The sequence below is a fragment of the Heteronotia binoei genome, chromosome 1 (genome assembly GCF_032191835.1).
Source record: "Heteronotia binoei isolate CCM8104 ecotype False Entrance Well chromosome 1, APGP_CSIRO_Hbin_v1, whole genome shotgun sequence".
Lineage (NCBI taxonomy): Eukaryota > Metazoa > Chordata > Lepidosauria > Squamata > Gekkonidae > Heteronotia > Heteronotia binoei.
In genome coordinates, this window is record NC_083223.1 from 266,956,614 (window position 1) to 267,027,599 (window position 70,986).

At 49.4% G+C, this 70,986-nt stretch overlaps 2 protein-coding genes across 2 annotated transcripts; one reads left to right on the top strand and one right to left on the bottom strand.

Moving 5' to 3' along the window:
- Window positions 1–15,989: 15,989 nt before the first annotated feature.
- On the bottom strand, window positions 15,990–18,418 carry LOC132583761 (heat shock 70 kDa protein-like). Its single transcript, XM_060255414.1, has one exon. The coding sequence runs from the start codon at window positions 18,295–18,297 to the stop codon at window positions 16,396–16,398; it is 1,902 nt and encodes a 633-aa protein (XP_060111397.1). The 5' UTR covers window positions 18,298–18,418; the 3' UTR covers window positions 15,990–16,395.
- Window positions 18,419–35,201: 16,783 nt separating this feature from the next.
- On the top strand, window positions 35,202–50,828 carry PMVK (phosphomevalonate kinase). Its single transcript, XM_060260703.1, has 5 exons — window positions 35,202–35,324; window positions 42,969–43,032; window positions 44,439–44,591; window positions 45,060–45,189; window positions 49,080–50,828. The coding sequence occupies exons 1-5, from the start codon at window positions 35,239–35,241 to the stop codon at window positions 49,232–49,234; spliced, it is 588 nt and encodes a 195-aa protein (XP_060116686.1). The 5' UTR covers window positions 35,202–35,238; the 3' UTR covers window positions 49,235–50,828.
- Window positions 50,829–70,986: the final 20,158 nt, after the last annotated feature.

Sequence of the window (70,986 nt, forward strand, 5' to 3'; positions counted from 1 at the left end):
GAAAGAAGCAAGAGAGAGGGAGAAGAAAGCAGACAAGAGCCAGTTGCTTGGAGGCCTGATAGAAGCCCTATGGGGGCCTGCTTTGGCCCCTGGGCCACATGTTTGACACCCTGCCATAGGGAGACTAATCTGCATAGGATATAATGGAGAACTGATCTGTGGTTATCAGGGGCTCTTCGGACCAGGCAACCCTATCCCTACTCTGCTCTCCAGTTGTCTTTTATGGCAGGGCAGGTAAGAGCACCAGACTATTAAGGTTAGAATCTCCCACCTTACCATTGAAGCTCTCTGATTAACCATGGGCCAGTCACACTATCAGACTGATCATAGAATCATAGAGTTGGACGGGATCCCCAGGGTCATCTAGTCCAACCCCCTGCACAATGGAAGTCCAACAGGATTGTTGTGTGGGTAAAATGGAGGAGAGAGGAGAGGGATGGAAGATGCTCTAGATTTCCCATTGGGGAGAAAGATAGGGTTTAAATGAAATAAAGAAATAATCGTCGATGGAATCTGTCTTAAAATCATAGAATCATAGCGTTGGAAGGGGCCTCCAGGGTCACCTAGTCCAACCCCCTGAACAACGCAGGAAATTCACAAATCTCTCCCCCCCACACACACACCCAGTGACCCCTGTTCCACACCTAGAAAATGGCAAAAAAAAAAACCCTTCCAGGATCCCTGGCCAAGTGGAGAAAAAAAATGCTGCCTGCCTTTTTCTCCTTCTCTTCTGTAAAGATCACCTTGAAGGCTGGGAACAAAACCAGACATGCTGAAAATTCTGGGTTTGGAACAATATTCCCTCTAAGCCATGGAGTCTTGTGAGCAGAAATTCTACTTCGTGAGCTACTGGCATTTAAAGCTGGGAGCTACTGCATAAATTTGTTTGCTCCGGGGCCGTTTTCCCTGAGCTAAGACCAATAGGTGTGAGCCAGAGCCTAAAAAAACTATAAGCTAGCTCACACTAACTCAGCGAAGAAAGAAGAAGAAAAAGATGACGACGACGATGATATTTGATTTATATCCCACCCTATACTCTGAATCTCAGAGTCTCAGAGCGGCTCACAATCTCCTTCATCTTCCTCCCCCACAACAGACACCCTGTGAGGTAGATGAAGATATTGGATTTATATCCCGCCCTCCACTCCGAGGAGTCTGAGCGACTCACAATCTCCTTTACCTTCCTCCCCCACAACAGACACCCTGTGAGGTAGATGAAGATATTGGATTTATATCCCGCCCTCCACTCCGAAGAGTCTCAGAGCGGCTCACAATCTCCTTTACCTTCTTCCCCCACAACAGACACCCTGTGAGGTAGATGAAGATATTGGATTTATATCCCGCCCTCCACTCCGAAGAGTCTCAGAGCAGCTCACAATCTCCTTTACCTTCCTCCCCCACAAGAGACACCCTGTGAGGTAGATGAAGATATTGGATTTATATCCCACCCTCCACTCTGAAGAGTCTCAGAGTGGCTCACAAGCTCCTTTACCTTCTTCCCCCACAACAGACACCCTGTGAGGTAGATGAAGATATTGGATTTATATCCCGCCCTCCACTCTGAAGAGTCTCAGAGCGGCTCACAATCTCCTTCATCTTCCTCCCCCACAACAGACACCCTGTGAGGTAGGTGGGGCTCTCCCAGAAGCTGCCTTTTCAAGGACAACTTGAAATGAAGGAGAATAGCTCAAAGCCCCATAATAATTGCCAACATTATTCCTATGAGATCTCAGCCTTTAATCCCGAAGTTATTCTGTAGTCCTTTTTATGTTTTGATTTCAGAAAGAACATCAAAGAGGGAGCTAATAAAGCCTCCATTATGCCAGCATTCATATGGCTTACAGGCGCCCACTGGGTGAAACTGCGCCGTCACCTGCAGCTTGGCAATCGCACCTACAAAGCACTCATAATTTTCTCGGTTCTGTTCCTGTTTTGCAAACTGCAACCCAAGATGATGGGAAGTTAACAGGTTCTGCAGTGCTAGCAAGCATGCTATCTGGAGGAGGAGGGCGGCAGAATAAAATCCTAGATTTGGAAAGAGTCAAAGGCACCAAACACAGGACATCTGTACACTTACTGGGAGGGTTCAAAAACACCCAGCTCTATCTATTGATGGGCGACCGGACTGGAGACGCTCCTGAAAACCTGGACCGGGCGATGCAAGCCATGGCAGGGTGGATCAAGTCGAGTGGGCTGAAGTTGAATCCAGCAAAGACAGAGGTCCTTTGCGTGGGCCGCGGCGGGCCAGGGGAGGAGATCTCCCTACCGGCTTTTGATGGTGCGTCGCTGATACCAGTGTGCAGCGTCAAGAGCCTGAGAGTGCTTCTGGAGCCTTCCTTGACAATGGAGGCACAGATAGCAGCCACTGCTAAAGCTGCCTTTTTCCATCTTAGGAGGGCGAAGCAGCTGGCCCCTTTCCTGGAACGTGACGACCTAGCAACAGTGATCCATGCAACGGTCACCTCGAGGCTGGACTACTGTAATGCCCTCTATATGGGGCTGCCCCTGTACTGAACTCGGAAACTGCAGCTAGTGCAGAATGCAGCGGCCAGGCTGTTAGTAGGACTACCTCGGTGGGAGCACGTGCAGCCTAGGTTGCGGGAGCTGCACTGGCTGCCAATTGTGTTCCGAGTTCGTTACAAGGTGCTGGTTATTACCTTTAAAGCCCTATATGGCCGAGGACCTGTCTACCTTAGGGACCGCCTCTCCCCATATATTCCCCAGAGAGCACTGAGATCTAGCTCCCAAAATCTTTTAAAAATCCCTGGACCAAGGGAGGCCAAACTGAAAACAACTCGAGAGCAGGCCTTCTCAGTAACGGCTCTCCATTGGTGGAATCAACTACCAGCCGAGGTTCGAGCCCTGCGGGACTATAATCAGTTCCGCAGAGCATGTAAAACTATTATTTTCCAAATGGCCTACAAGACTGAATTCTGAAATGTTATGCAGCCATCTGATATACATCGTTTTGTATTATAGCACCTTACCTGCTGTGGTTTTAATTAATCTATTTTTAATGTGTTTTATTGTATTTTTATTCTATGATATTTGCTGTATGTTATGGCACTTTACATGTTTGTGAGCCGCCCTGAGCCTGCCTTGGTGGGGAGGGCGGGATATAAATAAAATTATTATTATTATTATTATTATTATTATTATTATTATTAACCTCAGTGGTACCACCAATAGAATTGGCTCATTGCTATCAAACATCCAAATGACATGGTGGGAACTGTGTCAAGTTGCAGCCAACTTTTGGTAGCCTTATAGCAACCCTGGACTTCCTTGGTGGTCTCCCATCCAAGCACTAACCAGGGGCCCATACGACTTAGCTTCCACATTCTGAGACTGGGCTAGCCTGGGCTCCTCAGCCTTCACCCCTCCCCCACAAATCTCCAGGAATTTCCCAACCCAGAGCTGGCAACCCTACCCACAAGACATATAGGCAGCTGAAACTGCTTTGCATATTGTAGCGGGAACTGCTTTTCATATTAGGCCACACACCCCTGATGTAGCCAATCCTCCTGGAGCTTACAGTAGGCCCTGTGCTAAGAGCCCTCTAAGCTCTTGGAGGATTGGTGACATCAGGGGTGTGTGGCCCTGGAATGGAATTCTAGCAGGAGTTCCTTTGCATATTAGGCCACGCCCCCCTGATGTAGCCAATCCTCCTGGAGCTTACAGTAGGCCCTGTACGAAGAGCCCTCTAAGCTCTTGGAGGATTAGCTACGGGGTGGAATTCTAGAAGAAGCTCCTTTGCATATTAGGCCCTGATGTAGCCAATCCTCCTGGAGCTTACAGTAGGCCCTGTACTAAGAGCCCTGTAAGCTCTTGGAGGATTAGCTACGGGGTGGAATTCTAGAAAAAGCTCCTTTGCATATTAGGCCACACCCCCTGATGTAGCCAGTCCTCCTGGAGCTTACAGTAGGCCCTGTACGAAGAGCCCTCTAAACTCTTGGAGGATTAGCTACGGGGTGGAATTCTAGAAGAAGCTCCTTTGCATATTAGGCCACACCCCCTGATGTAGCCAATCCTCCTGGAACTTACAGTAGGCCCTGTACTAAGAGCCCTGTAAGCTCCTGGAGGATTGGCTACAACAGGGGTGCGTGGCCTAATATGCAAAGGAGTTCCTGCTACAAAAAAAGCCCTGGGCTCTATGAAAGGGTGAAACACAGCCAGTTTTGCCGCTGTTGGGGGGAGGGGGGAAAGGACTATCCATCCAAAAACTTATGCTAAGAGATCATGGGATCTGCTTGGACCAAAGCCACATAGGGCAGGTTTGTCATATGGAGTGGAAAAAACTTGACGGCAGGCAACCTAACTAATCGCTTAAGTAAGCTTTGTTTCCGGTCCCTTGCTCCGAATTCGGAATTTGAGAAGAATTTCATGTCACGTGGCTTGGCAGCGTCGCCTGACTTTAAGGATAGACGCAGGAGTACACCACGGTTCATTTGGGAAAAGACTATTCAAAGAGATTCGAGTTATAAAAGGAATAAATATGTAGGTGGTGAAAAAGGTTCTCTCTTCCTCTCTCCCTTGTTGTCTGCCTGGTCTAAAATTCCGCCCTGGCCTCTTTCGCTATATTAAGAGGCCCGGCAGTTACACAGGCTTGCCCGATCTTGTGAGATATCTGGAAGCTAAGCAGGGTTGCCCTGGGTTAGCCGATAGCGTTGCCAGGCCCAATTCAAGAAATATCTGTGGGCTTTGGGGGTGGAGCCAGCAGACAATGGGGTGGAGTCAGGAGCAAGGTTGCGACAAGCATAATTGAACTCCAAAGGGAGTTCTGGCCAGCACATGTAAAGGGACCGCACGCCTTTTCAATGCCTTCCCTCCATTTGGAATAACGAAGGATAGGGGCACCTTCTTTTGGGGCTCATAGAACTGGACCCCCTAGTCCAATCTTTTTGAAACTTTGGGGGGAATTTTGAGGAGAGACACCAGATGCTATACTGCAAATTTGTGGTTCTACCTCAAAAATAGCCCCTCCCAGAGCCCCAGGTACCAGCAGATCAATTCTCCATTATTCCCTATGGGAATTGGTCTCCCTAGGGAATAATGGAGTGCCCAGCAGACATTCCCCCCCACTTTCTAATGACCCTGAAGCAGGGGGAGGCCCTCCAAACCAGGGGATCTCCTGCTCCCACCTAGGGATTGGCAACCCTAGGTTGGCAGCCTCCAGGTGGGACCTGGAGATCTCCCATTTTTACAACTGTTCTCCAGCTGACAGAGATCAGCTCCCCTGGAGAAAACAGCTGCTTGGAAGGGTGGACTCTATGACATTGTAGCATGCTGAGGCCCTAGCATAAGAACGTAAGAGAAGCCATGTTGGATCAGGCCAATGGCCCATCCAGTCCAACACTCTGTGTCACGCAGTGGCCAAAAAAAACCTCAAGTGCCATCAGGAGGTTCACAAGTGGGGCTAGAAGCCCTTCCACTTTGCTCCCCCCCGCCAAAGCACCAATAATACAGAGCATCACTGCCCCAGACATTTCCAATAATATGCTGTGGCTAATAGCCACTGATGGACCTCTGCTCCATATTTTTACCCAATCCCCTCTTGAAGCTGACTATGCTTGTAGCCACCACCACCTCCTGTGGCAGTGACTTCCACATGTTAATCACCCTCTGGGCGAAGAAGTACTTCCTTTAATCCGTTCTAACCCGACTGCTCGGCAATTTCGTTGAATGCCCACGAGTTCTTGTACTGTGAGAAAGGGAGAAAAGTACCTTTTCTCTGCTTTCTCCATCCCATGCATAATCTTGTCAACCTCTATCATGTCACCCCGCAGTCGACGTTTCTCCAAGCTAAAGAGCCCCAAGCGCTTTCACCTTTCTTCACAGGGAAAGTGTCCCAACCCTTTAATCATTCTAGTTGCCCTTTTCTGGACTTTTCCCAATGCTATAATATCCTTTCTGAAGTGCGGTGACCAGAATTGTACACATTATTCCAAATGAAACCTCACCATCAATTTATACTGGGGCATTATGATACTGCCCAGGTGGGGGCAAGGGATCCCCCGGTTTGGAGGCCCTCCCCCCGCTTCAGGGTCATCAGAAAATGGGGGGAGGGACGGTGGTTCATTGGTAGAGCATCTGCTTGGTAAGCAGAAGGTCTCAGGTTCAATCCTTGACATCTCCAACTAAAAAGGGTTGAGGCAAATAGGTGTGAAAAACCTCAGCTTGAGACCCTGGAGAGTCGCTGTGAGTCTGAGTAGACAATACTGACTTTGATGGATCAAGGGTCTGATTCAGTATAAGGCAGCTTCATATGTTCATAGGTCTGCTGAGCACTCCATTATTCCCTAGGGAGACTGATTCCCATAGGATACAATGGAGAATTGACCCATGGGTATCTGGGCCTCTATGGGGGCTGATGTTTTTTTGATAGAGGCACCAAATTTGCAACATATCATCCAGTGCCCCTCCTCAAAACACCCTCCAAGTTTCAAAAATATTGGACCAGGGGATCCAATTCTATTATTCCAAATGGAGGGAAGGCATTTAAAAGGTGTGTGGTCCCTTGAAATGTGATGGCCAGAACTCCCTTTGGAGTTCGATTATGCTCGTCACAACCTTGCTCCTGGCTCCACCCCCAATGTCTCCAGGCTCCACCCCCAAAGTCTCCAGATATTTCTTGAATTGGACCTGGCAACCCTATGAGGCCCCTCCCCTCTCCAAACCCCGCACTCTCCCACATCCACCCCCAAAATCTCCAGGTATTTTCCAACACAGACTTGGCAACCCTACAGGGATGGGAGACCACCAAAGAATTGTAGGGTGGCTACACAGAGGCAGGCATTGGCCAAGGCACCTCTGAACACCCCTTGCCTTGAAAACCCTATGTGGGGTCAACAGTAGTTGCCTGCAATTGTGACAGCACTTTCTACCACAGTTGTACAGCATAAACTTATGGTAATGGGGCTGTGCATAACAGCTAGCGATACACTAAACTAACTAAACTAAATAACGCTTTAAAACTACCTGCCAAATACAGGGCAACGAGGCAGCATAGAAGTAGTTCAGTTTTTTTTAAAAAAATAAATTGATTCCCTCATTAGCAAATAAAACAGATACTCATTGAAGTGGGAATACTATACCTATGACTTAATGCTTTGGTCATTCATTCCTCTTCTCTGCCAAAAGGCCTTTCTGAAATGTCAGAACGTTTCTGAGTTTGACCAGAACAACTGCGCAACTACAGGAATGGGTAGACGTTCTCTCATAATTATTTAAAGAATCCGTGTCATCTCTCTTTTCAGGGCTGTTTCAGGACTCTCTTAAAGGGACTGGGTGACAGATCTGGCTCAACAGTGAAAGATTTTTGGCAATTGGAATCTCATTTCCTACTCTTGATTTAAAAAAAAAAATATATTAGTTTTGTTGCTAAAGTCAGGCCCAAGGTCTTTGTTCTGTCTTGCAAGTTGGCAGAAACCTCCTTTTAAGATAACAGTGGGGAAAAGCCAACAGCATCTCCTCATCTATGTATGGAGAGCCAGTTTGGTGTAGTGGTTAAGTGTGTGGACTCTTATCTGGGAGAACCGGGTTTGATTCCCCACTCCTCCACTTGCACCTACTGGAATGGCCTTGGGTCAGCCATAGCTCTGGCAGAAGTTGTCCTTGAAAGGGCAGCTGCTGGGAGAGCCCTCTCCAGCCCCACCCACCTCACAGGGTGTTTGTTGTGGGGGAGGAAGGTAAAGGAGATTGTGAGCCGCTCTGAGACTCTTCGGAGTGGAGGGCAGGATATAAATCCAATATCTTCTTCTTCATCTTCATCTGTTCTCAAGCCGTTGCAGGTGTGCCGAGGCATTTATATATATATATATTTTTTTTAAATTTTTTATCCCGCCCTCCCCGCCAGGCGGGCTCAGGGCGGCTAACAGACATGGGGTCCCATGATTCACATTAAACAATAAACAATAAACAACAATGTTTATTGTTTGTTTATTGTTTATTATATTTCTTCTCTCATGCTGCTCATACCGACCGTAATCCCCAGCCTGCTGACTTGGAGGAAAGGTGCACTGAAACCAGCAAAGCTTACTTCCCAACACACGCTTTTGAGGCTTGAACTGACAGCGGTGTTCCAGATGTGGGGAAATGATACATATGGACCAAACCAAAAAATGGGCATGTCCACATGAGAGCTTTTCTATGCGCTGTTTTGTGCACAAAGCTAAAACCCTGCCTATATCCAAACTCTGAATTAGCACCACAAATGTAATGTTAATTGTGGAGTTTTATTGTTTTAATTGTAACTTAAATTGTTGTTTTTAATAATTGTTAAGACGCCCTGAGTCCGCTTGTGGAGAGGGCAGGATAGAAATTTGAATAAAATAAATAAATAAAATAAACAAATATACATTAATCCTTCCTAAGAAAGCCAACTTGGTGTAGTGGTTAAGAGTGGCGGACTCTAATTAGAGAATTGGGTTTGATTTTTTCCCCCCACTCTTCCACATGGGTCAGTCACTGTTCTCTCAGAACTCTCTCAGCCCCACCTACCTCACAGGGTGCCTGTTGTGGGGAAAGCCAACAGGAGTGTAGTGGTTTTGAGTGGCAGGGCTCTAATCTGGAGAACCAGGTTTGATTCCCCACTTCTCCGCGTGCACCTGCTGGGTGACCTTGGGTCAGTAATAGTTCTCTCAGACCTGCTCTCTCAAGAGTAGTTCAGCCAGAGCTCTCTCAGCCCCACCTACCTCACAGGGTGTCTGTCCTGGGGAGAGGAAGTGAAGGAGATTGTAAGTCGCTCTGAGACTCCAAGTGAAGGGTAGGGTATCCAACTCTTCTTCTTCCTCTTCCTCCTCCTCCGGAGAGGGGGAAATGGTAGCTGCTCCTAGTATCACCAGCAACAGAGTCCTGTTAGATCAGACAAATCATCTAAGATGGATGTCCCCAACACGGTGCCCATGAGCACATTGGCAGCCACCAGTGATTTTCCTGGTATTCACCAAGTGATTTTAGAGAGAAGAAGATATTGGATTTATATCCCGCCCTCCACTCCGAAGAGTCTCAGAGCGGCTCACAATCTCCTTTACCTTCCCCTCCCCCACAACAGACACCCTGTGAGGTAGATGAAGATATTGGATTTATATACCGCCCTCCACTCCGAAGAGTCTCGGAGCGCCTCACAATCTCCTTTACCTTCCCCCCCCACACACACACACACAACAGACACCCTGTGAGGTAGATGAAGATATTGGATTTATATCCCGCCCTCCACTCCAAAGAGTCTCAGAGCGGCTCACAATCTCCTTTACCTTCCCCCCCCACACACACACACAACAGACACCCTGTGAGGTAGATGAAGATATTGGATTTATATACCGCCCTCCACTCCGAAGAGTCTCGGAGCGCCTCACAATCTCCTTTACCTTCCCCCCCACACACACACACACAACAGACACCCTGTGAGGTAGATGAAGATATTGGATTTATATCCCGCCCTCCACTCCAAAGAGTCTCAGAGCGGCTCACAATCTCCTTTACCTTCCCCCCCACACACACACACACAACAGACACCCTGTGAGGTAGATGAAGATATTGGATTTATATACCGCCCTCCACTCCGAAGAGTCTCGGAGCGCCTCACAATCTCCTTTACCTTCCCCCCCCCACACACACACACACAACAGACACCCTGTGAGGTAGATGAAGATATTGGATTTATATCCCGCCCTCCACTCCAAAGAGTCTCAGAGCGGCTCACAATCTCCTTTACCTTCCCCCCCCCACACACACACACAACAGACACCCTGTGAGGTAGATGAAGATATTGGATTTATATCCCGCCCTCCACTCCGAAGAGTCTCAGAGCGCCTCACAATCTCCTTTACCTTCCCCCCCCCACACACACACAACAGACACCCTGTGAGGTAGATGAAGATATTGGATTTATATCCCGCCCTCCACTCCAAAGAGTCTCAGAGCGGCTCACAATCTCCTTTACCTTCCTCCCCCACAACAAACACCCTGTGAGGTGGGTGGGGCTGGAGAGGGCTCTCACAGCAGCTGCCCTTTCAAGGACAACCTCTGCCAGAGCTATGGCTGACCCAAGGCCATGCTAGCAGGTGCAAGTCGAGGAGTGGGGAATCAACCCGGTTCTCCCAGATAAAAGTCTGCTCACTTAACCACTACACCAAACTGGCTTTTCCAGGGGACAGGGCTGGGGCCACTGAAGATTTGATTGGCTATGCAGGTTTTTTTAAATGTTGCTTTGAAGTGCAAGGTTTGCTGAGTGACTGAAGGCAAGCTGGAGCAGCCATTTTATCACTGGTTCCGCCTCATGTGGCAGCTGTATTGTGGCAGCCATTTTGTGGCTGCACCTATGACACTGTGTCAGAATTCCCAAGGCCCCTACAAGCTCAAAAAGTTTGGGGACCCCTGATCAAAGGCACCACCCCATCTCCTGCAACGGCCATCCAGGCTCCCCAAGAAAGGGCACAGAAATGATAATGGCGTGTTTTTGCGGCCCAGCCCAGAAGGACAACTGGCAGACATACAGTCTTTTCACACAGATGTTCTGTTATCATGCTGAAGGAGAGTGGGAAAATGTGCTGGGTAATTTGTGAAGGGGAGGGAGTTGATTCTATAAAGCACCATAGCTCCAACCAGGAGAGATTGGAGGGTGGGGAGGGGGGGTTGTTATTGGCATGTTCTTTGCACAAGGCTAGATTGACTGGTATGGCATAGTGGCAGGGCTGGCCAAACTGCGGCTCGGGAGCCACATGTGGCTCTTTCACACATCTAGTGTGGCTCTTGAAACCCCCACCGCCCCATTGTCTGGCTTGGAGAAAGCATTTGTCTCTTTAAATCACTTCTCCAAGCCAAGCCTGCCAGCAGCAAGGAGAACACATTTTTTAAGTTAAAGTTGCTTTCTTTCCACCTCTCCCTCCCCCAATCCACCTACCTTCCTTCTCCCCTCCCTCCCTCCTTCCTTGCAGCTCTCAGACATCTGACATTCATGTCTTGCGGTGCTCAGATATCTGATGTTCATGTCTTGTGGCTCTCAAACATCTGATACTTATTCTAGCATGTGGCTCTTGTGTTAAGAAAGTTTGGCCACTCCTGGTATAGTAGTTAGAATGTAAAACTGGGGACCTGGGAGAACAAGATTCAAATCCCACTCTGCCATAGAAGTTTGCTGGGTGACTTTAGGCTAATCACACACTCTCAGCCTAACCTACTTCACAGGGCTGTTGTAAGGATAAAATGGAGGACAGGGGAACATTGAAGCCACTCTAAGTTCCCATTGGGGAGAAAGTCAGGTATAAACAGGTAAAGGAATGAATTTAAAGACGACAACATTGGATCTGTATTCCGCCCTCCACTCAGAGTAGCTCACAATCTCCTTTATCTTCCTCCCCCGCAACAGACACCCTGTGAGGTGGTGGGGCTGAGAGGGCTCACAAAGCAGCTGCCCTTTCAAGGACAACCTCTGTGAGAGCTATTGCTGACCCAAGGCCATTCCAGCAGGTGCAAATGGAGGAGTGGAGAATCAAACCCGGTTCTCCCAGATAAGAGTCCGCGCACTTAAGCACTACACCAAAGAGCCATTGCCCACTACAGCTGGTTGGCAGCATTTCTGGGCAGGTTCCTGGAAGTGCATCCCAAATGTCAACAAATAAAAATTACATTACATTACAATATGCACCTGAAAGCACGGTTTATTAACACAACTCTTCGGCAAAGCCGAGGCTGGCCCTGCGTAACAAGCGAGACAGATCCATGTTGCTGGTGGAATCGGGGCCCTCAGTTATGTAGACCTGCACTCCACCCCCTTTCCCAAGGAGAAGAGTAGGTGCTTTGCTTTCAATAAGGGACTTTGGGGGCATTTGTAGCCTGAAACCCCCACACACTTTTCTCCTTTTTCCAACTGCATACCAATCTCAGTCCAGACTGGGAAAGAATGCAGGAAACGCTGCCACCACAACCAACTAGCACAAAGCCAGTATCTTTTGATGAGTGACGCCACCTGAAGATGTGTAGTGAGAGACTCAGGCGAAAGCTCCACAATGTCCTCCATACATCCTGCTGGGCTTAAAATGGATCCTCCTGAATCTCTTCTGTAGTCCACAAAGATTCAACAAAAAGGGGATTACGGAGAATCATGTGGTAGAAATTAAGGTTGTCAACCTCCAGGTGGCGCCTGGAGATCTCCCACTTACAACTGATCTCCAGACAGAGGTCAACAGAGAGATCAGCTCCCCTGGAGAAAATGGGTGTGTTAGAGGGTGGACTCTGTGGCATTTTGCCCATCTGAGGTTCTTCCTTTCCCCAAACTCCACCCTCCCTGAGCTCCGCCCCCAAAATCTCCAGGTATCTCTCCAGGTAATCCTAGGGGAAGTGGGGAGTAATCTTTCATGTCCTGCTTTGTTTCCACCATCCTTCTGAATGTCACCATATTACAATTTTAGTGACAACCCTGAAATAAGGAGAGCCAGTTTGGTGTAGTGGTTAAGTGCGTGGACTCTTATCTGGGAGAACCGGGTTTGATTTTCCACTCCTCCACTTACAGCTGCTGGAATGGCTTTGGGTCAGCCATAGCTCTTGCAGTTTTCCTTGAACGGGCAGTTGCTGTGAGAGCTCTCTCAGCCTCACCCACCTCACAGGGTGTCTATTGTGGGGGCAGAAGGTATAGGAGATTGTAAGCCGCTCTGAGTCTTTGATTCAGAGAGAAGGGCAGGGTATAAATCTTCAGTCGTTGTCTTCTTCTAAAAGGGGGGAGAGACAGAATTCTGGCATAGCAGAATTTGTAGGAGGGAATTTTGACAAGTGCAGCTTCCTCCAGCTCTGTGCACACGCACACATTCCTGCACATCCAAGGATACAGGAAACTTGTTCTATCCAATAGCCCTACAAGATGAAAGGAATTGGAAACTTTTGCACACGTGCTTTGGAGCTTGCTCTCCGTTCTGTCAGAGGCGCTTAGCTAGCAATTATGAACCAGACTACAGCCTCTTTTAATCAAAACATAGAAGCGCAACGGAAAATCTTTGCAGGGTGCATCTTAGTTGATATATGTGCTATGGGGTGGGGGAGAATCACTGATCAAGTTAGACATTAAAGAGACAACACTCCTAGCATTCTCCACACACACGCACCCCAAGTCTGCATCTAGGCTCTTTTTCTCAACAGTTCAGTGTACATTATCACATTATTCTTAACCTAGGCTTCTGGGACTCTTTTTAATGACAATCTCTTAAAGTGGCAGCACTGTGACTACTTTAGACAGTGGCCAAGTCAGCGTCAGCAGGCTAAATCACCCAGGATAGCCTGATCTCGTCAGAGCTTAAAAGCAACGCAGGGTCAGCCCTGGTTAGTACTTGGATGGGAGACCCACCAAGGAAATCCAGGGTTGCTACACAAAAGCACTCTCGTCTTGACAGCCCCAAAGTGTGGCTGCCACAGGTTAGACCTGATGGCACACTTTCAGTGTTGTTTTGCCCTTTCGTTTTAGACATTAACCCCCATCCCCCTCACTATAGCAGCACAATCGCTCTCCTAGTTTCAAAAGCATGTTTGACTAAGACCCCTTCTTGGCACCGTCGCCACTGAAGAAAGCAAGTTGGCTTCCCATACCTTGCTTATAAAATCCAGAGTTTCCGTGTTTTGTTTTCTAAAGGGCTGTCTACAATTGGAGCATCCCACAGGAGCGGCCAAACTTGCTTAATTCAAGAGCCACAAAGAATAGACGTCAGATGTTTGAGAGCCACAAGACATGAACATGTCTGAGAGCAGAAAGAAGACAGGCAAGCAGGCAAATGGATGGGTGGGAGAGGTCGAAAGAAAGCAACTTTAAATGCCTTCTCCAAGGCAGCTGATGAGGTGGGGACTTCGAGAGCCGTACAGTATGTGCAAAAAAGCCAGTTTAGCCACCCCTGCACTAGAACCTCGTGACAATTTCAGATACCTGTTATTCCCCCCCCCCCCCACAATATGTTAAGATATGAACAGCGATTACACTCCCAAGTTTAAGGTGACACATCATAGCTGCTTCCTTTTTCACTTTTACCAGAATGTACCCACTGGAATTCAGTGGGACTGTTTGCCTCCAAACATGCCAAAGGGCTTCAGCCATAAACGTAGGCAAGAACTGGAACGCCTTGATGCACACAGCAGTTCATTTTCAGAAACTTATTATTCTGCAAGAATTCTGGGTGTGCGTATGTGAGCATTGCCCCGAAGTTATCTCCCTCGTAATTAAAATCACTCTAAAAGGCATTTTTCTTGCCTGATAATGTCAGGGTTTGCTTATGCTGATCAGACTCTATTTGCATGGCCAGATGAAGATATCAAAAACCAGTATGCTGACATTCACCCGGCCCTCCCAAAAGTGCTTTTATGCTGGCATCAGCGTATAGAACTGGTTTAATTACACAGCCGATCTAATTACAAAGGGAGGCCACTGGCTGAAATCCTGTTTGCCATTAAAGCCAGTTGACTGAGGAGATTCACAGTAAGGGGCCAAACAAGACACAATGAGAGACAGCTACCATTTAGGGCCAGCCTCATGCTTCAAATCAGCTGTTTACTAGCACGTCCTTTCCCCCTAAGGTTGTCAACAGACTTGGGGGAACAAATAGTCTATTCTTTTCTTTTTAGCAGGATGTTTCTCTTATACTCAACAGGGTGCTTCTTTACCGCCATGCCATGAAAAGACTCAAGTTACCCATTTCCACACATGAAGCCTCTGTCGGACAGGGCATTTTTTGTCCAGGTCCGCTGGATGCAACTGGCAAAACTAGCGGCTTCAAGCAGGACTCTGATAAAACTAAAAAGGAAAATCAAAATAAATTGTAATCGGAAGAGTTTCCAGCTCGACATTAGGAAGAACTTCCTGACAGAGCAGTTCCTCAGTGGAACTGGCTTCCTCAGGAGGTGGTGGGCTCTCCTTTGGAGGTTTTAAAACAGAGGCTAGATGCCCATCTGACAGTAATGCAGATCCTGTGAATTTAGTGGGAGGGATCTGTGAATTTCCTGCATCGTGCAGGGGGTTGGACTAGATGACCCCGGAGGTCTCCTTCCAACTCTATGATTCTATCCCCCGTCTTTTTTTTTTTGTAGGTAACCCTTTAAAAACCCATGCTGGCCCAGAGGGAGAACCAGATCTTTTGTGATCTACTTCTACAGCTTTCAGAGTTGCCACCAGACCTAGAGTCTAGCATCCCACCCCTTTAATATAGGCTTCATGAGGGAAAATGGGCAGTTGAAGCTGTTCATTGCACACAGGTAACCATACCATTAAGCCTTTATTAAAGAGACAGGACATTTTTCTCCAGGCCAGTTGGCAAGTCTGCTTCTCTCTGCCCTCCTTTCCTCAATGCTGTATCTGTCTGTCTCCACCCCACCCAAGCTAATTGTAGCTCAGGAGGGCGATGACCATTTTAAAATTGGAAAAAAACCTCTCCTAGTCCTAATTGCTTTCAAGACTAGTAATTTGCTTTTTAAAAAAACCTTGTGGGGAAAGTGTCCAATCCTGGTTGAATGCTGCTGGGGAAGACAGTTCCGCCACCTTTATTCAATTTGCAAAACAGGCCATTTTCAAGCAAACTTCCCCACAGAATACCAACTTTACCTATTGTTTTAACACCTGTTACACAGTGGCTCAGGAAAAAAAGAACTTCAGATGAAAAATTCAATCCCACATCCCCACTTTCCCTTTTCAGGAGACTTCCTGTTTGTAATATTCAACTAGATATATAAACATAGGTGTTTTGACTATGAAAACCAACATTTCAATCCCACAACCCCACTTTCCCTGTTCAGGAAGCCCTCCTGTTGGTAATAATAACCTTATTAAACTGGATTATAAACACAGGTGTGCTTTGCCTATGAAAAGGCCAACATGTCATGAGTTTTAATAGATGCTGGCAATTATTCTACAGCCGAAGTTCAAACACTTGACCCCAATTTTCCCATCTTTTAACATCACTAAACCCATAATCTCTACTCAACCACCCCCATTAACTATATATTTCTAAAAATAAAAGAGCTTTTTTTAGTTTCAAGTAACTTTTATTACCAAAATTTTAAAATAACCAGACTAAGAGTTTCCAACATTTTTAAAAGATTTTTTTTTGGTATGCATATAACATTTTCCCATGCGCTCTCTTGAAATGTTTCTCTCTCTTTTTTTTTCTTTCAATAAAAAATGCTCAAGTGCACATCTGAAACAGTGAACAGAAGAAACAGAAGAAACAGAAATCCACCGAAAAGCACAGGTACCTCAAACAAACACTCACCGGCAACAAACTTAAAGCTCACTGTGCATTCCCAGGCACAGCAGAGAGCAAATTAGGACCTGCTCCCACAGGAAAACCCCTCCAGTAATGGCACTGAATGAATAGAGGCAGCAGAGGAGCGGGTTGAAATTGCTCCCATAGTCCAGTCCAAAGGCATCTAGTCCACTTCTTCAATGGTGGGCCCACCTCCCGGGGCCCCAGCCGCTCCGGCTCCCTGGTACAATTTGGTCATGATGGGGTTGCAGAGCTTCTCCAGTTCTTTTTGCTTGTGCTCAAACTCCTCCTTTTCGGCCATCTGGTTGCGATCCAGCCAGCTGATCACCTCTTGGCACTTCTCCAGGACCCTCTGCTTGTCCTGGTCGCCGATCTTGCCTTTCAGTTTCTCGTCTTCCATCGTCTGCTTGACGTTGTATGCGTAGGACTCGAGGGCATTCTTGGACACCACCCGCTCCCGGTTGGCCTCGTCTTCGGCCTTGTACTGCTCCGCTTCCTGCACCATGCGGTCGATGTCGTCTTTGCTGAGGCGGCCCTTGTCGTTGGTGATGGTAATCTTGTTCTCTTTGCCGGTACTCTTGTCCACGGCCGTGACGTTGAGGATGCCATTGGCGTCGATGTCGAACGTGACCTCGATTTGGGGCACGCCACGGGGAGCCGGCGGGATCCCCGTCAGGTCGAACTTGCCCAGCAGGTTGTTGTCTTTGGTCATGGCCCGCTCGCCCTCGTACACCTGCACCAGCACGCTGCTCTGGTTGTCCGAATAGGTGGTGAAGGTCTGCGTCTGCTTAGTGGGGATGGTGGTGTTGCGCTTGATCAAAGCCGTCATCACCCCTCCGGCCGTCTCGATGCCCAGAGAGAGGGGCGCCACATCCAGCAGCAGCAGGTCTTGCACGTTCTCCGACTTGTCGCCCATCAGGATAGCAGCCTGCACAGCGGCACCGTAGGCCACGGCTTCGTCGGGATTGATGCTCTTGTTGAGCTCTTTGCCGTTGAAGAAGTCCTGCAGCAGCTTCTGGATCTTGGGGATGCGAGTGGAGCCTCCCACCAACACAATCTCGTTGATCTGCCCTTTGTCCAGCTTGGCATCCCGCAGGGCCTTCTCCACGGGCTCGAGGGTGCCCCGGAAGAGGTCGGCGTTGAGCTCCTCAAAGCGGGCCCGCGTGATGGACGTGTAGAAGTCGATGCCGTCGAACAGCGAGTCGATCTCGATGGAGGCCTGGGTGGAGGAGCTGAGGGTGCGCTTGGCCCTCTCGCAGGCCGTGCGGAGCCGCCGGACGGCCCGCTTGTTGCCGGCGATGTCCCTCTTGTGCTTGCGCTTGAACTCCTCCACGAAGTGGCTCACCATGCGGTTGTCGAAGTCCTCGCCGCCCAGGTGGGTGTCCCCGGCCGTGGACTTCACCTCGAAGATGCCGTCCTCGATGGTCAGGATGGAGACGTCGAAGGTGCCGCCGCCCAGGTCGAAGATGAGGACGTTCTTCTCCCCGGCCCCGCTGCCCTTCTTGTCCAGGCCGTAGGCGATGGCGGCCGCCGTGGGCTCGTTGATGATGCGCAGGACGTTGAGGCCCGTGATGGTGCCGGCGTCCTTGGTGGCCTGGCGCTGGGAGTCGTTGAAGTAGGCCGGGACGGTGATGACGGCGCTCTGCACCTTGCGGCCCAGGTAGGCCTCGGCGATCTCCTTCATCTTGGTGAGGACCATGGAGGAGATCTCCTCGGGGAAGAAGCTCTTGGTCTCGGCCTTGTACTCCACCTGGACCTTGGGCTTGCCCCCCTCGCTGATCACGCGGAAAGGCCAGTGCTTCATGTCAGACTGGACGGTGGGGTCGTCGAATTTGCGGCCGATGAGGCGCTTGGCGTCGAAGATGGTGTTGTTGGGGTTCATGGCCACCTGGTTCTTGGCCGCGTCGCCGATGAGGCGCTCCGTGTCGGTGAAAGCCACGTAGCTGGGGGTGGTGCGGTTGCCTTGGTCGTTGGCGATGATCTCCACTTTGCCGTGCTGGAAGACCCCCACGCAGGAGTACGTGGTGCCCAGGTCGATGCCGATGGCAGGCGCTTTGCTCGACATGGTTGCTGGCTGGCTATTGCTACGCGATCGGAGGGAAAGCCTCTCGGAAAGCCGCGCTCGTCAAACCGCCTCTCTCGCGCTAACCCGCTACGGCCTTCTCCGCTGGGCGAGTCGCTCACGATGTGCCGTTGCCTTCGCGGCGGGGCAGCTTTTATAGCCGCGGGCGCGCCTGCTTCTGGAACCTGCCAGAACGCGCCAGGCCAATCGCGTCGCCGCTGTCGGGCCCGCCGTCCAATCGCCTTCGCGAGCTTCGTTCACGGACCCGCCTCTTCGCCCAGTCCCGGCCAGAAACTTCCAGAGGAGACGAGCGTGGAGGAGAAGGATGGATGTCATCGCCATCCAATGGGTTTCGTAACGGCCGGGAGGGGGGCGGGCACAAGACGCCTTCTGGGCGGCCGTTATGCAAAACAACGCAGTTGCGCCTCAGGGTTAGGTTTTACTTTGAAGCGCGAGCGCCTTCGACGTGCTTCCAACGGCAGCTGGAAGATTCCACGGGGGGGGGGGGGGGCGGGCGGGAGAGCGGAGAAAATGTTGGCTGATTCCTTATTACCTCAGCTGAGGACGCTTGAGCGCGTGCAGAGTGCCTCACCACAAAATCACAATACCGAAAACAAAATTTGAGTCCAGTGGGGCACCTTTAAGACCCCTTTTTTTATACACTTCAGAAGACGTTTATACTGAGAATTAAATGTGGTCAGCGTTAAAGATGCCACTGGACTCAAACTTTGTTCTATTGCGTCAGACCAGGGGTGGCCAAACTTGCTTAATGTAAGAACCACATAGAATAAATGTCAGATAAGAACATAAGAACATAAGAGAAGCCATGTTAGATCAGGCCAATGGCCCATCCAGTCCAACATTCTGTGTCACACAGCGGCCAAATATATATATATACACACACACACACACACACACACACACTGTGGCTAATAGCCACTGATGGACCTCTGCTCCATATTTTTATCTAACCCCTTCTTGAAGGTGGCTATGCTTGTGGACGCCACCACCTCCTGTGGCAGTGAATTCCACATGTTAATCACCCTTTGGGTGAAGAAGTACTTCCTTTTATCCGTTTTAACCTGTCTGCTCAGCAATTTCATCGAATGCCCACGAGTTCTGAGAGATGTTCTCAGATGTCTGAGAGCCACAGGGCATGAATGTTGAATGTTTCAGAGCCGCAAGACAGGGAGGGAGAAAAGCAAATAGGAGGAGGAGAAGTGTGGAAATAAAGCAACTTTAAATGCATTCTCCAAGCTGCCAACTGACTTGGCTTGAAGAACTTACTTGAAGAGACAAATGTCTTCTCCAAGCTGGCCAATGGGACAGTGTGGCTTTCAAGAGCCACACAATACGTGTGAAAGAGCCACATGTGGCTCCCGAGCCACAGTTTGGTCACCCCTTCTTCAGAGTAATGACATTGTTATCAACCTGAATGTATGTTAATAAATAAATAATCTGCATTCTCCCCTCCTCCCGCGCATTTCTCCCTGAAGCAGCTTATATTCTGCCACAGTTTTATCTTCACAACCACCCTGTGAGGTGGGCAGAGTATGTGGCCCATCAGGGCACCCATCCACTTTCCATGGTAGAACAGGAATTCAAAACAGGGTCTGCCGTAGCCAAGTCTGGCATTTTAACTAGTAGGCTCTGGTTCCGTGTGCCGGATTTATAAACCCAACTTGATAGGAGGAGAGGGAGAGACAGGCAGTAGTAAGCAGGAACAGGACTTTTAAAAGGCAGTTTACTGAACAAATTGTTTCAAGACATTACACAGAGGGACTTGGACGCAGGACATCCAGAGATTTCTAGAGAGAGAGGAGCTAACGCTTCACGCATCTGCGACTCAAAAAAGTCATTATAAATGTGTCACTAAGGGGTCATATAATATAACGAAGACTCTTTTTAACTGCTGAAGATGTATATGGCTCTACCCCCTCTGGAATTTAACAATAAACAGAAGTCCTCTGGCTAGATGAACATTTAAAAAAAAAAATAACAAAAGTTTGAGTCTGGTGGTACCTTTAAGACCAGCAAAGTTTTATTCTTGATATAAGCTTGCATATGAAAGCTTGTACCCAGAATTAAACTTTATTGGTCTTAAAGGTGCCACTGGACTCCAACTTTGTTGCATTGCTTCAGACCAACACACGTACCCACCTCAATCTACTTTAAACAAAAGTTCTTGTATAAACTAGAGACCACTTGTGCAGGTACTGCATCAGATAATTCCCCTCTGGAATTATTTTCTGCCAGCTCTGAGTTGGGAAATGCATGGAGATTTTGAGGGATGAAGCCTGGGAAAGGCAAGATACCTCAGAAGGTTCTAACGCGCCATTAGAATCCACCCTCCAAAGCAGCCATTTTCTCCAGGAGAACTGACCTCTCTAGTCTGGAGATCAAGTGTAATTCCGGAAGGTCTCCAGGCCTCACCTGGATGTTGGCAACCCTAAATTGTCCCCATGTATACGGTTTGTCAGAAAGTCTCTCTAACTGTTGAACAAATCAATCTTGATGAAACTTTTGTAACTGGGCAGCAATGGAGACAAATAACTCTTCACCCCCAACAACAAGCCGTTCTCAAAACAGCAAGCACTTTAGTGGTTAGAATGCCAGAATAGAGAGATCTGAGTTTGAATCTCCGCTGAGGTATGCTGCTGACTGGGTGCTGTGGAGTCAATTGCTCTCAGTATAAGCTACCTCGTGGGGTTGCTGCATACTCGGTGAAAAAAGAACAGCATAAAATTGTGATAGTAATACAAATATCAAATTAAATATGATTTCAGTGAAGTCTTGGTCCAGACAGGAGGAAATGGAGCCTCTTTTCTGGTGACAGTTGGTAGCAGGGAATTTGAACAAAAAGTTCTTGTGTTTCAAAATCTTCACCTCATGGTCATATTTCAGGTGTCTAACCTGAACAAATTCCCCTGACAATGATTTCTGACACTGTCTGGGGCTCCGGATGCTTTCCTATGAAATACATTGATTGGCTTAAGAACATAAGAGAAGCCATGTTGGATCAGGACAATGGCCCATCCAGTCCAACACCCTGTGTCACACAGTGGCCAATATATGTGTGTGTGTACATACATACGTATATATATATATATACACACACACGCACATATACATACACACACACACACACACACATATATACATATATATACTGTGGCTAAAAGCCACCGATGGACCTCTGTTCCATATTTTTATCCAATCCCCTCTTAAAGCTGGCTATGCTTGTAGCTGCCACCATCTTCTGTGGCAGTGAATTCCACATGTTAATCACCCTTTGGGTGAAGAAGTACTTTCTTTTATCCGTTTCAGCCTGACTGCTCAGCAATTTCATTGAATGCCCATGAGTTCTTGTATTGTGCGAAAGGGAGAAAAGTACTTCTTTCTCTACTTTCTCCATCCCATGCATAATCTTGTAAACCTCTATCATGTCATGGCTTCTATCTGTGACATTCATTACAAACAAATGCAACAATTATAGCTGCTCCCTGCAGACATGCAATTAGGAACAAGGATTTCTCAAAACTTACTGTCCTGTTTTTGCCTCTTCTTGTGAAGCAGCTCAGGGCAGCCTTAATAAAGTTCCCTGCCTCACTTTCATTTTCACAACGACCCTATAAGGTGGGCTCTGAGGTAGTGACAAACCCAACCTGTGAGCTTCATGGATGAGCAGGGACTGGAACACAGTGCTTAGGACAAACAAACCAAGTCTTCAACAACTGCTCATTAACTGACAGAATGGATTTCAGCCCTGTGTTTCAATACAGAGAAATCCCGGAGGTAAGTCCCAAAAAATAATAAAATACAATTTAAATCTACTGCCAGTGCCACAACCCTCCAGCATGCATAAAAGTAGTAATGAAGATTGCCTCTGAACACGTGCAGAATGCATTTCTCACTTCACTAATGTTCCATTCCACTGAGCTTAATAAAGCTGACTCTGGTTAAGTAGACTTAGGATTGCAACCTATGAATGTTTTATCTCCCATCTTTCACTCCAATGGGGACCCAACATTGCTTACATCATTAGAATCATAGAATTGGAAGGGACCTCCAGGATCATCTAGTCCAACCGCCTGCACAATGCAGGAAACTCACAAATACCTCCCCCTAAATTCACAAGATTCTCATTGCTGTCATATGGCCATCTAGCCTCTGTTTGAAAACCTCCAAGGAAAGAGAGCCCACCACCTCCCGAGGAACCGCTCTAACAGGAAGTTCTTTCTAATGCTGAGCCAGAAACTCTTTTGATTTAATTTCAACCCACTGGTTCTGGTCCTACCTTCTGGGGCCTCAGAAAACAGTTCCACATTATCCTCTATATGAAGCCCTTCAAGTATTGAAGATGGCTATCATATCACCTCTCAGCTGCCTCCTCTCCAGGCTAAACATGCCCAACTCCTTCTCTTCATAGGACTTGGTCTCCAGACCCTTCACCATCTTCGTCACCGTCCTCTGGACCTGCTCCAGCTTGTCTATATCCTTCTTAAAATGTGGTGCCACAAAGTGAACGACCCTATAAGGTGGGCTCTGAGGTAGTGACAAACCCAACCTGGTGAGGTCTTACCAGAGCAGAGTAAAGCAATACCATTCTCTTCCATTTCCTCTTCACAACAGCCCTGTGAGGTAGGTTAGGCTGAGAGAGTGTGACTGGCCCACGTCACCCTGCAAGCTTCCACAGCACAAATGGGGATTTGAACCTGGATTTCCCAGATCTGGTGACACTTTAACCACTACCATGCTGTGATTTATGTTTAGATTGGAATCTTGCTTTCTGACTACAAGGCTCTCGCTCTCTTGATAGCTCACACCAATTGTAAAACATAATAATTCATTAAAACACACAAACACATAGCTGCTGCCCCATGCAATTAGAGAACCGGTTGTGCCCTCATTGCTTCAAGTAAGCAAGCGAAAACCTAGATCTCATCTGTTTTCAGTGTCATAGAGCAACCCTGGAAACTGCATGGAGTAGAAATATTTATTTGAACTAGGGTTGCCAGCCTCCAGGTGGGGCCTGGAGATCTCCCGCTTTTACAACTGTTCTCCAGCTGGCAGACATCAGTTCCCCTGGAGAAAATGGCTGCTTGGAAGGGTGGGATCTGTGGCATTGTCCCATGCTGAGGCCCCTCCCCTCCCCAAATCCCACCCTCTCCCAGATCCATCCCCAAAGTCGTCAGATATTTTCCAACCCAGACCTGGCAACCCAAATTTGAACAGATCCCCAAATGCATTGGTGTCATCATTAGCCAGGGCTTTTTGTAGAAAAAGCTCAGCAGGAACTCATTTGCATATTAGGCCGCACACCCCTGACCAGTGTTCCCTCTAAGCTGAGTTAGTGTGAGCTAGCTCACAATTTTTTAGCCTCCAGCTCACATATTTTTGTCTCAGCTCAGGAAAAATGACCCTAGAGCAAACTAATTTATGCAGTAGCTTACAACTTTAATGCCAGTAGCTCACAACATTAATGCCAGTAGCTCACAAAGTAGAATTTTTGCTCACAAGACTCCACAGCTTAGAGGGAACATTGCCCATGACACCCAGCCATCCGGAACTGCGTTCCTGTGCGTTCCTGCTCCGAAAAAGCCCCCCCCCTCGCTCGGCTTGACTTTGCAAACGAAGATTTAAGAAGGGTGCAGTAGTCCACGTCTGCTGCAGGCTCGCTGGTGACTGACAAGACCAATGCGGGACAGGCAGGTCCGGCCACAGTGGCTGCAGGGAAAAGTCTGGTTTGGGGTTGGTGCTGTAGCAGTGCGATTCTTCCTCAATCTCCTTTTGTCCTCAAGACCAGCTATGCGTGCGTTCTCAAAGGAAGAGGCAGCCTGTTGGATGGTGTGCCTCCATGCTTTGCGATCTGAGGCTAGGTCAGACCACTGGTGATGGTTGAAGACCACTGGTGATGGTTGACCACCACTGTCATTAGCTAAAGCCCTGTCATTAGCTAAATTGATAACTCTGCAAACACAAAAAGGGCTTACATTTCTAAGCCATGGGGTGGGGGGGAAGTAATACAGATGAATGTCAGGAGCAGCCGCACAAACCTTGCGTTAAAAAGGAACCACTCTAGGGTTGCCAAGTCCAATTCAAGAAATATCTGGGGGCTTTGGGGGCGGAGCCAGGAGACATTGGGGGCGGAGCCAGGAACAAGGGTGTGACAAGCGGAACTGAACTCCAAGGGAGTTCTGGCCATCACATTTAAAGGGACGGCACAACTTTTTAAATGTCTTCCTTCCATAGGAAATAATGAAGGCTAGGGGCACCTTCTTTTGGGGTTGGGGCTCATAGAATTGGACCCCCTGGTCCAATCATTTCGAAACTTGGGGGTACTTTGGGGAGAGGCACTAGATACTATACTGAAAATTTGGTGCCTCTACCTCAAAAAACAGCTCCCCCAGAGCCCTCGAAACCTCTAGATCAATTTCCCATTATACCCTATGAGAATCGATCTCCACATAGGGAATAATGAAGTGCTCAGCAGATGTTTCCCTCCCCCCCCACCTCGTTTCTGGCGACCCTGAAGCGAGGGATTGGCCTCTCTACTCACGAGTTGCTGCCAACTTCTTCCAAGTAACACAGACCCACCATCCCAAGAGGAAGCCTTTCAATCGGAGACTGAAGCCTCCAGAGGTGGAAAGCACATGGTCCTCTGGGGGCGGGGCTTCCCCCTGCCGGCCAGCTGACTGAGGGCGGGAAGGAGCCTGGGAAAGCAGAAGAACGCCTGCTGGGACCTGGGGATTGGCAAGCCTAAACCACTCACAGGCATGAGAAGTTAGAATTACCAGTCTCTGGGGGGAGGTGGAGATGGAGATCTCGCCAAATTACAACTGATCTCCGGGCTACAGAGATTAGTTCCCCTAGAGAAAAGGGCCACTCTGGAGGGCGCACTCTATGGAATTATAACTCACTGTAAACACTACCCTCTCCATGCATCTCCCTCAAATCTTCAAGAATTTCCCTACCCAGAGTTGGCAATCCTTTGAGGACTGCAGATTCTGCTGATGTGGGGGTAAAGGGGATGAAGGAAAATGGAGTAATGGAGAAAGAAGTGTACATTTTGGCACTATGGCTTACTACTGAGGATAGGTGCATAGAACCTCCCTGTTCAGTCACAGTACCCCTCTGAACAACAGGTGTTGGGAGTGAACAGCAGGAGACAAACATTGCCTTCATGCTCCGCTGGTTTGGTGTAGTGTTTAAGTATGCAGACTCTTATCTGGGAAAACCAGGTTTGATTCCCCACTCCTCCACTTGCAGCTGCTGGAATGGCCTTGGGCCAGCCATAGCTCTCGCAGAGTTGTCCTTGAAAGGGCAGCTTCTGGGAGAGCTCTCTCAGCCCCACCTATCTCACAGGGTGTCTTTTATGGGGGAGGAAGATAAGATCTTTTTCTTCGTCTTCTCCTTCTTTTCCTTCCCCCCCTTTCCCCCAGAGGCCTCCAGATGGCCCAGCATTTGTCTAGAGGTAGATTTGACCCTCTTACGGAAGAAAACGAGACAAAGTGGGAGGAAATGGAATCAAAGGAAGGCAATACCTGGAGACAGGAGAGAGCGCATGATGTCCCCTGGTGAGGATTTTGTCCCTCTGTCCCTAATAAGTGATCCTGATTAACCCTCCCATTTCTATCTAATATGCATTTTTTAGAATTTGATTTTTTTTTTCTTACAGAAATCACTTATGTGTGTTAAGTGATGTCCATGAATTATTGACTTCCAAAACGTCCTACTGTGAACAGTCTTGCACAGGTTTGGCAAACTGAGGGCAATGGCTTCCATGATTGAGTCAGTCCCTCCCATGTTGGGTCTTCCTGTTTTTCTACTGCTTTCAACTGTTTCTTCCAGGGAATCTTCTCATAATGTTACCATAGTAGGGAGACCTGGGTTCAAATCGGCATTTAGCTGTGAAGCTCGCTGTCTCCCTCAGCCTCACCACCCCCAAGAGACCACCCCGTAACCCAAGCCCCACAGAGCAGGGTTGTGTGACTCAGTGACGGAGCGTCTGCTTGGCATGCAGAAGGTCCCAGGTTTGATCCCGGTTGAAAGCAACAGGAGGAAACTCCTTGCAGTGAACTCCTAGGAGCGAGGCTGAGATGCAAATGTCATGAATAATATTCGTAAACATTAATTAGCATCTATATTAATATTGCCCTTGTGAGTCACCGCCACAGACAGAACTTTGGTTTCGCCTTGTCTTATCCTTACTGCAATGCTCTTTAGTTGAGAAAGTTTATGGGCTCGCCACTGGATTCATTCATTATGGAGTAGCGTTTAGGGTTCCCACTCCGTGTAACAAAGTGATTTGTGGTTTCTCCTCAGTTCCCATGTATGTGGTGCCCAGTCTATCATGTGTAAAGTAATCATGAGAAGGTATATGTTGGGCAGTGATGCTCTGTATTCTTGGTGCTTGGGGGGCAACAGTGGGAGAGCTTCTGGAATTCTGGCCCCGCTGGCGGACCTCTTGATGGCACCTGGGTTTGGCCACTATGTGACAGAGTGTGGGACTGGATGGACCAATGGCCTGATCCAACATGGCTTCTTTGATGTCTGGAGCAGTGATGCTCTGTCTTCTTGTGGCTTGGGAGGCAACAGTGGGAGGCCTTCTGAAGTTCTGGCCCTGCTGGTGGACCTCCTGATGGCACCTGGGTTTTGGCTACTGTGTGACGCAGCATGTTGGACTGGATGGACCAATGGCCTGATCCAGCATGGCTTCTCTTATTTTTTTAATGTGTAAGCTAGGCTTTAGAGGAGAAGGTTTCCTAAGAAACCAGGACTTGCAAACTGGCCTAGCCCTCTTCTCTCTCATTTTCCAAAATGGCGCCTGGCCTGTTCTGAGGAGGAATGTGAGAAGGGAACATCGTTACCTGTTTCTGAAATTCATTGGATTGCCATTTCCCAGCTATGGGCAGGGGATCCCCTGGTTGGAGGCCCTCCCCCAACTTCATGGCTATCAGAAAGTGGGGGAGGGGAGGGAAATGTCTGCTGAGCACTCCATTAATGGAGTATAATGGAGAATCAATGCATGGGTATCTGTTTTTGGAGGACGAGGCACCAATTTTTCAGCATAGCATTTGGTGCTTCTCCAACCCGCTCCTCAAGTTTAAAAAATATTGGACTGGGGGCTAGGGTTGCCAGGTCCAATTCAAGAAATATCTGTGGACTTTTTTTGGGGGGGGGGGGGAGCCAGGAGACTTTAGGGATGGAGCCAGGAGCGAGGTTGTGACAAGCATAATTGAACTCCAAAAGGAGTTCTGGCGATCACCTTTTAAATGCCTTCCCTCCATTGGAAATAATGAAGGACAGGGGCGCCTTCTTTGGGGGCCCACGGAATTGGACCCCCTGGTTCGATCTTTTTGAAATTCGAAGGGCGTTTGAAGGAGAGGCACTGGATGGTATGCTGCAAATTTGGTGCCTCTGCCTCAAAAAACAGCCCCCCCCAAAAAAAGCCCCAGATTCCCACAGATCAAGTCTCCATTATACCCTATTGGAATTGGTCTCCGTAGGGAATAATGGAGTACCCAGCAGACATCCCCTCCCCCCTGCTTTTTTATGACCCTGAAGTGGGGGAGGGCCTCCAAACTGGGGGATCCCCTGCCTCCATGTGGTGATTGAAAGCCCTACCAGGGGTCCAATTCCCTGAGCCCCAAAAGAAGGTGCCCCCTTCGTCCATTATTTCCCATGAAGGGAAGGCATTTTAAAGGTGTGCGGTCCCTTTAAAATGTAACGGCCAGAGCTCCCTCCAGAGTTCAGTCGTGCTTGTCACAACCTTGCTCCTGGCTCCAGCCCCAACGTCCCCAGAGTCCTGCATGCGTGCAAGATATCTAGAATGCAACCTCCAAGAAGCATAAACATCTATCTTTGCTCTGTCATCTCTCTCTCTTTTTTTAAAAAAAATCTAGTTTAGGATCTCTTTTTCGAATCTCTGACTCCGCAATGCCAATCTGTCTTCCAAATCAGTTCTTGTTCTTGATAAATATGCAGCTTCCTTGCCAAACCACCAGAATATCCTCGACAGCTTGTGTAATAGCAACGGCAGACACAACATACGCAGCGCTATTGTCAAAAAAGGTCACAGAGCACAAGCCAAGAAACAGGCAGGCCTCAGAGTCAACCTGGCAGTGACATAGCTCTGAAGAACATGCTCTCTCTTCATTTATTCATTTATACCCTGCCTTTCTCCTCAGTGACCCGGCAGCTTATACTGATCTCCTCTCTTCTGTTTGATCTTCACAGCCACCCTGTGAGGTAGGCTGGGACGAGAACATGTGACTGGCTCAAGGTTACTCAGCAAACTTCCTTGGCAGGGTGGGAATTTGAACCTGCATCTCCCAGATATCTGACACTCTAACCCACGGGTGTCGAAATCATTTGTTACGAGGGCCAGATCTGATATGAGACCTTGTTGGGCCGGCCCATGTGTGCACCTATTTAAGATTAGGTAGCAGAGATATAAATTTTATAAAGAACACAGACAAACCCAAATGTTTGGGGGTTTTTAAATTAAAACATGCTTAAAACGTTAACACTCATTGGTTTTAAAGATGCTTTCTTTGTATTTCTCCCATGGGACCCAGCGAACTGGGAAAAGGAAGCTCTGGCTCTTTCCTTCCTTCCCCAGGGGACTGGGGGGAGCAGCCTCAGCCAATAGAAGGAAGAGAGGCTTGGCTCAGTAGCTGTGCTGTGCAATTGAGAGAGCCTGGCAAAGCAAGCTATTCCTCTCCCCTTCCTCCCCAAGCGAGGAGCCTTAGGTAGTGGAGAAAATAGAGGTTTTGCTCCGAAGCTCCTGTGCAAATCAGCAAGCCTTGCAAAGCAAGCTGTGATTCAGAAGAAAGCAAGAGAGAGGGAGAAGGAAGCAGATGACAGCCAGTTGCTCGGGGGCCTGATAGGAGCCCTCCGGGGGCCTGATTCAGCCCCCGAACTGCATGTTCAACATCCCTGCTCTAACCATTAGTAGGGTTGCTAGCTCCAGGTTGGCAACCTGGAGGTTGGTTTCAGGGAGGAGGGGCTTTGAGTTCAGTATAACGCCACTGAGTCCACCTTCCGAAGCTGCCATTTTCTCTAGGTGAACTGATCTCTGTTGCCTGGAGATCAATTGTAATAGTGGGAGATCTCCAGCCTCCACCTGGAGTTGACATGATTAACTGCAAACACTTTTGAAAATTTATTCTGTGCACTTTATACCTTATATTCATGAACTTTTGATAATATATAATAAGATGTGATGTTGTAGTGTTCAAAAATTAATTATATTTTTGAAGTAATTTTCATGATTTATTTGTTATTTTCCACAGGGTTTTTTTGTGTTATTGTATAACCCACCTGGAGTTTGGCAAACCTACCTAAGGTTGCCAGCTTCCAAGCAGGACCTGGAGATCTCCCACTTTTACAACTGATCTCCAGTGGCTGTAATATTTTTATACAATATGATGTTATGCTTGAATGTTAGGTGTTGTATTGTATATTTCAGTTCCAGATATTGGAAATAAGTGTGTCAGACGAAGGCTGTCGAAATACATCTTAAAACTGGAAGCATGTCACACTGTATCTTTGCTGAAAAGCGGCATTTTTGCTGAAGATAAAATTACCAGCAATACGGTACCCTTGCTGAAACATTGGCATTATTACTGAAGAAAAATCAACAGCATAACAGTTTCAGTTAAATTGGTGTGTATGAGTTCACGCAGCACCTTTTTCGACACAGTAGGAATATAGAAAAGAGCCCCGTGGTGCAGAGTGGTAAAGATGCAGTACTGCAGCGGGAGCCCTCTGCTCACGACCTGAGTTCGATCCCAGGGAAAGCTGGTTCAGGTAGCCGGCTCGAGGTTGACTCAGCCTTCCATCCTTCTGAGGTCGGTAAAATGAGTACCCAGCTTGCTGGGGGGGAAAGGGTAGATGACTGGGGAAGGCAATGGCAAACCACCCCGTAAAAAGTCTGCTGCGAAAACCCTGTGAAAGCAACGTCACCCCAGAGTTGAAAACGACTGGTGATTGCACAGGGGACTACCTTTACGAATACAGAGCTTGTCTCTTTAATTGTGGACTCTCTGCGTCGTTACTTAGCAATCAGTGTTATGATTGTATATTGCAGGGGAGGCCAACGGTAGCTCTCCAGATGTTTTTTGCCTACAACTCCCATGAGCCCCAGCTATTGGCCATGCTGGCTGGGGCTGATGGGAGTTGTAGGCAAAAAAAGCATCTGGAGAGCTACCGTTGGCTATCCCTGGTATATTGTATATTCACTTCTGCCAAGGATCGAACTCAGGTCGTGAGCAGAGCTTAGGACTGCAGTACTGCAGCTTTAACACTCTGCGCCACGGGGCTCTGCACGAGGCTTATGATGGGCCCTTAAATGGTTCTAGCTTTCTGCAATAAATGCATGGTTTATGATTTATTTTACACTTTGTTTTTAATGTTTGGCCCTTTAATTGCATAATAACCTTTCAGGTTTCAAATCCTCTCTTGGCCACAGAAGCTTGCTGGGTCACCTTGGGCCAGTCACAAGCTCTCTCATCCTAACAGGGTCGTTGTGAGAATGAAATGGAAAGGGCGAGGATGTTGTTGGCTACTTTGGGGTCCCCCTTGGGGAGAAAAGTGGGGTACAAATGAAGGAAACAAATAAATAGCTGCAAAATCTTCTCGCATGGCAGGAAGTCCTTTTCCCATGGAAGAGGCGGGCTTTGTTGGAGGAAGTCTCCTTACACCAAAGGCAGGCTTGCGGACAGTCAGCAGTTTTTCTCCAGGCTACAGATCCTGGAGGTTTTTTTGCCATCTTCTGGGCATGGAGAAGGGGTCACTGGGGGTATGTGGAGGGGGGGGGGAGTGCTTGCAGGGTTGCCAGGTCCAATTCAAGAAATATCTAGGGACTTTGGGGATGGAGCCAGGAGACTTTGGGGGTGGAGCTGGGAGCAAAGATGTAACAAGCACAATTGAACTCCAAAGAGAATTCCGGCCATCACATATAAAGGGACCGCACACCTTTTAAGTGCTTTCCCTCCATTTGGAAATAATGAAGGATAGGGGCACCTTCTTTGGGGGCTCATAGAATTGGATCCCCTGGTCGTATCTTTTTGAAACTTGGAGGGTCTTTTGAAGAAAGGCATCGGATGCTATGCTGGACATTTGGTACCTCTGCCTCAAAAACAGCCTCCCCAGAGCCCCAGATACCAGCGGATCAATTTCCGTTATACCCTATGGGAATCGGTCTCCATAGGACATGGAGTGCCCAGCAGACATTTCCCTCCCTCCCCCCCCGCCCCGTGCTTTCTGATGATCCTGAAGCGGGGGAAAGGCCTCCAAACCGGGGGATCCCCTGCCCCCACCTGGGGATTTGTAACCATAAGAAAAGTCACATGGACAGGTTTGAAAAAAGCAAAAGCTCCTTGTACAGAATGCCTCATTTACTGCCCCATGGTGCAGAGTGGTAAAGCTGCAGTACTGCAGTGGGAGCCCTCTGCTCACGACTTGAGTTTGATCCCAGCGAAAGCTGGTTCAGGTAGCCGGCTCCAGGTTGACTCAGCCTTCCATCATTCCAAGGCTGGTAAAATGAGTACCCAGCTTGCTGGGGGGGGGGGAGTGTAGATGACTGGGGAAGACAATGGCAAACCACCCCATAAAACGTCTGCCATGAAAATGTTGTGAAAGCAACGTCACCCCAGAGTCGGAAACGACTGGTGCTTGCACAGGGGACTACCTTTACCTTTTTTTTAAACTTCCAATAAAGATACTAGCTTCCAAAAATAAAAAAAAAATAATTTCTTTTATTGTTATCACAAAGTTTCTACAACATTCATAGTCATTCCAGATTAGCTCTCTGTATGTTTAGGTAATTCATATATTTTTTTCCAAATACCATCAGTTTACAGGCATAACTGGTCTGAACTTCCTGTTTCGCACTGTTGCTTTATCCAAGCTGGAATTTCATACAACTATATTGCTTCACTCTTCACAATCAATAATATACCTTATTTCACTTCACCATCACTTACTAATGCCTAGTATATTATTATGTATAGCATAAGGTATATTATTGATATATATGAATATACGTGAACTACCCTGAGCATACAGTGAGCTAATCTGGAATGACTATGAATGTTGTATGAACTTTGTGATAACAGTAAAAGAAATTAATGTTTCTATTTTTGGAAGTTAGTATCTTTATTGGAAGTTTGGAAGTATTCAACAGTACATAAGATGCATTTTGTACAGGAAGCTTTTGCTTTTTTCAACATATGAATAGATGAAGCTGCCTTATACTGAATCAGACCCTTGGTCCATCAAAGTCAGTATTGTCTTCTCAGACTGGCAGCGGCTCTCCAGGGTCTCAAGCTGAGGGTTTTCACACCTATTTTGCCTGGACCCTTTTAGTTGGAGATGCCAGGGATTGAACCTGGGACCTTCTGCTTCCCAAGCAGATGCTCTACCACTGAACCACCGTCCCTACTACTAACACAACCGATGTTTACCCGCTGAAGGAGAAAAGAAGCAGCGACTGGATAGATCGGAGTCCCTGCTGCGCATTTAAAAAGAGTTTTCATTTAATATTTGTGCACAGAGGCGTCACTAGGGTGGGTTGCACCCTGGGGTGTAACTGATTCAAGCCACCCCCCCCCATTGGGCATCACCCCTTTTGGAGGGCTGCGTCACCCCCTCCGCAGCGACCCACCCGCGTTTGGAAGAAGACCAAACCACGGAAACACAGACGACTGCCAGACCAGGTCCGTTTCTTGACACCAGCAGCAGCGTCTCCCTCGAAAAGCCCAGGAGAAGATGAAGAAAGCGAGGGGGGGGGGAGAGGGAGGGAAAGGGCGAGCCTTTGCGCCGCTGTTGCGAGGAGTGCTGCATCCGGAAGCCCTGGGGCACGAGCGATGCGTGCTTTGCTGGACTCCAGGACAAAAGTGGCTCCTTTCCGCGGGGGCGGCACAGCCGGCCTTTCCCAGCGCAGTCCCAACAAGCTTGCTGGAGTGGAGGAATTCTATGCACGATTCTCATGCACGATTCTATGCACGATTCTCAAAAAGTCTGTTGGCTCAGAATGTCCCGCAAAATCCCGAGCTTTTCTTTTCTTTTTAAGGCCTCTGCCAGCCAGCCGGTGGGCCGTCCATGCGATTAGCAGCCCTCCAGGGCCCGATTCTGCAAGCGGTTGCCTGTGACTTATGGAAAGGCCCCGCCGGCTCCCTGGCTGGAAGCGAAACTCCCGCAAAATCGACACAGGCCTGTGCTCAGTTTGCACCGAAGCCGGGCTTGCGCTTCGGCCTTGCTGCTGCTTTGGCGCACGGATCTCTCAAGCAGTGGGGTTCGCTCCTGCCCAATATTGCCCCGCCCTTCAGCTGAGGCTCAGCCTAGCCAGGGAGCGCAGGAGGGGGGGGGGGGGAGAGCTGGGCCTGCCTCTTCGTTAAGCGGCTTCCCAAAAGTTCCCCGCGTCTCCTGTTTCAAGCCTCCCCGCACAGCATTGGGCGCTTTATTTTCGCTGCAGCTTCTTGCAGTGTATTGAGCGTAGGGGGTGCGAATAAATTATGGCATGGCATTGTGGGTAGAATAGCCTGGAGATCTGAAGATGGTTTGGCAGCCGCAAGTTCTAGCCCCTAACTTATGCTAGTGGTGAGCTAGACTTGTTTTTTAGGGGCTGGGAGCGGGACAATGGGGGCAAGAAGGCCCTTGCGGGTCCCTTCCTTGGAAATAAGGAGAGAGGGGCCCAGCCACTGATCCCCAAAGCAGTTGGGCCGCGGCTCTTGGTCTTTAGCACTTTGTTGATCCACCCGGCTCCTAAAGGCTTCACCACGGGAGGGGGGGGGGAGAGCGGAAGTTCCCTGTGGATTTCAAGGGAACTAGAAGGCCTTCCAAGCCAGCCTCCTTCTCAGCTCCTGGAATCCAGGAGCCTTGTTTGTTTGAAGCCCCGGATTTCGGATGGGGGCGCAGGTTGAGGGGCAGGGGCCAGGACTCCCTCTGAGCTGTGGAGCCTTGTGAGCAGCAATTCTGCTTGGTGAGCTGTTGGCATTAAAGTTGGAAGCTGCTGCATCCATGAGTTTGCTCTGGGACTATTTCTCCTGAGCGAAGAGAAAAAATGTGTGAGCTGGCAGCTAAAGAGCTGTGAGCTAGGCTCACTTGGGTCTGAAGCAGCAGAACAAAGTTCGAGTCCAGGGGTACCTTTAAGACCAACAAAGTTGTACTCATGGGATAAGCTTTTGCGTGCACACACACTTAGAATCATAGAGTCAGAAGAGACCCCCCAGGGTCATCTAGTCCACCCCACACACACACACACACTGCAGGGAAAACATTCATATAACATGCCAGTGTGGCTTAAATCATGCATGGACAGTGACAGTGTGGGAAAGAAGTGGATTAAAATGATTTTTTTTCTTCACAATTTGAGCTGTTGGGGTTGCCAACTCCAGGGGGTGGCTGGAGATTTGCTATTATAACTGATCGCCACGGAACAGAGATCAGTTCGCCTGGGGAGGGGGGAAAGGGTGTGTTTGGAAGGCAGGCTCTGTGGCATCGTACCCCATTGAAGCCCCTCCCCAAACGCCGTCCTCCTCGGGCCCCACTTCCCAAACCGCCCCGTGTTTCCCGACCTGGAGATGGCAACCTAACGAACAGCCCCTGGGCGCGCTTTTTAACAGCTCTTAAAGATGCCAATAAAATATGCACGCCCCCTCCCGCTTTCGCCCGCCCAACCAGGCGGGGTTTCCGAGAACCCCGCCCTTCTCGGGAACCGACGATTCTTCCACTGTGATTCAGCCTTTCTTTTCTTGGCCTCCCCCGCTCCCCCCCCCCGCTTGAGTTCCTCGAATGGTAGCGCCCGCTTGGCAGGAAGCGGCGCCCATTGGTGCAAACCGAAGGGGTGTGTGGAATGTTCAGGCCGGGACGAAATCATTAGTCCGGACGGGGGGGGGGGGAGTTACGAAGTCGGTGCGGATCGGGGCTTCCGGGATCATGACGCCCATTCCGCGGCTCATCTTGCTCTTTAGCGGGAAGAGGAAATCGGGAAAGGACTTCGTGGCGGAGGAGCTGCAGAGCCGGTAAAGGGGCGGGAGGGCCGGCCGGCTGCAAACTGCGAGAAGGAGGGATTGGCTGCCTGTGGAGACCACCCACCACGTGCGGCTATTGCGGATGGATCCCCTTCCCACGTCTTTTTTTGCAAGATTTCCCCCCAGCGTTTGAACTCTGCCTGGCCTCCCTCGCAGGGTTGTGGGAGAGGATCGGAGGGGTTGGGTTGCCAATCCCCAGGTGGGGGCAGGGGATCCCCCGGTTTGGAGGCCCTCCCCCCGCTTCAGGGTCATCAGAAAGACGGGGGGGAGGGAGGGAAATGGCACTCCATTATTCCCTATGGAGAATTGATCCGCGAGTATCTGGGGCGGCTGTTTTTTGAGGTAGAGGCATCAAATTTGCAGCATAGCATCCAGTGCCTCTCCTCAAAACACTCACCAAATTTCAAAAAGATTGGACCAGGGGGTCCAATTCTATGAACCCTAAAAGAAGGTACCCCTATCCTTCATTATTTACAATGGAGGGAAGGCATTTAAAAGGTGTGTGGTCCCTTTCAATGTGATGGCCAGAAAGAACTCCCTTTGGAATTCAGCAATGCTTGTTCCTGGCTCCACCCCCAATGTCTCCTGGCTCCACCCCCAAAGCCCCCAGATATTTCTTGAATTGGACTTGGCAACCCTAATGGTTTTTCCCCTTTCCACGTGTTCTCAAAGAACGTCTGAAGGGAAGGGCAAAGGCCTAGAGACTCTCCCCTCCCAGTCTAAAATGCGCAAAGTGTGACAAGAGAGAGCTTGCAGCAATGGTTTTACTAACGTGCATGAGGGAGATAAGGGCTGAGACAACCCAATTTCAAGTAATGTTGACAAACAAATACATGGATTGATATACACACAACTCCTGGAGTGGGCCAGATTTGTGTGAAGGAAAGTCTGAGCACTCTCACCCGCTTTGAAGGAGTATCTGGCACTGAGTAGCAAGACTCTCTCCCCTCCACTCCTTCCCGGGACAGGGAGGGCCCAGCGACCGTTTGCATTACTGCGTTTTAGCTGCCTGGCTACACACTGTTGCTAATAGCCGGTGATGGACCTCTGCTCCATATTTTTATCTAACCCCCTCTTGAAGCTGTCTATGCGTGTAGCTGCCACCACCACCTGTGGCAGTGAATTCCACATGTTAATCACTCTTTGGGTGAAGAAGAAGAGTACCGGAGCTCATTAGCACACCTCATTTGCACAATTCCTTGTCATCTTCCACACACCCCTGAGATCACCAGAAGGTGTGCTAAAATATAAGAACATAAGAGAAGCCATGTTGGATCAGGCCAACGGCCCATCCAGTCCAACACTCTGTGTCACACAGTGGCAAAAAATTTTATATATATACACACACTGTGGCTAATAGCCACTGATGGACCTCTGCTCCATATTTTTATCTAAACCCCTCTTGAAGGTGGAATATATTAGCATCTACCTTAAAATGCTTCTTGAAGTATAATTGTCATAATAAGATCTTATTCCCATCATACTTTTAAAATTTCTTTTTCCTATGTGGCCACAGTGGCATGATAAAGATTCCCATCTGTTTGCTTTATAGATTTAGGATCTTTTCCTCATTTTTTTGTGAAGAAAACTATTAGAAAGTGGGTCAAATCTTGGAGTTCAGCAGAATTCTCACATGGGGGTTGAACAAAGGAGCCCATAAGCAAGTATTTTTTTTGGAGGGGGGGTGGAGAAAGAAAGAGCACAATAAAATTTAGAAGTTCCGGAGCTGAGCTCCTGCTGAAAATGAGGCCTGGTTTTATCCCATAGAAAATAATGTTCTCCCGCAGTTTAGAGATAACATCACCCAAGTCAAGCCAGGAAAGGTGTGCCAGTCCTGGGTTTGGAAATACCTGTAGATATAAAGGTGGAGTTTGGAAGGGTTGGAAAGTGAGAGACCCCCCTCTCCCTCGGTATAGAATAGGGTTGGCATCTCTGGGGGGGAAACTACCTGGAGGTTTGGGGGGTGAATTGTGAGAAAGGGAAGGACCTCAGTGGGGTACAACGCCATCAAGTCCACCTTCCAAAGCAGCCATTTTCCCAAGATCAGTTGTAGTAGCTGGACATCTCCAGGTTACACCTGGAGGTTGGGAACCCTGCACGCAGTCCACCTTCCAACACACAGCTATATAAAACACAGAAAAATGCACTCCTCGTACAATTCAGTATCTTATAGCACAGTGAACTTTATATATTTTGTACAACAGTACATATGAATAGTACACCCTGCCAACAAAAGTCCGTATAGTCAAAGCGATGGTATTCCCAGTAGTAATGTATGGCTGTGAGAGCTGGACCATAAGGAAGACCGAGCGCAGAAGAATAGATGCTTTTGAGCTGTGGTGCTAGGGAAGACTCTTGAGAGTCCCTTGGACTGCAAGAAGATCAAACCAGTCAGTTCTAAGGGAAATCAACCCAGACTGTTCCTTGGAAGGTCAGATGCTGAAGCTGAAGCTCAAATACTTTGGCCACCAAAAGAGAAGGGAGCACTCCCTGGAGAAGATCCTGATGCTGGGAAAGACAGAAGGCAAAAGAAGAAGGGGACGGCAAAAGATGAGATGGCTGGACAGCGTTACTGATGCAACAAACATGAATTTGAAAAGACTTCAGAGGATGGTGGAAGACAGGAGGGCCTGGCGTGACTTTGTCCATGGGGTCGCAAAGAGTCAGACTCGACCGTGCGAATGAACAACAACAAAAACATGTGAAGTTATATGCAATTACTCTATTATTACAAAATGTTTGAATCCTAGGTCTCCAGCAGTAGCAAACTGGTAAGTTACTCCGTCCGCATCTCATTAAACATGTCCGCTCTACAAAACAAAAGTCCTTCGAACAGAGTGCTCAAGGAATTATTGAACAAGAAAAAAAAATACTCTGGAAGACAATAAAACTCTTAGAAGGATGCTGAAGTCTCTTGCTCCAAGGGTCTCTTGTCTTCCAGAGTTTTAACACGCGGCATTCACTGCCACAGGAAGGGGTGGCTGCTGCGAGCATAGGCAGCTTCAAGAGGAGACTGGACAAACATCTGGAGCAGAGGTCTATCAGTGGCTCTTAGCCACAAGGTCGAGATGGAACAGGTCAGGGATGTTCTGTATTCTTGGTGCTTGGAAAGGCTTCTGGAGTTCTGGCCCCACTGGTGGACCTCCTGATGGCACCTGAGTTTTGGCCACTGTGTGACACAGAGTGTTGGACTGGATGGGCCTTTGGCCTGATCCAACATGGCTTCTCTTATGTTCTTATGGCCACTGTGTGACACAGAGTGTTGGACTGGATGGGCCTTTGGCCTGATCCAACATGGCTTCTCTTATGTTCTTATGGCCACTGTGTGACACAGAGTGTTTGACTGGATGGGCCACTGGCCTGATCCAACATGGCTTCTCTTATGTTCTTATGGCCACCGTGTGACACAGAGTGTTTGACTGGAGGGGCCACTGGCCTGATCCAACATGGCTTCTCTTATGTTCTTATGGCCACCGTGTGACACAGAGTGTTGGACTGGATGGGCCATTGGCCTGATCCAACATGGCTTCTCTTATGTTCTTATGGCCACTGTGTGACACAGAGTGTTGGACTGGATGGGCCACTGGCCTGATCCAACATGGCTTCTCTTATGTTCTTATGGCCACTGTGCGACACAGACTGTTGGACTGGATGGGCCATTGGCCTGATCCAACATGGCTTCTCTTATGTTCTTATGGCCACTGTGTGACACAGAGTGTTGGACTGGATGGGCCACTGGCCTGATCCAACATGGCTTCTCTTATGTTCTTATGGCCACTGTGTGACACAGACTGTTGGACTGGATGGGCCACTGGCCTGATCCAACATGGCTTCTCTTATGTTCTTATGGCCACTGTGTGACACAGAGTGTTGGACTGGATGGGCCATTGGCCTGATCCAACATGGCTTCTCTTATGTTCTTATGGCCACTGTGTGACACAGAGTGTTGGACTGGATGGACCATTGGCCTGATCCAACATGGCTTCTCTTATGTTCTTATGGCCACTGTGTGACACAGAGTGTTGGACTGGATGGGCCTTTGGCCTGATCCAACATGGCTTCTCTTATGTTCTTATGGCCACTGTGTGACACAGAGTGTTGGACTGGATGGGCCTTTGGCCTGATCCAACATGGCTTCTCTTATGTTCTTATGGCCACTGTGTGACACAGAGTGTTTGACTGGATGGGCCACTGGCCTGATCCAACATGGCTTCTCTTATGTTCTTATGGCCACTGTGTGACACAGAGTGTTGGACTGGATGGGCCACTGGCCTGATCCAACATGGCTTCTCTTATGTTCTTATGGCCACTGTGTGACACAGAGTGTTGGACTGGATGGGCCATTGGCCTGATCCAACACGGCTTCTTTTATGTTCTTAGTGGCCTTGCCAGAACTGGTGTGACCAGGGATTTTCCCTCCTCCTCCTCCTGAGGTCTGAAACCCAGCCAAACTCAATTTCCGTCGAAGCTTTGCCTATGTGATTAAGTTAATGTATTTGAAATAATTTGCAACCCACGCTCCTTTTCCTGAGGAGGCTTCCAAGCGACTGTGAAAAACAACATATCTGAATCCCATAAGATGGCACTGAGGTCAGGGAGTGGCAATTTGAACAGAGGCCAGAATGAAAGGGAAAAGTAATGATTTCCCAAAGGAAATGCGTGACATAAAAACTGGGTGGGTGGATGGGAGAGGGCTGGACAAAAGCACGGGAAGACGAACCTTAAAAGTTGGCTTTTAAAGCAAAAGATGCTTTAAATTGACTGCCACAGGAGGTGGTGGCAGCTACATGCATAGATGGCTCCAAGAAGGGACTGGATAACCATATAGAGCAGAGGTCCATCAGGGGCTATTAGCCACAAGGTATAGATGGAATTCTCTGCCTGGGACAAGTGATGCTCTGTATTCTTGGTGCTTGGGGAAGGGGCAACAGTGGGAGGGCTTCTAATGCCTTGGCCCCATTGGTGGACTTTCTAATGGCACCTGGGTTTTTTGGCCACTGTGTGACCAGAGTGTTGGACTGGGTGGGCCACTAGCATGATCCAACATGGCTTCTCTTATGTTCTTAAGAGTCACACGCAAACTTCAATTTAGTTTGGGGCACCATACTTTAAGAAGGATATAGACAAGCGTAGCCAGAGAAGGTGTCCAACAAAGATGGTGAGGGATCTGGAGACCAAGTCCTGTGAAGAAAGGTTGAAGGAGCTGGGCATGTTTAGTCTGGAAAGGAGATGACTGAGAGGTGATACGGTCACCATCTTCAAGTACTTGATGGGCTGTCATCTAGAGGATGGTGTGGAATTGTTTTCTGTGACGACTGACTGGTGGGGCTGGAAAGTAAGCATAGGGGTTTGGTTGGTGGGGCCTTCCCTCCAGGGCCCCACCATAGCTATAGGCCTGGTTAGAGGAAGGGCAGGAAGACATGGGCCAGTGCTCAGGCCTCATGGCCCTTTCTTGTATGCCCAGGATCAAGGGCAGGATTCTATCAGAAGCTCCTTTGCATATTAGGCCACACACCCCTGATGTAGCCAATCCCTCAAGAGCTTACAGGGCTTTTTTTTGTAAGCTCTTGGAGGATTGGCTACATCAGGGGTGTGTGGCCTAATATGCAAAGGAGCTCCTGCTAGAATTCCGCCCCTGCCCAGGGTAATTCCAACTGCCACTTGGGGGCAAGGAAGTAATTTTCCTCCAGGCCAGATTGGCCCAGGAATCCAGGAGGCTTTTTGTCTTCCTCTGGGCTTACAGCAGACGTCGCTGGGCGAGTGGGGAGGGAGGAGCCAGTTGCGAATTCCCTACGTTGTGCAGGGGGTTGGACTAGATGACCCCTAAGGTCCCTTCAGCTCTGTTACTATGTTTGGGATTAAAGTAGTTTAGCACTGCTCTCATCAACATGAAAACTGGGGCAGAGTGAAGGATTAGCTTAGTCCAGTTATTTTCAACTGCGGCTAGCCAGATGTTCCCAGCAAGTTCACAGAGAGAGCATAGAAGTAGCAGCCAACCTCAGTGATTTGTCCCTCAGCATCTCGAATTCCAAGAGACTAGCTCTGAACATGGGGATTCTATTTTGAGCACTCATGGTTAAATAGCCGTTTGTTAGATGCGCCCGCAAAATCGTATACTTTTGTTAGAACCAGGGCTTTTTTTGTAGTAGTAGGAACGCCTTTGCATATTAGGCCACACCCCCTCGATGTAGCCAATCCTCCTGGAACTTGGAATTCTAGCAGGGGCTCCTTTGCATATTAGGCCACACCCCCTCAATGTAGCCAATCCTCCTGGAGCTTGGAATTCTAGCAGGGGCTCCTTTGCATATTAGGCCACACCCCCTCGATGTAGCCAATCCTCCTGGAGCTTACAGGGCTCTTTGTACAGGGTCTGCTGTAAGCTCCAGGAGGAATGGCTACAGCAGCGGGGGGTGGCCTAATATGCAAAGGAGTTCCTGCTGCAAAAAAAAAGCCCTGGTTAGAACTGCCCTCTTGGGTCCACCCAACATCCCATCAGGCAAAGCATCCTGCTTCCAGTATATGCCTCTGGACATAAGAACATACAAAGAGCCCTGCAGGATCGGACCAGTGGTCCATCTAATCCAGCATCCTGCCTCACATGGTGGCCAGCCAGTACTTCTGGAGGGCCAATAACAGGGCAGGTAGGCTGAGGCCTTCCCCTCATTAGAAGATCAGAAGAGCCCTGCTGGATCAGACTAATGAGGGTCCATCTAGTCCAGCATCCTGTCTCACAGTGGCCTCCACCAGTTCCTCTGAAAGGCCAACAACAGGACATGAAGGCCGAGGCCATCCCCTCATAAGAACATCAGAAGAGCCATGCTGGATCAGACCAATGGTCTATTTAGTCCAGCATCTTGTCTCATACAGAGGCCTCAACCAGTTCTTCTGGAGGGCCAGCAGACAGGGCAGACAGGTTGAGGCATTCCCCTGGGAAGAACATATGAAAAGCCCTTCTGGATCAGACCAGTGATCCATCTAGTCCAGCATCCTGTCTCACAAAGTGGCCAACTGGTCCCCTGGAGGGCCAACAACAGGGCAGAGAGGCTGAGGCCTTCCCCTCATAAGAACATCAGAAGATCCCTTCTGGATCAGACCAGTGGTCCGTCCAGTTCAACATCTTTCTCACAGAGTGGTTTCAACCAGTTCCTCTGGAGGGCCATCAACAAGGCAGAGAGGCTGAGGCCTTCCCCTCATAAGAACATCAGAAGAGCCCTGCTGGATCAGCCCAGTGAGGGTCCATCTAGTCCAGCATCCTGCCTCATACAGTGGCCTCAACCAGTTCCTCTGGAGGGCCAACAACAAGGCAGAGAGGCCGAGGCCTTCCCCTCATAGGAACATCAGAAGAGTCCTGCTGGATCAGACCAGTTCCAACAGCAGCTCACAGAGACCGAGGCCTTCCCCTGCTGTCACCTGCTGGTGTTGGGATTCAGAGGTTTAGCACCTCTGAACGTGAGCAGGCCATTACAGCCACAGACTTGTCCCTGTGTTTTTTTCTGAGGTACCCTGTGTCTAACCCTGGAGGCTCCTTTTAGCTGTCCAACCCCCTTGCAGAGTTCTTGAGGACGTCGCTGGTGGGGTGGAGCAGGGTGTGGGGAGAAACCAGACCCATCCCTGTCCCCTTCTTCTTTCTGACAGGCTGGGTCCAGATGTTTGTACCATCCTGCGGTTGTCAGGACCCCTGAAAGAGCAGTATGCAAAGGTGAGTTCTGTCACATTCCCCCCCTTCCTATCTGTCCCTTCATTACATCCAGGGCTCTTTCTGTAGCAGGAATTCCTTTGCATATTAGGGCACACCCCCCCTGATGTAGCCAATCCTCCAATAGCTTACAGTAGGCCTTGTAAGAAGAGCCTTGTAAGCTCTTGAAGGATTGGCTACACAAGAGGGGTGTGGCCTAATGTGCAAAGAGTTCCTGCTACAAGAAAGCACCCCGATTACATCTCCTCTTTGGAATTTCCTTGCTGACTCAGCCCCTCAAAGTCCAGTGTGCTCTTTCCAACCAAAGCAACCCATCCTGTTATGCCGAGGTAGACTGCTCCTGAAATTGGAGGTTCCATTTTGCCTTTGCAGCTTTGCCGGTCTTCGTTCGATCCTTGGTGACTGGGAATTCTGGCAATGCTGAGTTTTGACAGTTGTCACGGGGAATCTAGCCTTTCTTGAAAGGCAGTTGGTGTAGAGCAGGGGTGGCCAAACTGTGGCTCGGGGGCCACACGTGGCTCTTTTACACATATTGCATGGCTCTCAAAGCCCTCAACCCCTGTTGACCGGCTTGGAGAAGGCATTTCTCTCACTTCCGGTAGTTTGGAGAATGCATGCAAAGTTAAAGTTGCTTTCTTTCCACCTCTCCAGCCCCTCCTTCCCTCCCGTCTTGTGGCTCTCAAGGCATTAATGCCTTGCAGGTCTCAAAAATCTGACCTTTATTTTATGTGACTCGTACATGAAGCAAGTTTGGCCACCCCAGGTGTAGTGGTTAAGAGCAATGGATTCTAATCTGGAGAACCGGGCTTGAGTCTCCACTCCGCCACATGCAGCTAGCTGGGTGGCCTTGGGCTACTCACAGTTATCTCCAAACTCTCTCAGCCCCGCCCCCCTGCACAAGGTGCCTGTTGTGGGGAGAGGAAGTCACTCTGAGACTCTGAGGGAACAGCGGGTTATAAATACAACACTTCTTGGATTTGCCTAACCCTGTCTTAGAACTAACACACCAGCTGTCGCTGGATCAAGAGCCAGTTTGGTGTAGTGGTTAAGTGTGCTGACTCTTATCTGGGAGAACCAGGTTTGATTCCCCACTCCTCCACTTGCACCCGCTGAGATGGCCTTGGGTCAGCCACAGCTTTCATAGAAGCTGTCCTTGAAAGGGCAGCTGCTGTAAAAGCACTCTCAGCCCCACCCACCTCACAGGGTGTTTGTTGTCGGGGGGGGGGGAAGGTAGAGGAGATTGTGACCGCTCTGAGAGTCAGAGTATAGGGCGGGATATAAATCTAAAATCGTGTGGCAGTGAGTTCCGCCGGGCCTGGTGTGAAATATTTCTTCTCCGTGCTGATGAAGGCTGAACACTTTTGCTGAGAGACCACGATAATGCAAACCTTCCTGCCTCCCACCTGCAGGAGCACAGCCTGGATTTCGAGCGCCTCTTGGACGCCAGCAATTACAAGGAGACGTATCGGGAGGATATGATCCGCTGGGGCGAGGAGAAGCGCCAGACTGATCCTGGTTTCTTCTGCCGCATCGTGGTGGAGGGCGTTGTGCAGCCTGTCTGGGTAAATCCAGGGTGACCGTGCCTCTTTCGGAAGGACAGCACAGAATCTGAGCACCTCCCTTCCCCCCAAAAATTGTGCCGCGGCTTCCCAGCCTTGCGGCGCATTTGGAATTCTGTGGGGGCGTTTGGAATTCTGACAAGGCATGTTAGGTGGAGCAACAAAATGGCTGCCACAGGAGACTGAGTCAAGCACAAATGGCTGCCACTGGAGGCGGAGCCGACCGCAAAATGGCTGCCACTGGAGGCGGAGGCAGCCACAAAATGGCTGCCACAGCTTTACTTCAGTCACACTGCAGATCCTTGTGCTGCCAAAGCGACGTTTAAAAAATCTGCACAGCCAATCAGAAACCTTCCTGGGCAAAAGCCCTGCCTGTCCCCACCCACTCCTGAAAAACATCTGATGGGTGCCATAAAAGGTGTTGGTGGGCACCTCGTTGAGGACCTTTGCTTTGTGCCTTTTCCCGCACAGGTAGTGAGCGACACGCGGCGTCTTTCAGATGTGGAGTGGTTCCGAGATGTCTATGGGGACGCGGTGAAGGTGGTGCGCATCGTCGCCACGGAGGAGACCCGGAAGAGACGAGATTGGGTGTTTGTGGCAGGTGAGGAAAACGAAGCATCGGGCAAATATGGGCATCGTTTCAATTGGCAGTCATACGATCAGCTGCCTGGGGATGGATCCGGCACCATAAGATGCATTAAAAGGGATAGGGATCGTGTTCTATTCCTGGAAAGAAATTGAGGGTTCCCTGAGTTGTATTTACAAAGACGTTTTCTAGTCCTCATGACTATTTATGTATGTATTTGGCTTCTAGCCCTCCCTGCCCTCCTAGCAGGTTCAGATTGAGTTACGATAAACCAATGAGTAATGTAGTTCCATATATAATACTTAAAACCCAAGTCACAATAAAATCAATTACTAATACACCGTAGATGGCCCTGTTTCACCAGGTAAAGGAGATTGTAAGCCTCTCTTAGAGTCTTGAGATTCAGAGTGAAAGGTGGGGTATAAATCCAATATCATCCAGTCCAATGCTGTATGCCACACAGTGGTCAAAAAACTCCAGGTGCCATCAGGAGGTCCATCAGTGAGGCCAGGACACTAGAAGCTCTCCCACTGTTGTAGCCCCTCCCAAGCACCAAGAATACAGAGCATCACTGTCCAAACATAAGAACATAAGAGAAGCCATGTTGGATCAGGCCAATGGCCCATCCAGTCCAACATTCTGTGTCACACAGTGGCCATAAGAACATAAGAGAAGCCATGTTGGATCAGGCCAGTGGCTCCTCCAGTCCAACACTCTGTGTTACACAGTGGCCATAAGAACATAAAAGAAGCCATGTTGGATCAGGCCAATGGCCCATCCAGTCCAACACTCTGTGCCACACAGTGGCCATAAGAACATAAAAGAAGCCATGTTGGATCAGGCCAATGGCCCATCCAGTCGAACACTCTGTGTCACACAGTGGCCACAAGAACATAAAAGAAGCCATGTTGGATCGGGCCAATGGCCCATCCAGTCCAACACTCTGTGTCACACAGTGGCCATAAGAACATAAGAGAAGCCATGTTGGATCAGGCCAGTGGCCCCTCCAGTCCAACACTCTGTGTCACACAGTGGCCATAAGAACATAAAAGAAGCCATGTTGGATCAGGCCAATGGCCCATCCAGTCCAACACTCTGTGTCACACAGTGGCCATAAGAACATAAGAGAAGCCATGTTGGATCAGGCCAGTGGCCCATCCAGTCCAACACTCTGTGTCACACAGTGGCCATAAGAACATAAAAGAAGCCATGTTGGATCAGGCCAATGGCCCATCCAGTCCAACACTCTGTGTCACACAGTGGCCATAAGAACATAAGAGAAGCCATGCTGGATCAGGCCAATGGCCCATCCAGTCCAACACTCTGTGTCACACAGTGGCCATAAGAACATAAGAGAAGCTATGTTGGATCAGGCCAGTGGCCCCTCCAGTCCAACACTCTGTGTCACACAGTGGCCATAAGAACATAAAAGAAGCCATGTTGGATCAGGCCAATGGCCCATCCAGTCCAACGCTCTGTGTCACACAGTGGCCAAAAAAACCCAGGTGCCATCAGGAGGTCCACTAGTGCGGCCAGGACACTAGACGTCCTCACACTTTTGTCCCTCCCAAGCACCAGCTGGAGGACACACAATATCAAAAACCACCAAATCCAAACCATACAGTTTTAAACTCTTAACCTTCATTTCCAAAATAGTTCCAGAAGCTTGGTGAAAAGCCGCCACTTTCTATTACCTAAACGTGGATTCAAATTCACATATTCTTGCAAACTACATTCCGTTGTTACCACCATATCGAGATTCCAAACAGGAAGTTTACATACATAAAAGTTCCATTTGCAAATATCCCTCTCCTCTGTAGGTTTCAATATTAATTCAGATATCTATTCAGTCAGTTCAGCAAAAAAGCAAGAGTGCAAAAGTTCATTCGGCCATTGATACACCCATTCTGGACAGTTCAAGATGTTTCAATGCAGGCGTTCTTTGGTTACCGGCTGCTAAATGGAACCCGATTTTAATTCCTTTTTACACAGACACAGAGATAATTTGCAGATGAATCAATCGGGTCCTCTGAGTCAGGGTGAATCCAGGGTGACGGTGCCTGGAGGAGGGCAATCCTACATGGGACCCAAAGGACAGGTTAGGCAGCAGGCAGAGTCCCATCTGAAGGGAGTTTGGGGCCACGACGGAAAATGCCCTGTCCTTGACGCTTCCCGGCCTTGTTTTTGAAATCGAAGGCAAGGCCCCTCTGGAGTCGACGATGCGAGGGATCCCGATAATAGCGATAGACGTTTTCGATCAGAAAATCCTTCTTCCCCCGCACTGCGTCATTAACTTAGGGAACTCATTGCCACGAGATGCAGTGCCATGCTGGCTAAAAGGAACTCTCCATGTTCAGAGGCCGTATATATCGGAGCGCTGGTTGCTGGGTGGGGAAGCAGCAGGGGTGGGGACCTCAGCTTTCGTGCCCTGCTTGTAGAATTTCGTAGGGCTTCTGGATGGTCTCTGCGTAGCGGTGAAGTGCGCGGACTCTTATCTGGGAGAACCGGGTTTGATTCCCCCACTCCTCCACTCGCAGCTGCTGGAGTGGCCTTGGGTCAGCCATAGCTCTCACAGAGCTGTCCTTGAAAGGGCAGCTTCTGGGAGAGCTCTCTCAGCACCACCTACCTCACACGGTGCTTGTTGTGGGGGAGGAAGGGAAAGGAGATGGTGAGCCGCTCTGAGACTCTGATTCAGAGAGAAGGGCGGGATATAAATCCAGTTTTTTTCTTCATCTTGAACCTATGAAGCTGCCTTATACTGAATCAGACTTTTGGTCCATCAAAGTCAGTATTGTCTTCTCAGACTGGCAGCGGCTCTCTAGGGTCTCAAGCTGAGGTGTTTCACACCTATTTGCCTGGGCCCTTTTTTGGAGATGCCAGGGATTGAACCTGGGACCTTCCGCTTCCCAAGCAGATGTTCTATCACTGAGCCACCGTCCCTCCCCATCTTCTCCATCCCCTCCTTCCTCCTTCTTCTTAAAAGATACTGAACTAGAGGGACCATTGTTCTGAAAGAGAAGAGGCAGGGCATTTTTTGTAGCAGAGGCTCCTTTGCATATTAGGCCACGCCCCCACTGATGTAGCCAATCCTCCTGGAGCTTACAGTAGGCCCTGTACGAAGAGCCCTGTAAGTTCTCAGAGGACTGGCTACATCAGGGGTGTGTGGCTCAGGGATGGAATTCTAGCAGGAGCTCCTTTGCCTATTAGGCCACACACCCCTGATGTAGCCAATCCTCCTGGAGCTTACAGTAGGCCCTGTACGAAGAGCCCTGTAAGCTCTCGGAGGATTGGCTACATGAGGGGTGTGTGGCTCAGGGATGGAATTCTAGCAGGAGCTCCTTTGCCTATTAGGCCACACACCCCTGATGTAGCCAATCCTCCTGGAGCTTACAGTAGGCCCTGTACGAAGAGCCCTGTAAGTTCTCAGAGGACTGGCTACATCAGGGGTGTGTGGCTCAGGGATGGAATTCTAGCAGGAGCTCCTTTGCCTATTAGGCCACGCCCCCTGATGTAGCCAATCCTCCTGAAGCTTCCAGTAGGCCCTGTACTTAGAGCCCTGTAAGGAATTCTAGCAGGACCTCCTTTGCCTATTAGGCCACACCCCCTGATGTAGCCAATCCTCCTGGAGCTTACAGTAGGCCCTGTACGAAGAGCCCTGTAAGCTCTCGGAGGATTGGCTACATGAGGGGTGTGTGGCCTAATAGGCAAAGGAGCTTCTGCTAAAAAAAAAAGCCCTGAGCAGAGAGATGCTTTGGGGGACACCGTTAAGGGAACTGCTGCTGAGGTCTCGGGAGCCGACTCAGTTGTGCAGGCCTTTGCGTGTCTGTCTGTCTGTCCATCGCTTTCCCTGCTGCCCAAGCCTCACAGCTTGCAGACTCCCCCCCGTTTCTCGTTCCCCGCTTTAGGGATCGACGACGCCGAGTCAGAATGCGGCCTGGACCAAGGCGTGGCCTTCGACTGGATCGTCACCAACGACGGAGACCAGCTTTCCTTGGAGGCTCAGTTGGAGGAGCTGCTCCAGTTCGTCCAAGGCGCCCTCCAGCCGCCTCTGAACGTCTAGAAGGTCTCTTCCCCCTCCCTCCCAACCCGTCCTTTGAGTTCCGGACTGGAACTTGGCTGTAGCACCAAAGAGAGAAAGAGAACCTGGAACATGGCGTGACCACTGACCGTTGAAGCCCATTCCAGGGCTGAGGGAATCCACTTCCCCGTTTTGCAAGTCCGTTCCGAGGCGTGCCATAATCCAGCGCCGGTTCTTCCTGCAACCCATTCCGAACAGGGTGTGCGTAACCCATCCTGTCTTAGCTGCTTCCTTGCAGACATCTTTTGAGGGGCCATTTTGGAGGCGCTGGGTCCAGTTTTGGAGGACTGGTGTCGCTTCTCTGTTTGTCTCTGCTTCCCTCGCCATGGTTTTAAAAATTGCTGCTTTCAGCCACCAGAGGGCAGGACGCACTCAGTTTAGCATTTTTTTTTGCCGTTCTTCACCCGTTAACCTTCCTGCCTAATTCTCTCTCGGCTTGCTGCGAAACTTCCTCACCCAGATGTTTTGGGATCGCCCTGCCAGAGAGGTGGGAAATGCACACTGTTGGGGTGGGGGGAGATCATGTTAGATCTTCTCCCTCGTTCTCGTCGCTTCCAGATTTAAGCTGATTCTTTTTTTTTTCTTAAACAGGAATGTTCCAATGCGACTTGGCTTCTTTTTTTAATCCTCGCCCACTTTTTTCTCTGGGTGGGAACAAAAAAAACAAACAAACGCTGTGCCTTAACTGCAGAGAGCTGCCCGTTCACCAGCCTACCCTCTTCCGCTCTTTGCCTGCCTGCCCTTGCCGAATCCTTCTTTCCTGCCGGAGCGTGCCAGCTCCCCCCCCCAGAACAGCTGTGTGATGGAGAGATGTTCAACAGCTGCTGAGAACAGTGCGGGCGGGTGCGTCGAGGCTGCACCTGTTGGGTTTCTTGCTGTTTTAGCAACCCTGGGAAAGGCTTTCAGGATTGTAGGTTTTGCAGTTAGCAAAGGGCGTGCCGGTTGGGAAAGGAGGTGACTGCCCGTAAAGAAACACATTGCTTATGGAGAGGTTCTGAGATCAGTTGTCAGCGGGGGAGACCTTTGGCATTAGAGGATAACATGGAGAGCAGGGTTCCTTGCATCGGGGTGGCAAAAGCTCGCTCGGTGTCACCCTAAGAAAATAAAAACCCGCTCTCCTCCTGTGATTGTAGCTCTTCTCCTGACTGAGCCCCCAACATGATTTTGCCCAGGGCTTTTTTTGTAGCAGGAACTCCTTTGCATATTAGGCCACACCTCCCTGATGCAGCCAATCCTCCCAAGCGCTTACAGGACTTTTTGTACAGGGCCCTGGAGGATTGGCTACATCAGGTGCGTGGCCTAATATGGAACTCCTTTGCATATTAGGCCACACACACCCTGATGCAGCCAATCCTCCAAGAGCTGACAGGGCTCTTAGTACAGGGCCTCCTGTAAGTTCCAGGAGGATTGGCTGCATCAGAGGGCGTGGCCTAACATGCAAAGGAGTTCCTGCTACAAAAAAAGCCCTGATTTTGCTCCCCATGACTGCATAACCTCTGGTTAACACTTCCTGATGCTGATCTGAATTCTCATTTCTGGAGACTGTTGGGTTAACAATAAAGCTTTGAATTGGTTACCTGCTCTGTTTCTCCTTCCCTCAACACGCTTTCCATTCACCTGAAGAAGTCCTGCGTTGGGGCCATCCAATTTCCTGTCGCTGCTTCGAGCTCACAACGGAAGCCGGAGAATTAGCAATCCGCCTGCCCCGGAGGGTTGCCTTCAGCTTGGCTGCTCGCAAAGGCCGGTTCGTGTATGCAGAGGGGTGGAGCCTAAAGGAAGGGGTGGAGCCTAGAGGTAGGAGATTGTGCTCCACCCCTTCGGCCAATAGCAGGGGTGGCCAAACTTGCTTAGCGTAAGAGCCACGCAGAATAAGCACCAGATGGAGGGACGGTGGCTCAGTGGTAGAAGAAGAAGAAGAAGATATTGGATTTATATCCCGCCCTCCACTCTGAAGAGTCTCAGAGCGGCTAACAATCTCCTTTACCTTCCTCCCCCACAACAGACCCTGTGAAGTAGAAGAAGATATTGGATTTATATCCCGCCCTCCACTCTGAAGAGTCTCAGAGCGGCTCACAATCTCCTTTCCCTTCCTCCCCCACAACAGACACCCTGTGAGATAGATGAAGATATTGGATTTATATCCCGCCCTCCACTCTGAAGAGTCTTAGAGCGGCTCACAATCTCCTTTACCTTCCTCCCCCACAACAGACACCCTGTGAGGTAGATGAAGATATTGGATTTATATCCCGCCCTCCACTCCGAAGAGTCTCAGAGCGGTCACAATCTCCTTTACCTTCCTCCCCCACAACAGACACCCTGTGAGGTAGATGAAGATATTGGATTTATATCCCGCCCTCCACTCCGAAGAGTCTCAGAGCGGTCACAATCTCCTTTACCTTCCTCCCACACAACAGACACCCTGTGAAGTAGAAGAAGATATTGGATTTATATCCCGCCCTCCACTCTGAAGAGTCTCAGAGCGGCTCACAATCTCCTTTACCTTCCTCCCCCACAACAGACACCCTGTGAAGTAGAAGAAGATATTGGATTTATATCCCGCCCTCTACTCCGAAGAGTCTCAGAGCGGTCACAATCTCCTTTACCTTCCTCCCCCACAACAGACACCCTGTGAAGTAGAAGAAGACATTGGATTTATATCCCGCCCTCCACTCCGAAGAGTCTCAGAGCGGTCACAATCTCCTTTACCTTCCTCCCACACAACAGACACCCTGTGAAGTAGAAGAAGATATTGGATTTATATCCCGCCCTCCACTCCGAAGAGTCTCAGAGCGGTCACAATCTCCTTTACCTTCCTCCCCCACAACAGACACCCTGTGAAGTAGAAGAAGATATTGGATTTATATCCCGCCCTCCACTCCGAAGAGTCTCAGAGCGGCTCACAATCTCCTTTACCTTCCTTCCCCGCAACAGACACCCTGTGAGGTAGATGAAGATATTGGATTTATATCCCGCCCTCCACTCCGAAGAGTCTCAGAGCGGCTCACAATCTCCTTTACCTTCCTCCCCCACAACAGACACCCTGTGAGGTGGATGGGGCTGGAGAGGGCTCTAACAGCAGCTGCCCTTTCAAGGACAACCTCTGCCAGAGCTATGGCTGACCCAAGGCCATTCCAGCAGGTGCAAGTGGAGGAGTGGGGAATCAAATCCAGTTCTCCCAGATAAGAGTCCGCACATTTAACCACTACACCAAACTTGCTCTCCAAGAGCATCTGCTTGGTAAGCAGAAGGTCCCAGGTTCAGTCCCCGGCATCTCCACCAAAAAAGGGTCCAGGCTTGAGACCCTGGAGAGCTGCTGCCAGTCTGAATAGACAAATACTGACTTTGATGGACCGAGGGCGTGATTCAGTATAAGGCAGTTTCATATGTTCATATATGAGAGCTGAAAGACATGAATGTCAGATGTTTGAGAGCTGCTAGACAGGGAGGGAGGAAGGGGGAAAAATGGGAGGAGGGAGAGGTGGAAAGAAAGCAACTTTAAATGCACCCTCCAAGCTGCCAACTGGCTTAGCTTGGATAAATTATTTAAAGAGACAATTGCCTTCTCCAAGCCAGTTAAGGTGGCAGTGGGGGCTTCGAGAGCCACACAATATGTGTGAAAGAGCCACGTGTGGCTCCCGAGCCGCAATTTGACCACCCCGACCAATGGCATCAAATTCCAGATTCTTTTGTGTTAAAAAAAAAAAAATTCACATGCCTCCCTGCCAACAGAAGACTAGAGCAGCAGAACTGAGAAAGGTTCCACCTTCTTCCCTTGCTTGGCTAGTTTCCTAATTGCAGAGCCTTGCACGCACGGGAGAGCAATTCAAAACGTGATCCTTCGTCTGAATCCTCAAGGTGTTCAGGTTTCTTTCTACCACCTTGTTCTCTCGTGTGTGTGCGTACTGGTAAATTCTGCAAGCTTCCCATGCTGATGGGTGGGGTGGGGCCGAGGGATGGGGGAGGGCCGTGCTCTGATTTGAGCTGCCTCGTGCTGTTAAGGACATAAGAGAAGCCATGTTGGATCACAGAATCATAGCGTTGGAAGGGGTCTCTAGGGTCATCTAGTCCACCCCCCTGCACAATGCAGGAAACTCACAAACACTTTCCTCTAAATTCACAGGATCTTCATTGCTGTCAGATGGCCATTTAGCCAGTGGCCCATCCAGTCCAACACTCTGGGTCACACAGTGGCCAAAAAACCCCAAGTGCCACCAGTGGGACCAGAACATTAGAAGCCCTCCCACTGTGCACCTCCCCCCCCCCCAAGCACCAAGAATACTGAGCATCACTGCCCCAGACAGAGAGTTCCAACAATACGCTGTGGCTAATAGCCAATGATGGACCTCGGCTCCAGAGGTTTATCCAATCCCCTCTTGAAGCTGTCTCTGCTTGCAGCCGCCACCACCTCCTGTGGCAGTGAATTCCACATGTTCAGCACCCTTTGGGTGAAGAAGGACTTCCTCTTATCCGTTCTAACCCGACTGCTCAGCAATTTCATCGAATGCCCGCGAGTTCTTGTATTGTGAGAAAGGGAGAAAAGTCCTTCTTTCTCTACCTTCTCTGTCCCAGGCATAATCTTGATCATGTCACCCTTCAGTCGACGTTTCTTCAGCAGAGAAGAGCAAGAGTCCAGTAGCACTCATGGCTGAGCCAAGGCCATTCCAGCAGCTGCAAGTGGAGGAGTGGGGAATCAAACCCGGTTCTCCCAGATAAGAGAGCTCTGGCTGAGCCAAGGCCATTCCAGCAGCTGCAAGTGGAGGAGTGGGGAATCAAACCCGGTTCTCCCAGATAAGAGAGCTCTGGCTGAGCCAAGGCCATTCCAGCAGCTGCAAGTGGAGGAGTGGGGAATCAAACCCGGTTCTCCCAGATAAGAGAGCTCTGGCTGAGCCAAGGCCATTCCAGCAGCTGCAAGTGGAGGAGTGGGGAATCGAACCCGGTTCTCCCAGATAAGAGTCCACGTGCTTAACCGCTACACCAAACTGGCTCTCAAAGATCGCAAGGGTCGCTGGAGGGCATTCCTTGTGCATTTCGTGCATGCTTTTTTAAGAAACGGCCCAGGCTAACCCAGTCTCTTCAGATCTTGGAAGCTAAGTTGGGTTTGCTCTGGCTAGTATTCAGATGGGAGCCTACCAAGGAAGCCCAGGGTCACTAAGCAGAGAGAGACCACGGCCGACTGCTTCGGAACTTCTCTTGCCTTGAAAACCCCACGGAATCCCCCTAAATCAGCTTTCTGCCACCACCGGGGACACGCACCCCCCTTCAGAGCCATGCCACAGCACTAGGGTGGCCAATCCCCAGGTGGGGGCAGGGGATCCCCCAGTTTGGAGGCCCTCCTCCTGCTTCAGGTGTGGGGGGGGGAATGTCTGCTGGGCACTCCATTATTCCTTATGGAGATCGATTTCCAGAGTATACTGGGGCTGGGGGGGGCTGTTTTTTTGCTGCAGAGGCATGAAATTTGCATCACAGCACCTGGTTCCTCTCCTCAAAACACCCTCTAAGCTTCAAAAAGATTGGACCAGGGGGTCCAGTTCTGTGAGTCCCCAAAGAAGGTGCCCCTATCCTTCATTATTTGCAATGAAGGGAAGGCATTTCAAAGGTGTGCGGTCCCTTTAAATGTGATGGCCAGAATTCCCTTTGGAGTTCAATTATGCTTGTCATATCCTGGCTCCACCTCCAATATCTCTTGGCTCCACCCCAAAGTCTCCTGGCTCCACCTCCAATATCTCCTGGCTCCACCCCCAAAGTCTCCTGGCTCCACCTCCAACATCTCCTGGCTCCACCCCCAAAGTCTCCTGGCTCCACCTCCAATATCTCCTGGCTCCACCCCCAAAGTCTCCTGGCTCCACCTCCAATATCTTCTGGCTCCACCCCCAAAGTTTCCTGGCTCCACCTCCCAAGGTCCCCAGATCTTTCTTGAATTGGACTTGGCAACCCTGCACCGTGCTGCCTTTGGGAATCCCCTGGGCGCGGGAGCGAGGTTTTGCCAGCTGTGGGCCTCCGCTGTGCTTAATCACTTTTCTGCAGCCAACAGGCTCAGGGATTATCCCTTTTCCTGAGCAGAAGGAGCCAGCGCTTAATACCCTCCCGCCAGCTGGAGCCCCGGCGACATTTCTTTCCTGCAAGGGCATCTGCCTCGGAGAGTTTCCTCCCATCCGTCCCCCCGAAGAACTCATGAGAGTTTTGTGTGGCTCTTTCAGACTATGTGCACTCAACAGCCCCGCGAGGTAGGTCAGGCGGGGAGAGACTGAGCGGGTGAACGAGGAATGGAACCCGCTCCTCCGCTCGCAGCTGCTGGAATGGCCTTGGGTCAGCCATAGCTCTCGCAGAGCTGTCCTTAAAAGGGCAGTTTCTGTCAGAGCTTTCTCAGCCCCACTTACCTCACAGGGGGTCTGTTGTGGGGTGGAGTAAAGGGGATTGTGACCACTCTGAGATTCAGAGTATAGGGCAGGATATAATTGCAATATCTTCTATATCTTGCGCTGGTGGTCTGAGTAGGGGCTACGGCTCAGCGGAAGAGCCTCTGGTTTGCATGCAGAAGATCCCAGGTTCAATCCCTGGCATCTGCGGTTGAAAGGAGCAGGCAGGAGGTGATATGAAAGACCACTGCCGGTCTGAGTAGGCAATACTGAACTTTGGACCAAGGGTCGGATTCAGTACAAGCAGGCCTCAGATTCAGCAGAAGCTCACAGGAGCACAGCTCCTGAACCTTTCTGAGGGTTCCCCCTCTTCCTCCCCACCTACCTTGTCCATTGAATAAGAGGTGCAGCTGCATAACAATCCCTGGATTAGGAGAGCGGGCAGCCAGCCACCAGAGTCTTTGCCACATTTCCATTAACCCCTGGAGAAGCCCACGCCGCCTTTTCTCCTTATGTGATTTTGGGTGGCGGGTAGCTTGTTGGCCTTTTGACAGGGCGGGGGGGCGGCCCAGGAGAGCCCCAGGCAAGCGAGGCCTGCTTGGGCTGGCTGGATCTCTAGCCAGGCCAAGCAGGCGTTGCTCACCCAGGGCTCTCCCTTCTTGCATCAGGTTGCTTTTGGCTGGGGGGGGGCATATGTTAATGAGTTATGCTAATGAGCTCTGCCACCTGTTTTTCTACAAAATGGCCCCTGAGTACAAGGCAGCTTTGTGTGTGTGTGTATTCTTTTGAGGCTGTTCTGTAGAGCTGCATGTGCACTTCTGCCCAGCGCTGCATACAGACTCTGGCTACAGCTATGCAGCCCCAACCAATCACATAGCAATTGCATAATGGGCAGACTCAATAAAGAGAACTTTTCCTCCCTGTGCCAAAATACGAGAACATGAGGGCATCCCATGAAGCTGGTTCAGGATGGACAAAAGGAAATATTACTTTGCACAGAACGGGATTAAAAGGTGGCATTCATTGTCAGAGGAGGTAGTGAGGGCTGCAGGAATATACAGCTTTAAAGGGGCACGACCTCTAAAGAATACAGTGGTGACCACAGGAATAAGCTTTAAAAGGGGATTGATGGAGGAGACTACTAGCCACGGTGGCTGAGGGGAACCTCCACATTCAAAGGCACTAATCCTCTGGATCCCAGAGCAAGGAGGCAACACCAGGAAAAGGTCTCGGGCCTTGTTGTTGGCCTTCCAGAGGGACTGGTTGAGGCCATTGTGTGAGACAAGAGGCTGGTCTAGATGGCCCCTCACTGGTCTGATCCAGCAGGGCTCTTCTGATGTTCTTATGAGGGGAAGGCCTCGGCCTCTCTGCCCTGTTGTTGGCTCTCCAGAGGGACTGGTTGAGGCCACTGTGTGAGACAAGAGGCTGGACTAGATGGACCCTCCCTGGTCTGATCCAGCAGGGCTCTTCTGATGCTCTTCTGAGGGGAAGGCCTCAGCCTCTCTGCCCAGTTGTTGGCCCTTCAGAGGAACTGGTTGAGGCCACTGTGTGAGACAAGAGGCTGGACTAGATGGACCCTCACTGGTCTGATCCAGCAGGGCTCTTCTGATGCTCTTATGAGGAGAAGGCCTCGGCCTCTCTCCCCTGTTGCTGGCCCTCCAGAGGAACTGGTTGAGGCCACTGTGTGAGGCAGGATACTGGACTAGATGGACCCTCACTGGTCTGATCCAGCAGGGCTCTTCTGATGCTCTTATGAGGGGAAGGCCTCGGCCTCTCTGCCCTGTTGTTGGCCCTCCAGAGGAACTGGTTGAGGCCACTGTGTGAGACAAGAGGCTGGACTAGATGGACCCTCCCTGGTCTGTTTCAGCAAGGCTCTTCTTATGCTTTTATATTCTTACAATTGTATTATTAAGGTGGATATGGGAAAGCGTACAGCAGGGGTGGGGAACCTCCGTCCCGAGGGCCATATATGGCCCTCGAGGTCACTTGGTGTGGCCCTCAGGGATTGCTGGACAGATATATAGACTGCCATGTGGTTGCCTCCCTGGGGCCTGGCTGGCCAGCGAGGATCATGGGGCCCAGCTGCGCTGTGCAGCAGCTTCCCTGGGCCAGGCAGGGATCACAGGGCCCGGATGTACTGTGCGGCAGCCTCCCTGGGGCCTGGCCAGCCAACCAGAATTGCTGCAGGGCCTGGAAAAGTTATTGTTACAGTTCAGTTTGCACTTCATTATCCCAGATGGTATAGCCTAATATGCTAATATTAGGGGATGTGGTCTAATATGCTACTGATTCCTGCTGGACTTTGTGTGTGCCAGATTAGGCTCTCCCCACATGACTTCAAATAGAAAAACAATTATTTGCATTAATTCTGCTGGCCTGAATCATTCTCCTCGGCAGAGCACTGTTTTTTAAGTTGATAAATTTTTATGGCCCGCAAATGATGTTATAAGTATCCATATGACCCTTGGCAGAAAAAAGGTTTCCCATCCCTGGTGTACAGAGAATGGAGGATTGTGATGCTGGCATACAAATTCAATATAACATCCAGGGACAAACCCAGACAAGGCAAATGGCACATGTGTCTCTAAATTTGAACTCGGGTCCTCCTACACTATAGCTGCTGCACACCAGGGGCTGGATCAAATGCCAGGAGATCCATTTATACCAGTTGGTGCCTTAGGAATGGGCAGAACTGGGCTCGGCTTCTATGCACTGGAGGATAGGATTACCAGGTCCTCCCTGGGCTAGGGTTGACAAGTCCAATTCAAGAAATAACTTGGGACTTTGGGGGTGGAACCAGGCTATTTTGGGGGTGGAGCCAGGAGGCTTTGGGGGCGGAGCCAGGAGCACGGGTGTGACAAGCAGAACTGAACTCCAAAGGGAGTTCTGGCCATCTCATCGAAAGGGACCGCACACCTTTTAAAATGCCTTCCTTCCATAGGAAATAATGAAGGATAGGGGCACCTTCTTTTGGGGCTCATAGAATTGGATCCCCTGGTTCAAGTGTTTTGAAACTTGGGGGGTACTTTGGGCAGGATGCTATACTGAAAATTTGGTGCCTCTACCTCAAAAAACAGCTCCCACCCCCGAGCCCCAGATACCCACGGATCAATTCTCCATAATTTCCTATGGGAATAAGTCTCTATATGGAATAGTGGAGTTCCCAGCAGACATTTCCCTTCCCTCCCCCCTCTGCTTTCTGATGACCCTGAAGCAGGGGGAGGGCCTCCAAACTGGGGGAATCCCCTGGCCCCACCTGGGGATTGGCAACCCTACCCTGGGCACTGGTGCGGGAAGGGGTTGTTGGGTTGCCAGATGCAGGCTGAGAAACTTCTTGAGATTTGAGGACGGAGCCTGAGGAGGACAGGGATCTCAGTGGGGTAGGCTTCCCAATCCTCAGGTCCCAGCAGGGGACCCCCCAGTTTTACAGGCTTCCCCCCCCCCGCCCCCAGTCAGCTGGCTGGCAGGGGGAAGCCACACCCCTCAGCCACCAGTATCTCTAGATCTCCCACAGGTTAAGAAACCTGCAATCAGGTCCCGTTTTAAAATGCCTCTTTGTGTGTGTGTGCTCCTTTAAAAGTTGAGCAGGAAGTACTTCATGGGGAAGGGTCAGAAGCAGAGCCTTCATTTGTTTTGCTTTCGTTTCACAGCAAGTAAGAGTGTGTGCCTGTGTGTGTGTGAGAGAGAGCGCAGCGCCTGTAATTGTCAGATGTGGTTGTGGAGGAACCAGACCCAGTGAGAGAGAGAGAGAGAGAGTACTTTTCAGAAGTCTTTGTAGGGGAGGCAGTAATCGTGTGTGTCTGTCTCTGTGCTTGTTTTGCATTGTTTTCAGAGTCTTTGTATAGCAGCCTGTTTATGGGATAGAGGAAAACTCCACCTCTCTCTCTCTCTGTTGTTTGCCTGTGTTAGGCTGAAGAGCAGCAGTTCCTGTGAGAAAAGTCCCAGTGAGGTCACAAAAATGTGAGCTTGCAAACCCTGTGCATTTTGGCTGCTTTTTGTGTGTTTACACTTTCATTTACTAGAATTGCAGCTATTGGGGGATGAGGAAACGATGACTATTCCGGTGAACTGCACTGCTGTATTTTTATGCATTTATTTTGGAAATGGGAAAGTCTGGCTCCACCCCCAAAGTCTCCTGGTTCCACCCCCAAAGTCCCCAGATGTTTTCTGAATTACTTGGCAACCCTACAGTGGGGCGGAATGCCATAGATAGGGCTGCCAATCCAAATTAAGAATGACTGGATAAATAAATAATTATTACAGAGAGTGTAAGAGCAATTGGCCCTCTATAAGAACAGCTTGCTTCTAATAAAAATCCTGCAGAGAGCTATTGGCCAGCAAACTCCGGAAGGCTTGTGCATCTGGTTAAACAAATATGTTTGGACTGGTTTAAGCTCCTCATATAAATATATGCACTTAAGTGTCATTGAGTGGATGAGAAAAACTTAAAATAGAAGATATTGCAGAAGAACATTACCATTGGGGTGTTACAAGAGGCTGGTAACCCTGGAAGAAATATAGGAAGGATTACTCCTGTGGAAGTACATTAACGAAAGGAGCCTATAACGAAAGGTGCTTATAGGATCGTTCTTGTAATATTGGAATGGGAGAATTGACCTCTGTGATAATATTATGTGACATTGTTATTTCTTGTGAAGTACAAAAAGATATTTTAAAAGGTTTTTAAATGGTTTAAATGGAATCCCCTGGTTTGGAGGCCCTCCCCCGCCCGCTTCGAGGTCATTAGAAAGCGGGGGAGGGGAGACAGTGTCTGCTGGGCATTCCATTACTCCCTATGGAGCCAATTTTCATAGGGTAAAATGGAAAATTGATCCATGGGTATCTGGGGCTCTGGTGGGGCCTGTTTTTTGAGGTAGAGGCACCAAATTTCCAACATAGCATCTAGTGCCTCTCCCTTCCCCCAAACCCCCAAGTTTTAAAAAGATTGGACCAGGGGGTCCAATTCTATGAGCCCCCAAAGAAGATGCCCCATCCTTCATTATTCCAAATGGAGGCAAAGCGTGTAAAAGGAGCATGGTCCCTTTAAATGTGATGGCCAAACCTCCCTTTGGAGTTTGATTGTGCTTGTCACACCCTTGCTTTTGGCTCCACCCCAAAGTCTCCTGGCTCCACCCCCAAAGTCCCCAGATACTTCTTGAGTAGGACTTGACAACCCTAGCCATAGAATCCACCCGCCCAAGCAGCCATTTTCTCCAGGGGAACTGCTCTCTTCAGTCTGAAGATGAGCTGTCATTCTGGGGGATCCCCAGGTCTCACCTGGAGGCTGGCATCCCTACTGGTGGGTAGGGTTGCCGAGTCCAATTCAAGAAATATCTGGGGACTTTGGGGGTGGAGCCAGGAGACATTGGGGGCGGAGCCAGGAGCAAGGTTGTGACAAGCATAATTGAACTCCAAAGGGAGTTCTGGCTATCACATTTAAAGGGACGGCACACCTTTTAAATGCCTTCCTCCCATAGGAAATAATGAAAGATAGGGGCACCGTCTTTTGGGGCTCATAGAATTGGACCCCCTGGTTCCATCTTTTTGAAACTTGGGGGGTATTTTGGGGAGAGGCGCTGAATGCTATACTGAAAATCTGGCGCCTTATTTATTTGAAGAATATATGTTACTGTTTTAAGAGTAATATGGTTGATTGGAAGTGTTAATTGGATACACCTGTTGTTACCTTTGTAATGCCTGTAGGGAAGTCTGTGTTCAGAGAACTGTAAAGGTGCATGTTGAAGTTGAAGAATAACATGTATGAGAGCTGTTGCTTTAGCACGGGGTAAGATCGATTCAATGTTATACATGTCAAGTAAGTAAGAAAGTTATATTAAGATAAGTGCGTTTATGCGCTTATGCGCATAAGAACTGTTGCTTTTAGCACCAGTTAAGCGAGTTACATTATGATTTGTTTTATTTGTTGTATGTATTAATTTTGTGATGATATTAGTTCCTAGTGTATTAACGCAGCCACTGGAAGTGGTAGATGAAACACAATATTAGCCGGCCTCGTATCGCCACTGACGAATATAAAGTGCTTCACGGTACTACATGTGTCTGGAACTCACGAATGCAGCTGGCGTCGGTACCTACTTTTTTCTTTGTGCAATTTCAAGCATCAATTTATGTTGATGGACTAATGCCTTTAAAAGTATTGGGAACTGAAATAGTCTGAATTGCATATATGTGAAAGTTATAAATTTATTCATTGATACGGCATAAATGGGTGCAGCGTTCGCAGCCCTACGGGCGGGTCTCTCCGGAGCAGAGCTCCTTGCCGTGTCTCTGGGCTGCCAGAGGTCTGCCCAAGCAGGCGGGGCACGAAAGCAGGCCGGCCCTGTCCTCTCTCCTGGCGCCGCCTCAGCTGTGCATCCAGATGTTGCTCCTAATCCCCACCCCGCTCTGCTATCTTGCCTTTTCAGCCAGCTTGGGCAGCTAAGGAGATTATTTGGGGAGGGGATCTTATGTAAGCCCGGCCATAGGGAGGGTGGTGGGTGCTCTTAAAGCTGAAGCCCCCATTGTGGGAAGAGAGGCACTCTCCTTTGGACTCGGGCGGGGAAGCCAGGCGGATGTGCGCATGGATTAACCTGCTTGCTTCCGGCATGCCCTTTGCCCCCTCCTTTGTGTTTATGAACTCCAGTTCAATATCCCTCCCGTGGAAAAGACCAGCTGAAAGGCGATTCATTTCCTTTTGCATCTGTTTATGGGAGCCAGTTTGGTGGAGTGGTTCAGTGCACAGACTCTTATCTGGGAGAGCTGGGTTTGATTCCCCACTCCTCCACTTACAGCTGCTGATGTGAGCTTGAGTCAATTGCAAGTTCTCGCAGAGCTGTTCCTCTCCAGAGCAGTTTCTGTCCAGAGCTCTCTCAGCCCCACTTGCCTCACAGGGCGTCTGTTGTGGGGAGGGGAAGGGAAATGGGATTGTAAGCTGCTTTGAGACCCCTTTGGGTAGCAAAGGACAGGGTATAAATCCAATCTCCTTCTCCTGGTTAAGTGTGCGGACTCTTATCTGGGAGAACCAGGTTTGATTCCCCACTCCTCCACTTGCAGCTGCTGGAATGGCCTTGGGTCAGCCATAGGTCTCGCAGGAGTTGTTCTTGAAAGGGCAGCTTCTGAGAGAGCTCTCTCAGCTCCACCTGCCTCACAGGGTGTCTGGTGTGTGTGGGGGGGGAGGTAAAGGAGATTGTGAGCCGCTCTCAGACTCTGAGATTGAAACTATAGGGCAGGATATAAATCCAATATCTTCTTCTTCCTCTTCCGAAAATGAAGACTATTAGCCAAGCTTTGCCACCAGCAGGGTATAATGGTAGAAAAGAGTAAGAGTCCAGCGGGTGCCTTGAAGACTAACCAGATTTGTGTCAGGGTAGGACCTTTCATGAGTCTGAAAAAGTGAGCAATGACTCACAAAAGCTTATACCTCGCCAGAAGCTGTGTTAGTCTTGAAGGTGCTCCTGCCGGATTCTTGCTCTTTTCTTCTGCTACAGGTGGAATAACACAGCTACCCATCTTGATCTCTCTGCATGCAGTTATGGTTAAGAGTGGGGGACTAGGATTTGGGACGCTAAGAGATTATTTACTTTTGCCTGCCTCTGCATAGCAACCTTTTAGCAACCCTAAAAGAGCCAGTTTGGTGCGATGGTTAATTGCATAGACTCTTATCTGGCAGAACCGGGTTCAATACCCCACTCCTCCACTTGCAGCTGCTGGTGTGACCTTGGGTCTGTCACAAGTTCTCTCAGATCTGTTCCTCAAGAGCAGTTTCTGTCAGAGCTCTCTCAGCCCCACTTACCTCGCAGGCAGTGTTCCCTCTAAGCTGAGTTAGTGTGAGCTAGCTCACAGATTTTTGGCCTCCAGCTCACACATTTCTGTCTTAGCTCAGAAAGAATAACCCCCAGAACATACTAAATGTATGCAGTCGCTCACAACTTTAATGTCCTTGGCCCCCAACTTTAATGCCAGTAGCTCACAAAGTAGAATTTTTGCTCACAAGACTCCATGGCTTAGAGGGAACATTGGTCAGGATATAACTTTCCTCCTAGGATCGTGTGTGTGTGTGTATTTTGCCTTCTTCCAGGCGTATAGCAAGGCTTGCTAGAAGAATAGGGGAGAGGTAGCTGTGAATTTCCTGCTTTGTGCAGGGAGCGGTGTTCCCTCTAAGCTGAGTTAGCGTGAGCTAGCTCACAGATTTTTAGCCTCCAGCTCACAGATTTTTGTCTTAGCTCAGGAAGGATGACCCCAGAGCACAATAATCTATACAGTAGCTCACAACTTTAACGCCAGTAGCTCACAAAGTAGAATTTTTGCTCATAAGACTCCGTGGCTTAAAGGGAACATTACTCACAGGGTGTCTGCTGTGGGGAGGGGAAGGAAAAGGAGGTTGTAAGTCGCTCTGAGACTCCTTTGGGTAGTGAAGGGCGAGGTGTACATCCAAACTCTTCTCTTCTCCCTCTTTTTAGGGGTCGCCTATCTGAGCCCTGCTTAGCTTCTGGGCTCTGATGAGGTCAGCCTTACCTGGGCCACCCAAGTCAGGGTCAGAAGTACATTATATTTAAAAAGCAAACAACCACTGGGACACTGTGTGTGTGTGTGTGTGTGATCTGCGGGTTTGGCTGGCTGAATATAAACTGACATATGAGAGTTGGTCTGTTCTGAGTCTTTGCAGACTTCACACCTGCACCACAAACCGCTGACAACACAGGGGCCCCTGCGTTCTCTCTCCTGCCCTTTTGCAAGGACATCTGCCTGCAGGCTCCCAGTGATGGAAGCACTTCTCTTCCGCTGAGCGTATCAGAATGGTACCTGGATGCGGTGACCATGGCAACCTGCCAACAGGAGCTGGGTTTTTTTTTTTCCAGAGGAAGAAAGTGGTATGTAAGCGTTCCTCTGTGAACCCCTGAGACTGTGTGAACTGGAGAGGTAGGGAAAACATCCCCTCCCATAAAACACCGAAGGGGAGGGGGGGAAATTATAGAGAATGGCCACACTGAGTTGCCAACATCCAGGTGGGGCCTGGAGATCTCCCTAAACTACAGCCGATCGCCAGGCGGCAGAGAGCAGTTTTCTAGGAGGAAATGGCTGCTTTGGAAGGTGGATTCTCTGGCATTATACCCAGGGCTTTTTTGTAGCAGGAACTCCTTTGCATATTAGGCCACACCGCTGCTGATGCAGCCAATCCTCCTAGAGCTTACAGTAGGCCCTGTACTAAAAGCCCTGTAAGCTCTCAGAGGATTGGCCACATCAGGGGTGTGTGGCCTAATATGCAAAGGAGTTCCTGCTACAGAAAAGCCCTGGTTATAAAAAAGCCCTGGTTGTCAACTTCCAGGTGGGGCCTGGGGGTCTCCCAGGATTTCAATTGATCTCCAGACTACAGAGATCATCTTACCTGAAGAAAAACGGCTGCTTTGAAAGGTAGACTCTGTGGCACTGTGCAGTGGCGGACTGGCCAGGGTGTCAGTTTGCTCAATGGCAAGCGGGCCCCCAATGAAGTGAGCCCGTTTAAACATTAGGCAATATGTTAAAAACGTTAATGACCTTTTAGTAGTTTGAAAATATAATAGAAGTTCCAGTATCATTACTGGAATGCAACTAAAATTTATGTTGTACTTAGGGTTGCCAGCCTCCAGGTGGGGCCTGGGTATCTCCCACTTTTACAACTGATTTCCAGCTGGCAGAGATGAGCTCCCCTGGAGAAAATGCAATCTGTTTTTACATCTAGTATCTACTGTATGCTGCCAGTACTATGCACAATATATCATATCGGTGCTAAAAGACTCCGCGTCTGCCTCCCTCCGACACCTGACCGGAAGTTCAATATATGTACGCTGTAATTACTAAAAATATATATATTTATTTTACAAAAGTTTTAATTGTGTCTTTTTCCCCACATGTATTTTTTGAAAATTTTATTTTTTACAAAAATTAAACGATAGCCTTCTAGTCTGTGGGCGGGCCCTCCTGTGTCTCCTGGCAACCAATATTTCTAGACCCAGTCTGCCACTGGTGCTGTGTTCCACTGGGACCCCTGTTTTCTCCAGGCTCCATCCCCAAATCTCCAGGAGTTTCCGAAATTAGAGATGACAGCCCTACACCCATCCCGGGCTGGTGGCCAGGGGATCAAGTAACCGTGCCCTGCGAAGAAGAATTGCAGATTTATACCCCGCCCTTCTCTCTGAAGCAGAGACTCAGAGCGGCTTACAATCTCCTTTATCTTCCTCCCCCACAACAGTCACCCTGTGAGGTGGATGGGGCTGAGAAGGCTCTCCCAGAAGCTGCCCTTTCAAGGACAGAGTCTCAGAGCGGCGGACATCTCCTATATCTTCTCCCCCCACAACAGACACCCTGTGAGGTGGGTGGGGCTGGAGAGGGCTCTCCCAGCAGCTGCCCTTTCAAGGACAACCTCTGCCAGAGCTATGGCTGACCCAAGGCCATTCCAGCAGGTGCGAGTGGAGAATCAAACCCGGTTCTCCCAGATAAGAGTCCGCACACTTAACCACTGCACCAGACTGCCTCTCCTCTCCAGTCCCTTTCCTCCCCAGGCTCCACCCCCAAATTTGGCAGGAATTTCCCAACTAGGGGTTGGCAACCATTTGCAGTCCCTGCCCCCCCTCCCTCCCCAGTTCAAAGTAGTTAATGGTTTGAGCTTTTTCAGAGGAAGGGCAAAGGTATATTTCAGTTTCCTTAGTTCCTGTCAGAGCAGGCAGTTCTCAAACGGATCTTTGGATTGGGTTTAAGGCTGCCAGGGCCGACTCCAGAAATATCTGGGGACTTTGGGGGGTGGAGCCAGGAGACTTTGAGGGTGGAGCCAGGAGCAAGGGTGAGACAGGCATGCTTGACCTTCGCAGGGAGTTCTGCCGATCACATTTAAAGGGACTGCACACCTTTGAAATGCCTTCCCTCCACTGGAAATAATGAAGGATGGGTCACCTTATTTGGGGGCTCATAGAATTGAACCCCCTGGTGCAATCTTTTTGAAATTTGGGGGTTGTTCTGAGGTGAGGCACTGGATGCTATGCTGAAAATGTGGTGCCTCTACCTCAAAAAACAGCCTCCCTCAGAGCCCCAGATGCCTACAGATCAATTTTCCATTATACCCTGTGGGAATTGGACTCCACAGGGAATAATGGAGTGCCCAGCAGACATTAGCCTCCCCCCCTCATATTCTGATTACCCTGAAGTGGGGGGAAGGGCTTCCAAACCAGGGGATCCCCTTCCCTCATCTGGGGATTGGCAACCCTATTTGGACTGTGGCATACAGAACTGGATAGGGGTGTCCTTTCGGAATTATCTCTAGCTATTCTTGAATCATAGAATCATAGAATTGGAAGCGACCTCCAGGGTCATGTAGTCTAACCCCCTGCACAATGTAGAAACTCACAAAGGCCTCCCCCTAAGTTCACGGGATCCTCATTGCTGTCAGACGGCCTCTGTTTCAAAACCTCCAAGGAAGGAGAACTTGGGGTGAAGCAAAGCCTTTGGTTGGGATGGGGAGCTGTGGAGACCCCCAGATCTTGCTGACTGATGCACCTCTCCAGCAGCTGGTAATCCGAGGGAGACTGCCTGTTGCAACTTCCCTCTTCAAGTATGCAATGCTGCCTGTTGTTGGCCCTCCAGAGGAACTGGTTGGCCACTGCGAGACAGGATACTGGATTAGATGAACTCTGGGCTGATCTATCAGGGCTCTTCTTAAGAGGAGAAGGCCTCAGTTTCCATGCCCTGTTGTTGGTTATCCAGAGGAACTGGTCGGCCACTGTGTGAGATGGGATGCTGGGCAAGATGGACCCTCACTGGTTCGATCCAGCAGGGCTGTTCTGATGTTCTTATGAGGGGAAGGCCTCAGCCTCTCTGCCCAGTTGTTGGCCCTCCAGAGGAACTGGTTGAGGCCACTGTGTGAGGCAGGAGGCTGGACTAGATGGACCCTCACTGGTCTGATCCAGCAGGGCTCTTCTGATGTTCTTATGAGGGGAAGGCCTTGGCCTCTTTGCCCTGTTGTTAGCCCTCCAGAGGAACTAGTTGGCCGCTGTGTGAGACAGGATGCTGGGTTAGACGGACTATTGGTCTGACCCACCAGGTCTCTTCTTATGTTTTCCAACCTCATCTCAAATCTCGGTTCCAAAATTAAGAAGAAGGGGACACTGAACCAAATCAGGAACTTGGGAATGTCCCCTAGACCACTGATAACCATGCTTTTCCCCTTCCTTAAAGTACGGTTTGAATATGCAAGGATTTATCATTGGCTCGTTTAATTCCTACCCCAACTTTCTCCCCTACAGGGACTGAAAGCAGCTTACATTGTTCTCATAGCTTCCTTTTTCTCCTCACAACAATCCTGTGGGGTAGGCTAAGCTGACTTTGTGAAACTGGTCCAGGGCCACCCTGCAGAGTAGCGATTCAAATGTGAGTCTCCCGGATCCTAGCGTCAACACTGTAACCACTACCCAGCACTGCCTTGGTTCCGATCACTCAGCTCTGCGGAGAAAGTCACAGTGACCCGCGTTCTATTCTGGGTTCGAGTGAGAGTAAAAGTGGCCAAGCACACAGCTGGATAGATTTATGACTCAAAACAGATTTATTAAGCCCAATAGCACAGTACGCTAACAATGGCAAAGAATCAAGTAAAAGCAGTGCTCTGTGATTCCCTGCAAGCCAGTCTATGACCAAGAAGTTGCTGCATTTTGCAGTGTCAGTCGTGGTTTCCGAACAGTCTTCAAGGACAGCCTCATGTAAAGCGCATTGCAATGGTCAAGCTTGAAGGTTACTGCCCTGACTTGGCTAGCGCAGATAAGCCTGACCTTATCAGATCTCAGAAGATGAGCAGGGCTGATCTTAGAAAGTACTTGGTTGGGAGACTTCCTTGGAATACCAGGACTGGTAGGCAGAGGCAGGCTTTATCAAGCCACTTGTCTGAATGTCCTCCATACCCAGGGCTTTTTTTTGTAGAAAAAGCCCAACAGGAACTCATTTACATATTAGGCCACACACCTCAACATTACCATTGTTTCACACAGGGCTTTTTTTGTAGAAAAGGCCCAGCAGGAACTCATTTGCGCATTAAGCCACACCCAGTTTGATGTAGTAGTTAAGTGTGTAGACTCTTATCTGGGAGAACTGGGTTTGAACCCCCACTCCTCCACTTGCAGCTGCTGGAATGGCCTCAGGTTAGCCATAGCTCTTGCAGGAGTTGTCCTTAAAAGGGCAACTTCTGGGAGAGCTCTCTCAGCCCCACCCACCTCACAGGGTATCTGTTGTGGGGAAGGAAGGTAAAAGAGCTTGTAAGCCACTTTGAGACTCTGATTCAGAGAGAAGGGCGGGGTATAAATCTGTGAACTTCTTCTTTCTCTGACACCATGCCAGCCGGAATTGCATTCCTGCACGTTCCTGTTAAGAAAAAGCTCAGTCCGTGCCCCAGTGGGAGTACATGATCAGCCATGACTTCCAGGTGTGCATGCGCACACAGGCACACAAAATATTCTTGATTTGGTTGGCCTCCCCTATAGCCCACCTGTGCTGCAAAATGGATTCTCATCTGCCTTCTCTGAGATATCATGATGTGAGACAGCCAGGCTGGGCAATAGGTGATGATACGGTAAACTTCTCTGAGTGCTGTTGAGTTGTCTGTTTTTAAAGTGTTTTTATTGTATTTTATTGTTTTATCCTATGTTGTACTCCGCCCTGAGCCCCACGGGGAATGGGCGGAATAGAAATATACTAAAATAAATAAAATAAAATAAAATAAAATGAATAATACAAAAATAAAAAGGTAAAGGTAGTCCCCTGTGCAAGCACCAGTCATTTCCGATTCTGGGGTGACGTTGCTTTCACAGCAGCCTTTTTCCGGGGTGGTTTGCCATTGCCTTCCCCAGTCATCTACACTTCCTCCCCCCAGCAAGCTGGGTATTCCTTTGACCGACCTCGGAAGGGTGGAAGGCTGAGTCAACCTCGAGCCGGCTACCTGAAAACCCAGCTTCCGCCGGGATCGAACTCAGGTTGTGAGCAGAGCTTAGGACTGCAGTACTGCAGCTTTAACACACTGCACCACGGGGTTCTTCACAAAAATAGCGCCCCCCCCAAATAAAAAGGTTACTATTGTGTCGATCACTGCGGCCTACCAAACAGTCAAGTGAGAGGAGCAGAGTGTGATGCCTACAGCCGGCTCGTGACCCAAAATGAGCTCCTGCGTTTTGCACCATCAAACACTGTTTCCAAATAGTCTCCGCGTGCATATTACAACATTTGAGCTTGGAGGTTACTGTTGCATGGACCAGTGAAGCCCAGCGAATAGTCTAACGAGAGAAGCAGGGTGTGATCTCAATGGCCAGCCTGTGACTCAAAATGGGCGGCTGTATTTTGCATTGCCAATCACGGTTTCTAAACCAGGGGTGTCAAACATGCAGCCTGGGGGCCGAATCAGGCCCCTGAGCCACTGGCTGTCATCTGCTTCCTTCTCCCTCTCTCTTGCTTCCTTCTGCGTCACAGCTTGCTTTGCCAGGCTTGCTCAATCGCACAGGAGCTACAGAGCAAAGCCTCTATTTTCTCCATTGGCTGAGGCTCCTCTCTTTGGAAGGAAGGAGAGAGCCAGAGCTTCCTTCGCCCAGTTCCCTGGATCCCATGGGAGAGATACAAAGAAAGCACCTTTAAGACCAACGAGTACTACTAATATTTTAAGCATGTTTTAAGGTGTTTTTTTAAATTTAATTCTGTTTGTGTTATTTATAAAGTTTATATCTCTGCTACCTAATCTTAAATAAGGTACACACATGGCCAGGCTCAACATGGTCCGGTCCAACTCGACATGGCCCGGCCCAACAAGATCTCATTTATGTCAGATCCGGCCCTCATAACAAATGAATTCGACACCCTTGATTATTAGCTGGTCCGTGTAACAGTAACCTTCAAGCTTGACTGTTTAATGTGCTTTCTATGGGGCTAGTCTTGAAGACTGTTCAGAAAAACAGTCTTAAAGACTAGCCCCATAGAAAGCACATTAAACAGTCAAGCTTGAAGGCTGCTGTTACACGGACCAGCAAATAATCATGTCAGAGTAGCAGAGTGGGGCCCCTGCAGCCTGCCTGTGACCAAAAAGAGGCTGCTGTATTCTGCAACGCCGATCATAGTTTCCAAACAGTCTTCAAGGGGCAGCCCCTCCTAAAGCCCATTACAGCAGTCAAGCTAGAAGGCTACTGTTACCTGGGCCAGAGAGTCCGGAATGGCTGCTCGAACTAGGGAATAAGCATATCAGTCAAGTATAGTTGGTTAAAAGCACAGTTGCTTCAGGCAGCAGTTTTTGTTTTGAATACTACTTTGCCAAAGTGGCTGCCCAGTTCTCTCTATATGTGCGTGTGGGGAGGTGGGGAATGGGTGCTCAACGATGAATTTCTG

Excerpts from the sequence above, each read along its gene's own strand:
- LOC132583761 (XM_060255414.1), bottom strand. The coding sequence starts at position 18,297 with ATGTCGAGCAAAGCGCCTGCCATCGGCATCGACCTGGGCACCACGTAC.
- PMVK (XM_060260703.1), top strand. The coding sequence starts at position 35,239 with ATGACGCCCATTCCGCGGCTCATCTTGCTCTTTAGCGGGAAGAGGAAA. Across the intron at positions 43,033-44,438 it reads TGAAAGAGCAGTATGCAAAG|GAGCACAGCCTGGATTTCGA; the intron begins GTGAGTTCTGTC and ends TCCCACCTGCAG. Across the intron at positions 44,592-45,059 it reads GCGTTGTGCAGCCTGTCTGG|GTAGTGAGCGACACGCGGCG; the intron begins GTAAATCCAGGG and ends TTTCCCGCACAG.